Source organism: Quercus robur, chromosome 8 (assembly GCF_932294415.1).
Source record: "Quercus robur chromosome 8, dhQueRobu3.1, whole genome shotgun sequence".
NCBI lineage: Eukaryota > Viridiplantae > Streptophyta > Magnoliopsida > Fagales > Fagaceae > Quercus > Quercus robur.
The window spans coordinates 29,269,839-29,331,743 of record NC_065541.1 but is presented as its reverse complement, the minus strand read 5'-3'; the positions used below and the strand labels follow the sequence as shown (position 1 = coordinate 29,331,743).

Sequence of the window (61,905 nt, the reverse complement as noted above, 5' to 3'; positions counted from 1 at the left end):
TTACTCATGGTACGCAGCAAATTATTGCATGCCCTCCAAATGAAGTGCTTGATTTTATTAGGAACTCGCAACTACCAAAAGCCATTCTAGAAATTCCTATTTTGTAGCAAATTAGAACTACTTGCATTCTCAAGTGAAGCACAAGAAACTAGCAATTTGTAAGCACTAACAAACTTGACAAAGTGTGAGCCCAAATGATATGATCAGATGGAGCTCTATTCAGGGGCGGCGTTATGTAGAGTTCAGGGGGTTCAAATGAACCCCCTGAACTAGCATTTTTTGTATAATATATAATTTTTTTGTTTCTAATTTTTTTTTTTCCCCCTAAAATTAAAATTTGAACACCCTAACCCTAAAACTTTTTAAAGTTTTGTTGAAATAAGCTTAAATATGATATTCTTAACAATATCATAGTCTTTTTTAACACAAAAAAAAAAAAAAAAAAAAAAAAAAAAAAAAAAAAAACTATTTAGATCCTAACAAATATGAAATAAACTAATAGAAAATTCTTAGTTTACATTGTACTATCAATTTAAGATTTATATTATCTCTAAACAAATGTGTATTGTACATTTTTGCAAATTTGTACAATATTGTACACATTTGTTTAGTTTACAATGTAAATCTTACATTGATAGCACAATATAAACGTATAATTTTCCTAAACTAATAAATAAAATTATTTTAAGTAGTAATAATTAAAGTTCACTTAATGAAAATAATTAATATATTCATTGTATTAAGAAAAAATATGTCAAATGAACTTATAGTTTACCATTTATTCTTTTGCTAGTACATATTATGGACAAATTTATAATAAGAAATCTTTTTAGAGTGCAAGATACATCTCTTACCCAAGATATATCTTCATATTAACCTCCCTAGAAAAAAATCCTTAACTGCCACTGGGCCTCTATTTTGAGAGGATGCCTAGAATTGCATCAAGTAAAAAAAAAATGACATAATAAATCTTATGATTTTTGTGTGGGCCTTATATATTGGTCTTCTACTTACTACGGCAATCACGTTGATACTGTAGGTTTCCAAGTTGGTGAAATGTCAGTCTCGTATTTGTTAAACATGAGTCTTCGAATGGTGGGAAACGATTTGAGAGACAATGAGAGTCTGGAAAACGTAAGGTAAGTTGTTCACGTCTTAGAAGCTATGAAATAAATATTATATTTTATATTTAAAAAAATAAGTTAGGACATACATGATACAATTTTTTTTTTTTTTGGGTGAGAATCTTATTGTAGCTGATGTTTCGTTTGTTTCGATGTACAATATTTTTTTCATTTTCAAATGTTTGATTGCATGTAAAATATAGTCTAAATATACATGTAACAACCAGCAAGTTTTTTTTTATACTATTTGAAAATTGAAGGAAAATTAGTTAGGAATACATAAAGGTAAAAGTTAAAATATTATAGATTTTAAGAAATCACTGCATGTAAAAGTCATGTGTTTTATTAAATTTAGCATGTGATTAATATCATACGTACAATTATATTCTATTGAAGGACAATTATCCATGCATCTGAAGTACTACTTGTTTAAAATTCTTATTTATAATCACTTTAAGTAATGTTAGTTTATAATATTTTCATAATAAATTTTAGGTTACAAATTATTATTATGCTATTAACAAATAAAAATATAATATTAATAAGGTTCAGATTAAAATGTATAACAATTTACCCCCTTAAAATTTTGTGGTAAAATTATTATAAAAATGTTAATCCAATGAAAACTCTATCATAACAACTTGTGAATTTAATAAGTATTGTGGTTTGTGAATAGTGAATATTATTATTGTGTAAAGTATTGTTTAGAGTTTAATCGGAAACAAAAAGGGCGAAAGATGCGAGATCGAAATTCATAATATTGGTAACTGCCACAGTGGCAGTAAAGAGAAAAGAGAAAGAAAGTAGGAGGGAGGAGGAGGAAAGCTTCTCCGAAGTGGGTGAGTGATTTGTATTTTTTTTTTTTTTTTTTTTGATTCCATGAAACCCAACCCTACTAGTCCGTACACTCCTACTAGACTAGACTAGACTAGATATTAGCATCACCATCACCATGCCTTCATCGCCCAAGTTGTTCCACGCCCAGAACCGCCCTTCGCCGGCCTCCCCGCGCAGATCGACGGTGCTTATCCTCGCCAGCTGCCTTCTCATCGGTCTCGCCGGCTTCATCTTTGGACTCGCCGCGCTCCTCAGCGCGCCACAAAAATGCGCGAACGCTGAGCCAAGATCGATCCGAGTCGTCTGGGAGCGAGTTGGAGACGGAGTCGTCAGAGATGGCGATGGAGATGGAATTGGCGTAGATCCGAATATGAAGAAGACGAGGAGGAGGAGGCAGAAGGTGATGGGTTTCGTCGGCATTCAGACCGGCTTCGGATCCGTGGGACGCAGGCGCTCTTTGCGCCAGACTTGGATGCCATCCGATCCCCAATCTCTTCAACGGTCAGTATATCCATTTTTTTGTTTCTTAACCTTTAATTCAGTATTGAATTTGAAAAATGGCTTTGCAGATTGGAAGAAGCAACTGGATTGACATTCAGGTTTGTGATTGGTAAAACCAATGATAAATCGAAGATGTTAGAACTAAAGAAAGAAGTTGCAGAATATGATGATTTCTTGCTATTGGATATTGAAGAGGAGTATAGTAAACTCCCCTACAAAACGTACGTTGCTGCTCTTTCTGCTCATAGCTTCTAATTAATTTGCTACTTTACAAATCTAAATTTTGTTTTGTTTGCAGATTAGCTTACTTTAAAGCTGCATATGCACTTTTTGATGCTGATTTTTATGTTAAGGCAGATGACGACATATATTTAAGGCCAGGTGAATATATTGAAAATCTTCAGTGTGTTTCTAAGTTTTCTTTGAAAGATTTTTTTTTTTTTTTTTTTGGCATTCATTTAATTAGCTTCCATTAATTGTCAGATCGCCTATCGCTGCTGTTGGTGAAAGAGCGGTCTCATTCGCAGACTTACCTTGGGTGCATGAAAAAGGGTCCTGTTTTTACAGACCCTAAACTCAAATGGTTAGTCCTGTTTCTTTATTTGAGGCCCTTGATTTCTTCCATTTTCATTTCTCTGCATTTTGACTTTACTAAGATGAGTTGCATTGGAAACTAGATTATGAGGCTCCAATTAAGGGAAAAATAAATTGAAAAAGAATTGTTATGATTTTTAATAGTACTTGGATATTCTGTTCCGGCTCCATTTATGAAGAAAAAGAAAAGAAAAAAAGTGGGAGTTTTATGCAACAGGTATGGCCTTTTTTATAACCCTAAGGAGTAGCACAATTGGCTAGAGATCACATCTCATAAAGTAGAGGTCACTAGAATGAATCTCCCAATCTCCCTTCCCTTGGTGTCAAAACTTATTTAAAAAAAAAAAAAAGATATTAGATTATTAATGCTAATCTATCAACTTAGAGATGATTTTCAATTGTAATTGGGTATGCTCCAGCTCCATTTATGAAGATATTGGATTAAAAAAGAAAAAGAAAAGAAAGAAATGATTATATGATTTTAGCTTAATGATAACCCTAAGAAGTAAGAGGTCAAGTTTTGGTGCGATGGCAATTGCCTTCCATCAAAAGCAACAAATTGTAGATTTGAGTCCACAAATCAGCATACCCTACAAAAGTGGGAGTTTTATGCAATGGGTATGACCTTTTTATAACCCTAGGGAGTAGTCAAATTGGTTGGGGACCACATCTCATGAAGTAGAGGGTCTTTTATCTACTACCCCGCCTTTGTTCTATGCATTCATTGAATTTAATATGTTGATTAAGGTAGAGTTCCATAAAAACTCCCACCTTCTTTGAAATATCAAGAACAGGTCCTGTAGGTTGAGCCCCCTTTCAAGGAAATATAGAATAGCTGGAACATTTAAATAGGTTTGAGCTTTTATCAGATCATAAAAACCCACTTTCCAAAGATTTTTTTTCTTCTCTTTGATAGTAGTATGAATCTCCCCCTCATTTTTACCTTGCAAAACTTACTTATAAAAACAATGATATTAACTTAGTGATGCTAATCTTTCGCCTTGCTGTGTTGGGCTGGTACTATTCTAACCTTGAACAGATGAACTACATCAAAGAGGCCAAAATAGTCAATTGCAAATGTCTCACATCTAGATGCATTCTTTCCTATCTCACATCTAGACACATTGAATTTTGTTTGAAAACTTATAAATAGTGGCAATAGAATTGGGCAAAGTTAAGGTGTTTAATAATTAACAGAAAAACTATCTGTTTTTTACGTTTTCTTTTCCCTTTTTTTTAATCATTAAGTTTTGATCAATTCGGTTAAATTATGCAGGTTCGAGCCACTATCCTATTTGCTTGGAAAGGAGTACTTTCTTCATGCTTATGGCCCAATATATGCCCTTTCCGCTGATGTTGTTGCAAGCTTGGTTGCTCTTAGAAACAATAGGCAAGTTTGTTGCTTTGCTTGTACCTCCCTACTTAGTGTCAATGTTTGGTTGGCCTTGAAAAAATTTATTATTAGGAATTTGAAGTTGGTATTTATACTACCACATAAAGAGAAGTGGGCTGAAGGTAGGTTTTTTTACCCCTCCATGTTCTCCTTGTATTCCACAGTTCATTTATTTAGAGGGTGTAATAGTAATCTAAAAGGTGGTCTCAGCATATTGATGAAAATTCCCACTCCTCTCTGCCCTCATCCCATGGTGTTTGTTATATCAATTCTATGCATCTGATTTTGGGATATAATTTCTAGTCATATTTTAATGTGCATGACACTGCCATTGATGGTTTGCATGTTAAATCTATCGGCAGAACATGCATGGGCTGTAGCTGTACACACACACACCCAATTTTTGTATAATATATATGAATGACAAAAGTTGAAAAAAACCATAACCCTTTGTTGCCATCTTAGCTGAGGCCCAAGCAATTAATTTTCTATTTAAATTGCTCCCATGAGTTGTTAAGTTGTTTAGCAGCATCTGGGATTTATAATTTGCTTTTTGGAGAAAAAGTCCCTAGCAAAACAAACAAACCTTTAGTGAATGCCTAAATTGTTTGTGGTCCTTTTTTACTCTAACCCCCACCCTCTTTTTCTATTGTCTTTCCTGTTAAAAAGAAAGTTCTAGTACAGGAGGTGAATGCATGTGCTACCAGCCATGGCCTTGTTTTAATCTTTGAATGACTAGTAGTCGGTGCAATTTCCCCTCCTCTCCTAGCAAAAGAAATCCAAATTACTGAGGTTATATACTCACAGCACCACCTATAGTTTCAGTAGCCCAAATGTCTAGTGGTTTTAGGCTTCATAACTGGATGGGCTCTTGTTACATGTAGAATATGCTCAATGCTGAAGATATTTTGGTTGATTTATTTTGATCTTGTGGTGTGAAAACCTCTTGAACTGTTCTATAATAAAGTGAAAAGATAAATGTCATCTTCCAAATTACATGTTTAAATCACATGCTTTCCCAATCATCATGTTTTGCTACATAGATCTCTTATTAGGAGAGCTATTCACCAGTAAGGCGGCTTGATTCTTGCTTGTCTTTACTTCCATAATCTGCTTATTGCCCTTATGCTTCTGTGAGTGGTAGGTGAAACCCATACAGTAATATTAGAGCATAATCTTATTATTCATATTACTAAATGAATAAAAATTCCTACAAAGGTTAGTTTCTCTTTGGACAGCAGCTTTGGGACAAATTTTGACATTTTATAATCTACAAAGGCAACAAGTGGTTGTGGTGGATTGGAGTTGTATGTGTAAGAGTAATGGGGAGATTATTGATTACTTACTTGTACATTGCCCCGTAGCTCACTAGTTGTGGAATATGGTGTGTTTGCTATTTGGGGTTCATTGGGTCATGCTGTGTTATGTTGTGGAACTTTTAGCTAGTTGGGCAGGCAAGTTCAACAGACAGAACTTAGGTGCTTTGGAGTATGATCCCTTATTGTCTTATGTGGGTTATTTGGAGGGAAAGGAATGAGCGTACCTTTCAAGGAAATGAAAGATCGATTCATGAGTTGAAGCTTTTCAGACTTTGTTTGAATGGGCAAATGCTTCGGGTGTTCTGACGTTTAATTCTCTGCCTGATTTGCTTGATTTTGTTATTTTCATTGTTATATAGTTTATATTTTCTGTTGTCTCTATCTATTGCACCCTGCCTGTGTGCCTTGTTTTCTTTGTATTTTTTTTTCAATTTTCAATGAAGTTTATTACTTATAAAAAAGTAAATAAATAAAATCCTGTATCCCAACATGGTTGTTCCATTTTATGCTCTTTGCCTGCCACATGTCCATTTTTTTTTTCCATTTAAAGTAACCAAAGTATTAAACGAAAAAAACTGGTGAAGTAACCAAAGTATAAAAGAAAAAAAATTAGACAAATGACATATGATAGTTGATGGAGTAAAAAGTGGAACACTCATAGTAGGACGAAGGATATTTTCTTCATTACTAAACATGATTTAAGTTGTGGTCAGCTATCTTGCATCTTTGCTTCTTTTATTTATTTTTTTGGTACAAACTCAATATGATGAATGAAAATTTGTGCGTGTGTGTGCGCTTTTTTTTTTTGGTTGAAATTGAATAAAAATACCATTTGGTTACCCTTGAAAAGGTGAATCATGATGGAGAAAAATGATATATATATATATATATATAGATAGATAGATAGATAGATGCATGTAAAAGCCACATTTCTTTTCCAAAATTTGAAATATCTACCTTATTTAATTGGAGAAGATTTAGAGGGACTTCTTGTGGGGGATCTTCATGTGGAGTACAAAATCCATTTGGTTATATGGCCTACAATTTGTAATCTGATACATCAACGGGTTTTGGGAATTTGGAAGTTGTTGAGTTTCAATCAACCTTTATTGGGAAAATGGTTGTGGAGGTATGGGTTGGAATGGGAATCTTTATGATGGAAGGTCATTGATAGAAAATACGGTACAAACAGATGTGAGTGGCACTCTAGAGTGGTAAAAGGGGCTTATGGAATGGGGTTGTGGAAACATATCAGAAAGGGATGGGATAATTTTGCATCACATACCTGGTTTGAGGTAGGGGATGAGTGATGACTCCCACGTATTGTTTGAAGAAACCATTGGGATGAAAGTGGCAACTTTCAAGACAGATATCCAGAGTTTTTTAGATTTGCCAGAGATAAAATGAACTATTTTCTGACTATTTCGAATGGGTACATGGCAAGGTGCATTGGAACACCTTTTTTCCCCAAGAGGCACAAGACTGGGATTGGATTCTATGGCTCAATTCTTGGATGATTTGTCTGCTGCACAGATTACTCCTACTGATTGTGATAAATTGGTTTGGCTTCCTTCTCCCAAGAAAGGATTTCAAATAAAAGGTTACTATAGAGTGCTTCAAGAAAGAGCTGCTGATACGTTCCAGTTCCCTTGGAAATGCATATGGAAAACTCTATCCCCAGTGTCTTTTTTGTGTGTGTGTGTGTGTGTGTGGGAGGCAGCTTTAGGTGAAATTTTTGATAATGAATAATCTCCATAAGAGGACCCATGAAAATACATCAGTTTCTTACTCGTGCAAAGGAACTATTTCTTGGCAACTTGGACAACTTAGAATGATGTTTGTCCTGCTATCACTAGGAAGATCAGGATCTTTACAAAAAGGCTTTATAAAGCTTTCGTCTCATTGTTTTAGCAGATTGGTGTTATTTGTCTAAATTGGCTGGTTAAACAGTAAGTCATGTGTCGCTGTATTGCCCTACAGCTTCTGATTTGTGGGCTTTCTTATTCTGCTTAGTTGGGATTGCTTGGGTTATGCCAAGTTCTGTAAACTCTATGTTGGAGTCTTGGAGTTGTGTATTGGGCTCTTGTAGATGTACAACAGTTCAGGGGGGCAACCCCAGCATGTTTGATGTGGTGCATTTTGGGAGAAAGAAATCGCTGTATGTTTGACTATAAGGAGTCTAGTGTGCCAAATCTTAAGTTTCTTTTATGAAGACTCTTTATGAATGGGGTTCATATTTACTCTTTCTCCATATTCATTGATGGAGTTTCTAGACTCTGTGTCTTTGCCATTAATGCTACGACTTGGATCTTTTATTTCTCCTTTCTTTTTCGCTTTGCTGTTTTTTTCAGCACTCTATACCTCCTGTATATGCATTAAGTTTTTAATAAATTATAATTACTTATAAAATATATATATATATATAATAATGTCTCTATCTTGTTCAAAAATTACAGTTTTAGGATGTTCAGCAATGAGGATGTTACAATTGGGGCATGGATGCTTGCAATGAATGTCAACCATGAGAATAACCAAGCACTATGTGAACCAGAGTGTACACAATCATCTATTGCTGTCTGGGATATTCCTAAGTGTTCAGGTTGGTGCTTCTTGCCCAAATAAACAATAGAAGTAATTACTGAAGAAGTTATATCCTTTTAGTATAAATCCATTCCTCAGTTTTATAAAATTGCCTGGAGATACTCATATTTCTTGAATTTATTTAGGGGACCACAAAAACATCCACTTCATGCTGGGTTACCATACTACATGCAGTTTACTGACTATTTGGATGGAGATAAAATTGTTCCATATTTCATATTATCCACCTCATTTCCTCTTCTTATACATTTGAAGGCGCATAATTATCCTTAGGCTTTTGGTTCATAGTAAAAGGAAAAATTTAACCATTGCAAAATGATGAAGTCTAAATGCCAATAAGGACATGCTTAAATGACCTATTTGTTGATAAATTAATGACAATTATGTGCATGATCAAGGCAGTAGTCTATCCTATAATTCAATGAAAGGCTTAAGTGATTGATTTCTAGTAAATTGACGACAATTATGGGCATGATAAAGGCACATCTATCCTATAAAATCAATGTTAACCTCATATTTTCATGTACTGCATAAAAAATTATGGAATATATCAGATTCATGAGGATAAAATTTTTAAAAAGTGCTTGGTTATTGCTCAATAGAGGTATGTATTACTCTAGGATAGTATATTTCATAACATTTCTATTCATGCAGGGCTCTGTAATCCAGAAAAGAAACTATTAGAACTTCATCAAAGGGAAAGTTGCTCAAAGAGCCCAACTCAGGCATCTGATGACTAGCATGCATGCAGTTTTTCTTTTCTTCCCAAAGCCAGTAAACTGAGAAGATACTTTTAGAAAAATGCTTGTTCCTATAAGGTCCTGCTGCTTCCAAATTTTATTCTTTCTGTCCTTTCTTTCATGTTACAATTCGGTAAAAAGAAAAACAAAATTTTACACGATACATCTTAGACTTTAATTTTTTTGGGTGGGGGGGTTGTAGAATGTGGGAAGACAGTTAGTCATTAGTGATGTGATGAACCATGTAAACTTTCATTCCTTTAATTGAATATAATTCTTTAAAACTTTCTATAGCTTGCATCAATTTCCTCAAAGTCTTGCCTTAACAGATCTCTTAGTGATAATGATGAATTGCACGTTGGGTTTAAGGTTTTGTTTGCTTGTGATTGCTTACTTTATCAACAATAATATCATTATTAGGCTTTTGTTTCTTCTGTCAAGTCTGCACATATACGAGCTAAGGTTTATGCTTCCCTAATATTATATTATTGATTTTTAATATATTATTATTATCCTTAAATCTTAACTTTATAACCGGCCTCAGGTTATGCTAATTTTGGCCCAGACTATACTGGTTGATTTTCTGCCTTCGCTGAAACAAAGATGATCAAGTGTAATTTTTTGTATGGAAAAAGTAAATGGATTAATAAACTCAGCCCATGGGGCCTTACTGGGGGCCTAGGCTATGCATAAATTAGACAATTTTAAGTTCATCCATGATTCAACTAAACTACATTTCAAATTTGACGTGGAAAGTTTGGAAAATGTCATTTTATAGACTTGTTGATATTTTGCCTTTACATACCATGTGGTAAATTGTAACCATAAATGCAGTCAAAATGCATATACTTTGTGTGCGTTTGGATACCATTTATTTTGTTGAAAACTGAAAAAATAAAAAAATAATTTATGGTTACCATTTATTACTGTTCAGCACTGTTTATTGGCCTAAATATATTGTTCATGTCCCATGAATAGTGCATTAAGCGCTGGTTTAAAAAAAAAAAAAAAAAAAAAGCCCGAAATGCAAAACGTCCAAAACATGATCCAAAACAAACACTTCATCTGAACTTTTTGAACACCAAGTTGCAGGTTTGTTGTAGTTGGTCTTAGTTTACAATTTAATTTTTGAAAAAAACATTGAAAGGTAACATTGTTATCCTTTAATCTGTTTGCCTTTAAAATCTTTAAATGCAAAATTGTAATTTTTGCATAGATAGCAAATCAAGGTGTTGACATGACATGATAAAAATATTAAAAGTTAAAAATAACTATTAATTAATTAAATGTTAGAATTCAAGAGACTTGTAGCTTAATTTGCACCTCTTAGTGTTTCTAATGGAGAAATTAGGGATTTAAATCCTACTACCTCCAACTAACAACTATTGACATAGCCAAAAAAATAATAATAATAATGGTAGGAGAAATGGGTGAAATTGATATTTTTTACAATCTTGAAATGAAAAATTGCAATTCTCAAATTTGTACGCAAATTGAACTTAGATCACATTTTAAGGATCAAAACTGTATTTCAACCTTAACTTTGACAACCATTTTTGGAAAACGCTGTCAAACATGGCTGGAATTTAATTATGCTCTGTTTGTTTCGTTGAAAAACCTTCTGTAAAGATAGTTTTCCACATTTTCCAGTGTTTGGTAGCACAAAAAAAATTAGTTAATGGAAAACTGTCTTTGGTCAACGGAAAACCCTAATAAAAATAAGGCTTATTTTTTATAGGTTGTTTTCCAAAAAAAAGTTTTAGAAAACAATCTCTCTCTCACACGTTGCATCTCCTATAAATATTATCTTTGTTTGTAACCATGATAAACATAATTTTTTTGGCGACTTCTTTCTCTTATGGTAAGATTTCTCACTTTTTCTCTCTTCCCTTTACTTTTTCTCTACTTACACCCTCACTGTCACTAACTGTGGTGTCTCCTCTTCCCATAGATCTTTCTCTCTTCTCTCTTTTCTCCATGTTTCTTTTCCCTTATGTAACACAATTCTCTAATTAGATTTTTTTCCCCCCTTCACTAATCGGTCAATAGCTTAGACTTGCAAGGGAAAACAAATTTGTAGTGGTAATTATTTCATTCCTCTCAACCAAAATCCCAATTCTTTGCCTTGAACTTCAAACTTGATTTTCTTTTTTCTCTAAGAAATTTTCCGTTTGATGGATTCCAGGCAGAAATTACTTCTTTTTCATACATAAAGTGCAAAAAAAATAAAAAATAAAAAGAAGAAGAAGAAGAATAAAGAATGAATAAAGTAAAAGATGAAAATTTTAAACATAGTGCCTATATTGCTCTAAATTGCTTTTACATGGGACAATCTTTACCTTGGACTAATAATATTGTTATATAATGAATGATAATTGTTTAGGGGAATTGCATTTGTTGGCAAATACTTTTTTTGTTGGAAGATACTTTATGCAGATACTATGTAGTAATGATATATTATGCAGTACATTATGTAAATACATAATTTAGATTAATATTGAAGACTTGTGGTTGACCACAATAGACAATTAGTATACCAACAAAAAGAGTAGACAATTAAAAGTTATTATTATTTATACTTGTTGAAAAATGTATTCCCCTGTCAAATATATATATATATATATATATATATATATAGATATATATTTATATATAGACAAATGGTTGATGTATATGTGTGTGTGTACGTGTGTAAATACGTTATTGTCCATATATATGAGCAAAATAAGTGGTAGAGATCATGAAAGTTTGACAACTAATTAATTTTGATTGTATCTATTGTTAAAATTTTAGTATGAAAACCAAATTCATTCTTGGTTTTTTATTTATAATGATTACATTAGTTGGTTTATATAATATACATGTTTTAAATTATACAAGAAATATTTTTAAAAAATTGCATACCAAATACCAGAAAACATTCTTAAGCTCATTTTCAAGATCATTACCAAACACTGAAAAATGAGACAATTTTCTAGAAAATGCTCTTGGGAAAATGAATCATTTTCTAGAAAACGTTAATGCTGAAACAAACAAAGTGTTATTATTATTATTATTATTTCTCTCCACTGTTCTCCTCAACTAGCGCAAATAAAACATTTTGACCCTGTGACCAACGAGAACTAGGGCAAAATAACCGTTCTCATTAGTCATTCTGCATTTGAGCTTTTTTTTAATTGATATGGGTGATTTCTTTGCTACATTCATCTTTATAATGTTGTTAGGTGACTCAATGTGACCCCTCTCTGTCTCTCATCCATTTTGATTTTCATGTTATAGGTGCCCCATCTTCCGATAGTTCATCAAGCAGGTAGCAGTGCTATGCTACCATTTCAAAATGCATGACACTATCTTATCTTGGTATATTGTGGATGACATGCTTACCACGAGTAGTCTAATTTGCTATGTGTACCCAAAAAAATGTCAAATGTGGGCAAAATTTGCCAAACAGTATGATTCTGAAAAAAATTTAGGCGAATGGCATGCGTTCAAAGTTTATTAGTAAGTTGGATTGTTTTTTGGAAATCAAGTATAGCAAAATCGACTTCCAGCCAAAATCACCAAAATCGAGTTTAATATACTCGACTTCCTACCGAAAATTAGCTCTGAGATGGATAAAAAAGGAAGTCGAGTATAGTAAGATCCAAGATAGTCTGGGGCCTAAGACAAAAATTTTAAATGGGTCTTTTTACCTCTAAATATCACTTAAATAATATTTAATTTATTTTTTATTATATTTTTTAATTTCAAAATCTATTATTAATTTATACTCATTAATATAATTAATTCACCCAAAGTGAGCTAATGATACTATATATGTTTTAAGTGACACTGATCATATTCTTGTCACATCAGTTTGTAAGTTTTTTGTTGTCAAATTTCTATTAACTTTAGCATTTTTCATTCACTTAATGAAGATTGGGTTGCATTTCTATTAATTCTTTTTTTTTTTTGAGAAAATGCTAAACTTAATACAAATTTTATTACAAAAAACTTACAACCTAATATGGCAATGAGGTGACACCTCAACGAAAGAATAGATGAGTATTGAATTATTTCATGTGATTGATGACATGTCAATTTATAGGACTTATGTAATAAAACTTGTAATATATTAGCATAACTCTAATATTTTAGGCATTCTTTAAAGTGGGAAAAAATGTATACGTAACTCACAATTTTTTCTTCAATTAGAGAAAGAAAAAAAACCTTATTGCCCCCATATTTGGGGGCCTTTCTATGTTAGGGGGACTTAGGCCATGGCCTAAATGGCCTAGGCCTAGGGTCGGCCCACACATACACACACACATGTGGTAGAATAATTGTTAGTCCAAAATAAGGTCAGCAACAATAATGAATATTAATGACTGCAGACAATGATGAAAGTAAAAGTATTCTTTGCAGATTTAGACTAAAAAGAGCCAAAACTCCAACTTACATTACCTTATTACCCCTTAAGCTTATAAAGTTATGTAGTTTGGAAAGTAGGTCAAAATAGCTATTATCTTAAATGAGATTGTAAAAGGTTTGATTCTCTGAGTGAGGGAGGAAAATGAATCCTAGTGATGCATGCTATACTCTTCTGCCGTGTATGCTCTACTTTTTCTCTTCTCTCAAGTGCTACTTTCTTTCTCTTTTTTCACGATCTCATTTTCTCTTTAGATTGCTTCATATGTTTTTCCTTGATTTTTGTGTTCTCCTCTTATTTTGTTCATAGGTACTATTTCTATTTATACTCCATATTAGACCCACATGATTTCTCCCTTTTACCCTTATTTTCACCAACCATTTTGTCTGCTACAAACATTCAATTGACACCCACAACGTACTACCCACTATCTTCTAACCATGTATAGGTGGGTTCAATCCTACTAAGGGGCCTTGACTGGTCTTTCATAACAAAGCAATTCTCCATTTTGCTTAAGGATAAATTTGCTGAGAGACCCTTCCATCTCTCTCTCCCTAAACCGTTAAAAACTCCCATTAATTCTCTTTGTCCTCATCCTCTAGAGTGTATCAAATGGTTCTCACATACTTTCTTCCCATTTTTGGTAAAGATGTCTTCCTATCAAGGCATATTCCCAAAAGTGGTATTGATGGGATACCAAATCTAGATCCTTTCCCCTCCTCCACCAAACCACACCCTTTGCATCTTGTCAACCGTGGGCCCTGCCTCTCCTGCATTAGATGGGTTGTAGGACAACAGAGCCCCCAGCCTTGATGCGTTTGTCTCTTTTTTGGTTTGGCTTTTTTCTCCTTCACTCAATTCCTACTACTAATACTTGTTGTCATTCCCTGTTTCTTTCTATGTTTGTCATTTCCTTTGGCTTGACTTTTCTCTCCTTCACACGATTCCTACTATTGACACTTGCTGCTATTCCTTGTTTCCTTCTATTGCATCTCTTCAAAATAGGTTTGACTCCTATCCTTTTATACAAAAGGATTTAGGCCTTTGTGGGCCAAATACTCTTTACTAGATCAAAAGGGTCTTGGCCCCAATTTGCCCTAATCTGCCAAAGTCATTCTGTAGAAGATCTATATTCCATTGCAAGCCACTTTCCCTTGCATTTCTCTTTCAGCCCAGACGTAATTCTTGGCTTTTATTTCCTTTTTGTTTTCGGGCCTTTCTTGCTCTTTAGTCTTCTTGGTGGGCCTTTGGGCCTTGCTTTTTTTTTTGGAATTTTGGATTACGTCCCAACCTTAAAAATGGGCATCAACAATCTGTTATGCTCCCACTCACCTTTTCTTGCTCCCACATACATATGATGCATTTAAAAAAGGAACAATTTAACATTATTTCTTACCATTAACTTACTAACGGAAAATACTTACGTGAAAAACCGTGTGCATTGTTGGCACACTTGAAGTTTATGGCAATTAAAATAATATTAAACCTCAACAACTTAGCAACTAGTTTGGACCTCGATGGCCAATGATTCTCTTGCCACTGCATGCCACCGCCACCATTGGCAGTGACTTCTCTTCTTCTTCCCCCTCTCACTTCCTCTCTCCTCAACTTGATTTGATCTCTTTGAACTAAACCCAAAAACACAAATCTTAGAGATCAATCGGTTTGCGATTTGATTTTGACTACAGATTTCAATTGACAATTTCGATGGAGCAGATCTAAGTAGAGAGTCATTGAAAGCAATATTGTCTCAAGTGGATCTGAGGTTTTTTTTTTTTTTTTTAGCATTTAGAGAGTGCAAAATTTTATATTTTTGAATATTCGCCTTGATTTGCTAAGTGGGTGGATTTTAATTGAATTCTACCAATTTCCTAACAGACAAATACATCTACAACAGAGTTTGGTTGTAACAGGTTACGGATCCAAGAAAAATTAAATGAAGCTTGCCATTCACATACCTTAACGTATTAAGAGGTTTCTATTTTTTTTTTTTCTTCTTCTTGATTTTCTTTGGACTTGCTGGGTATTTAATCAACACATCATGCATTAATATTCAAAGAAAAAAAGTTGGGACAATTATTGGTGCCTTGGTTAAGATTTTTTCATTTTTTTATTAATCACTCGGTTAAGGTTGAGGTAGCATAAAGATGTGAGATCTTTTCCTTAAAAAAATTGCAAATTTGAAAAAATAGTATATATATATATAAAAAAAAAGATATGTTAAACAATCATATGATAATAGGCGGTAACCTTGAGTCTTTTAACTATGTAAATAATAAAGCTTTTCCCATCGTTACATTAATTTAGCTAAGGCACAAATTTTATTACCAATAGACTACACACTTGCTTTGGTGATAGTTTAAGTAAGGCCCAAAACAATAGATTATTGTTATTTCACATGTGTATTACAATTTATGCATGCCAACTGTGTCCCAAAGTTAATAAAACATTAAAAATTAATAAAATTCTATCATTCAAAAAAAAAAAAAAATCCATGGGTTGAGTTAAATACACCAACTAATCCAACTTGCTAGTGACACTAATAGGTATGTGGATGGAGTGATCACTCTGTGGCTACGAGGTAGAGTCAATTGAGAGGGGCAAAAAGCTCTCAAATGAGAGGTAGAAATTGGGTAAAGGTTATTGGGTTTTTGTGATTTGTTTTGCTAGGAGTTGTAATTTATTGTTGTAATTGTTTTTGCTTAGACTATGTCCAAAGATTTTTTTATTATCCAAATATGTGAATTGTTTTGTAGATTTTTCTTATTGTCCGGATTTGTAAATTGTCCAAATGTTTGGCTAAAAGTTTTTCTTGATATTCTTGGGACAACCAAACAAGGAATGATTTGATGAATTTTTCATTTTTAGAATTTCTTGGGTCAGCTTGTAAATTTTTGGGGAGAAAGAGGGGGGGGGGGGGGTATAAATAGGAATAAGTTACTCTTTCACAGACATCAATGACAAACTAGATTTCATACTCGATCAATAGAATGAAATTTTCATGTTTGTAAGTGTTTTCTACCTCGCATGAATTATCCAGGAGTAGTCTCATAACTTAGATGCTACTACCTCCCAAATAGTCAACTAGCCTAATTAAGAAGTCGCAAAAATGCAATGGGTTGGTGCTAATATGTGCCCTAGTTTTGTTCTGTTGTGTTGGTATTGACGGTGACCTGCCCATTTTTAGTGGAACAAAGTTTCTTTCTAAACTAGTTTGGGGATAAATTCTTCAAATTTCTCATATGTTTATTTTTTGAGGGTGAAGTTTAAAAATTTAACCATTGAATTTCATGTTCCTTATGTACTTAATATACATATCAAATTTCGTTTAAATTGGATATTATTTACTATTTGATCAATAAACTTATTTTTTATACACAATTTTAGGTCACCAAAACTTTAAATTTTAACATTTTGATGACATAGTAGTTGATCTTTGATCTTCTTAAAATTTTGCAAGCATAAAGTATATAATAAGAATATGCAATTCATCAGTTGGATTTTAAAAATTCACACTCAATTTAAATATATATGAAGAGTTTGTAGGGTTTATCTCCAAACTAATTTGAAAAGACAATTGTTTTAAAAGATGAATAACTTTGCTTTACTAAGAACCTACTGGAGTACCAGATTCTATAGCATATAGGTTGTTTGGATTTCCCAACAAACATGCCACATTAGATAGTCGGGTCTTCAATTAACATTAAGTGTACGTTTGAGTTAGGATTAAAAATTAAAATTATTTCACTATTCAGCTTATTTTTGCTACTATTCATTGGCTTTATTGCTCTTTTTGGCACTATTCATGGGCCCCACTGAACTATTTCAACTAACTTTTATCTTTATCTACATTACTTTCAACAATAATTTTTCAGTTTTAGCAAAATAAGCAGCCACTGTACTATTTCAACTAACTTTTACCTTTATTTACAGTACTTTCAGCAATAATTTTTTAGTTTCAGCAAAATAAGCAGTATCCAAACACACCCTAAGTGTATGTTTGGCAAAAATTAAAAAGCTAGTTTATTTTACCATTCAGCTTATTTTTACTACTATTCATGGGCTCCACTGCACTTTTGGTACTATTCACGGGTCCCATTGTACTATTTCAACTAACTTTTACCTTTATCTACAGTATTTTCAATAAAAAAGTTTTCAGTTTTAGCAAAATAAGCAGATCCCAAAATACCCTAAGTATAAGTTTACAATTGCTTTGAAGCGGTACCCATAGTCACATTCAAAATATCATCAACTCCTTATGATGACAAGTGTTGGTTGTTGTAGGTCAAACTTTTTTCTTTTTCAACTCCCACTAAACAAATTAATATAACTAAATATTTTTAAAATATAATCAATGAATTGCATGTTCTTTATGCTTTTAAAATACATGTTAAATTTCATGTTAATCGGATGTTATTTATTATTTGATCTATAAACTTATTTTTTATGTGTTATTTTGTACCACAAAAACTCGAAATTTAAACATTTGATTAATGACATAGTTATTGATCTTTGATTTTCTTAAAATTTTGCAAACATGGAGGATATAAGAAAAAAATGTAATCCAATGGTGAATTTGTGAAAATTTACATCCAATAAAAAAAATATTGAATGGAGTTGTAGGCTTGTAACTTTAGTCTATAAACACAAAAAAATAAATAAATAAATAAATAAACTGGTTGTTAAATAGACTCATTATATTGTTATTCTAATATATACTGAAAGTTATGTTAATGCTACATTTGGCCCTAGGGAAAAAGTTTTTGACATTGGATTGTAGGGTAGGGGATGTGATTGCTCATATTGTTGAAGGTGATGCTGAAAATATAAACCGAGTAGTTTTTGCTTAGAAAATATAAATAGACTCATTTCTCTTGGGAGAATTATACTAGAAACATTGTGTTAATCATTATTTTAAACATTGCATTGATTGAAATTTATAATGGTTGACTTTCCATGCATTGCATAGATTTGTGACTAGGGTTTCATGTATAACGGGACAATGTTTTTTTTTTTTTTTTTTCTTTATTTATAAAATTATTGGATCAATCTATCAGAATTAATTATTAGATTATAAACTTGATGATTTAATATATTAGCGAAATTTCTTTGTAGTTTTAAATTTTAATTTTATTTATATTGAGAAATACGAATATATAAATAAATAAATAAATATATATATATATATATATATATATATAAAATCATATTGGGTTGATATCCATTAAATACTTGATAAAGATGATAAGAATAACAACATGCTTTAATCAGACTAGTTTCTAAATTATTTAAAGCCGAACATGCTAGGACAGTCTAGGCTGGGTGTGTGGGAACAAGTGAGGTGATGTTTGGAGTTGTAATGATTGTGGAGTTTGCGAGTGATGATGAGGATTTGGGCTGGCGTTAAGGACCTCCAGGGAGATCAGATCAGATCAGATCAGGCCATTAAGTGCATCCACCACGTCCACGCGATTGACATTATTGTTGGCATTATTATATTTGTGGAGTTGTGAACTTCAAAATTATTATAAAGGAACCACCACACCAACTCCATAAATATAAGTGTTTATAGGGTGTGGGGGATAAAGGTTAGGGTTTAAGTCTTCAAGAGGGAGTTTCACACACATATACACTTAGATTAGACTAAAATAGAATTTTATCTTATATCCAAAAAAAAAAAAATATTATAAAGGACGACCTGTTCAATGGATGTCTTTATGAGGACCAAATTTAAACAATGTAACTGGTCATTGGTAAAACAAGCACAGCTTTTATAATTCAAGTATTATGGGAATTTATATAATTTTATTTGTTTTGTCAGCAAAAATAAGAGCAAATTAATTATGTTCTTAGCGCGATATCTAATACTTTATATAGATCACAACCCCACCCCAAACCTGTTTCCCATTTCCACTCATTGAAAAATTCAAATTGACTTACAGCGGCTCAGGAAATAATCCACGTCGGCCCATCCATTTAATCATCAAATCCCTACCAATAAAACACGATTTTGCCTAGTCAGCATGTTCCTCGTCAGTACGATGGACGACCTTGAGATCCTATATGAGAGAAAACACTCAGTAAATAATGACACCAGTTTGGGGCCTGTCAAGGACCCTCCGATACTTGAATTAACTTAAACTCTTTAGAAATCAGTAATCAGTAGAGTAATTTGTGTGTGTTCAATGTGAATTACTTACTTGTCTCTCCTAACTTTATATAGCCTTTGTGTGAGTAAATATCCAATTTGTTGGCCTTTCCTTACGTTGTACCTGAGCTGAAGGATTAATGGCTCAGTAATAGCCACTTAATCCCAGCCCTTTAATGTTCGTAATGGACATTAAATGCACAGAATTGGATGGCAGTAAAGGCTCTGTGCTCATTCATCATTTGATCATTAAATGCTATTCGGGATTAATGCGCTTACGCTTGTCCATACTTTTACTCGTCATTGGCATGGACGGTTTGCAATATGGACGAGCATTTTATCGCTATCCGTTAGCTGCCCCCTTTAATCCTTTTGTCGTCATTAGTTTGGACGAGCAAAGGAATATGAACGGTTTTGATGGTCCAACTGCCTTCGTTTTTTGAGATTTTTTTCCAATCATCATAAATGTGATGTGACTTTCTCGTCAGACAATTGACACGCCCTTTTCTGATTTGTCACGCGTGTGGAAATTTTATGGAACTTCCCGTGCCTTGATTTTCATTTCTTCCTTTTGAGAAACGTTTTCTTCTTTTTCTAGCTTCTTCAACCTTTGTCTTTGGAGTCCAAAGCTCTCAAAAATTCCCAACTTCATCCTGGTAAGTTTTCTCTACTCTGAATCTCCATTAATGGTTGATTTTGTTTCTCTTAGGCAACAAACTCCCTCTGTTTCCTTTTTCTTTGCTAGACTAGGAGTTTTCCTTGAGCATTCTAGTGGGAAACGTCCCCAAGTAGGGTTGTTCTTACCCCGTAGCTATGCTGCACTTAGACCTTTCTTAGTTACCCTTTATTCTCTAATTCGACACTCTTTGATTAAACATCATTTGGAGATGGTTGTCATAGAGGAGGGAGATTCTAAACTTAGGTCTAGTGAGCTTGAGACAGGTCTGTCTTCAAACTATGAGTCTGAGGAAATAGGTGTGGACACTGCGGTGTCGAAGCCTTTGCAAACCCCAAACCCACCTTTGTCTTCTTCTTCGCTTCCTTTTCATGCCTCTCTAAGTCTTGCTATCTACAAACGAAGCATTTGAGGTCCATAAGAAAAAGATTTCAATTCCCTCGTGGCACCGTCGCTCGCTTGCCTCGTCCAAATGAGAAAGCTTGTGCCTTGCCCATGGTGAGGTGTGCTTTTACAAAGCTGCCTTCTTATGTGGCCTTCGCTTCCCTATTCACCCATTCATAATTTTGCTTCTTTCCTCTTTCAATCTTGCCCCTAGACAACTCGTCTCAAATGCCTGGAGGACGATTATAAGCTGTATGTCAATTTGGGTATCCGTCCATGAAGGGGACATGATATCACTGAACGAGTTTCTTCATTTGTATTGTCTGAAACCCTCTACCCATTATGGGTATTATGAGCTTTTGCCTTGGAATAGGAATTATAAGATTGTCTCTAGATTCCCTTCTTCCTTCCATGATTGGAAATCATGATACTTTTTTGTTTCTGGCTCTGGATGGGAAACCATGAGTGACAACCTTTGGGGTGGAGTCTCATGGTTACTACGGAAATGGGAGATCCCATCTCTTAGTGCGTATTTTTGAACTTTTTTTTGTTGTTTTTTAAAGACGACCATTGTATCATATATGTAATAGTTCTTTTGACATCTGTTTTGCAGTCATTGAATGACCTGACTTGGAAAGCCATTACTAGAGCCGAGTTGAAGCTACTTTAGAATTTGCTCATGGGATTGACAATTTTGACGACTTGGTGGATCCTCGTCGTCTATATGACCATTGTCTTGGACCTGAGCCTTCTCGATACATGTTAAGAAAAATACTTCGAGAAGAGAAAAGTACGCATACCTTCCTTCTCCTTTTTTTTTTTTTTTGTTCATTTGTTTCTGCTTCTTGCATCTCTTTTTGATTTTGTTTTTACAGAAATGGCCACTAGGTATAGCAAGGATAAATATGCACGCGTTAAGGGGATGAAGAATGAACCTCTGTCTCAGCTGGCTATTGAAACGAAGAAACACAAACTGAATAGGAGAAAGGTGAGACAACCACTTCTCCCATCATCTGTACTGTCCCCTCTTCTCCAACTCCGTCTCTCAAGATGGTGACATTCTCACCTCCCACCACTTGTTCCAAAGGGAAGAGTAAGATTTGGAAAAGAATTTGGGAGGACCCAGCCACAGGTCTCGGTCGGGCTCATAATGTGGTTACTAACGAGGACCTTAAAGGGTTGTCTTCCATCCAATCTCATGAGTTGGTCAATCGTCACATAGATAAGCTGGTGCAGGTATTATGCTCGCTTCTTCACCATTGAATTTTTTTATTCTGCCCACAAAGTGTGACTTTGTGATCCCCTTCCAGGTTCTTGGAGAGTCACTATGTCTAACGATTGATTATCTGCACACTAAGGAGAAAGTGGTGGTTGCCAACTCCAAGGTCGAGTCTATAGAGGCTGAGAGCACAAGGTTGCTGAAAGATCTAATTGAGGCTATGGATGAAGCTACAAAGGAAAAAGGGTCAAAGAGCTCAATGAGGCGCTGAAGGTGGAAAAGCTTCTTGTCTCTCAAAAAGACGACGAAGTTTAGGTTGCTCTTCTTCAGATTGATGAGGAACATGAGAAGGTGATCGATTAGTTCCTGAAGTCTAAGTGCTTTGCTAATCTTCAGTTCATCCGGTACTACAAAGGCTTTGAGCTCCTGCGTAAATGGATGGTGAAACATCATAACCAAGCTATGGACTTTTCCAACCTGGACATTAAGGCCATTGACACTGATGTTCTTACTGATGAAGCTAAGGAGCAAGAAGAAGCTACTGCCGATGCTGTTGAAGGTAATGGTGCAACTGAAGGCGGACCAACGGACGAGGTCCATGTCAATGAGGTTGTCACTGCACCTTGAAAAAAGACTTTTAATATCTTTCTTCTTTTTTCTTTTTTGAAAACTTTGGCTGCCTCGTGTTTTGAGGCTTTAACTTAAAAAGAATGGATATCTTGGATGCCTCCTGTTTTGAGGCTTTTATATCTCGTATTTAAGAATAGTAGATATTCTGGGATGCCTCATGTTTTAAGGCTTTTGTCTTTGGAAGCAATGACTTTTGTAGACTTTAAGCTTTATTCATGCCTTTAGTCTTGGTTGCCTAAACTTTTTTCAATGCAGTTCCCTTGAGAAATTTTGCTATGACTCAAACTTGAAGTTTTAATCATAACTTTAAACTTCATTGTTTGGGGTTCTTTTGTCATACATGGTATTTCCCTTGAATGTATGATCTGAACTTGTTGTTGGAGCTTTTGTCATTAGTGACATACTCTTGTGGTTTTATGGTTTACACTCGTCATCGGAGTTTTTACCATTGATGATATTTAAACTCATCATTGGAGCTTTTACCATGGATGATGTTTATGATTTAAACTCGTCATTGGAGTTTTTACCGTTGATGATGATTTAAATTTGTCATTGGAGTCTTTAGCATCGATAGCACTCCCTTATGAAGTTATGATTTAAACTCATCATTAGAGCTTTTACCGTTAATGATGTTTATAATTTAAACTTGTCTTTGGAGTTTTTACCATTGATGATGTTTGTGATTTAAACTTGTCATTGGATTTTTTTACCACTTTTATGATTTAAACTCATCATTGGAGTTTTTACCATATTTATGATTTAAACTTGTTATTGGAGTTTTTACTATGTTTATGATTTAAACTCGTCATTGGAGTTTTTACCATGTTTATGATTTAAACTCATCATTGAAGTTTTTACCATGGGTATATGTTCATCTATTTTTCATGATCTAACTTCGTCTGCAACTTTAACCTTGAGATTGTGTTGTTATGGACGACTAAGTCAAGGATCAAGCCTTTTGAAAAAGAGATGGCTTATGGAGCCTTATTATTTCGTTCATCCTTATTTATGAGGGGATTACAAGGGAAATAACTTGACCAAACTAAAATACTTAAAGTAAAAGCAATGAAATCTCACTTATCTAATGCATTGTCAGGCGAGGTACTCCTATGGACGAAGCTTATTGATTTAGGTGCTTCCTACTGATAGTACTTCTTGAGGTGCTCCACATTCCAGGGATGAGGCAATGAATTGCCATCGCGGTCCTTTAGGTAGTACCTTCCTCTTCTTGAGTAATGGATGACCTTATATGGACCTTCCCAAGTAGGGCATAACTTCCCTTGGGTTGGGTCTCTGGTGGCTTGTGAGACTTTTCGCAGTACCATATTGTCAGGGTTGAACCTCCTAAACTTTACCCTTTGATTGTGGTACTTTTCCATCTTCTGCTGATATCGAGCCATCCCTAGGGTTGCCTCATCTCTAACTTCAGATAAACAATTCAAAATTTAATCTCAACTCTTCATTGTTTGAACTCTCGCCATAATGGGCTCGCCTAAGGCTAGACAACCCCACTTTAATAGGAATAACTGCCTCCGTACCGAAGGCTAGCTTGAGTGGTTTTTCTCCTATTAGTGCTCTTGCAGTTGTTCGATAAGCCCATAGTACCTTTGGTAACTCTTCTGGTCATGCACCCTTTGCTCCCGCAAGTCATGCTTTGATGAGTTTGAACAAAATAAAATTTGTTACCTCTGTCTGACCATTCGCTTGTGGATGGCCAGGTTACGAGTAGTGGTTTTTTATTCCCAGCTCTACACAAAATTCTCTGAAATTTCGGCTATCAAATTGCCATCCATTGTCAGAGATGATCATCCTTGGGATTCCAAACCTCCAAACAATATTCTTCCAGACGAAGTTCTGTATCTTGCTTTTGGTGATTATTGCTAATGGCTCTACTTCAACCCATTTAGTGAAATAATCAATAGGGACAGGTAAGAACTTAACCTGTTTCTTCCCTTGTGGGAGTGGACCAATAATGTTAATCCCCCAGGTGGAAAATGGCCATGGTGAGGAAATGCTCGTCATTAGTTCTCCAAGAATGTGCTGCACATTTTCGAATCATTGACACTTATCGCTTTTTTTGACAAGCTTAACTGCATCTTTTTGCATGGTAGGCCAAAAGTAGCCTACCCTGATTACCTTTCCAACTAAAGGTCGAGGTCCTGAGTGATTATCACATATGCCTTCATGGATCTCTCGCAACACATACGTCTCTTCTTTAGGATTCAGGCATTTTAGGTAAGACAATGAAAATCCCCTCTTGTAGAGTTTTCCGTTCATGACAGTGAATCTTGTTGCTCTAACCCTAACCTTCTTTGCTTTGGACGGGTCCAATGGGAGCTGGCCATCTTTGATGTAAGAAAGGATCAGGTCCATCCAGGTGCTTAATTGCTGGACTGGGAAGGCCTGTAATCCCTTTATGCTAGGGATTGTCTGAACTTCCATATATAGCCCAAGCTTTTTGGGGCATCTTCAATTGATGCCAGTTTAGTGACCTCATTAGCAACTAAATTGTTCTCCCATGGGATTTGCTCGAACCTGACATCATCAAAATCATCAATCAGTTGACTCGTCAATCTCAGGTACCTCTTCATTCTTTCTTCTTTTGCTTCGTACTCGTTGGTTATTTGCCTAACAATTAGCTTAGAATCGGTTCTCAGCTTCAAATTTTTGACTCCTAGAGCTTTTGCAATCCTTAAGCTGGCGAGGATCGCTTCATACTCTGCTTCATTATTTGTCGCTAGAAATTGGAGTTGAACTCCATATTTAAGAATGTCCTTCTCAGGCAAGGTCATAATCACACCGACGCCTCTGAGTCCTACGATAGATGAGCTGTTTGCACAGATCGTCCAGTACTCTACTTCCAGATCTAGGTCTGGAAGAGTGAATTCAATAATAAAATCTGCTAACATCTGGACTTTGATCACTGTTCTTGGCCTATATTCAATATCAAACTGGCTTAGTTTAACAGCCCACTAGACCATGCACCCTACTACATTTGGCCTGTTCATGGCTTTTAGAATTGGTTGGTCTGTCATTACGATGATAGTGTGAGCTTGGAAATATGGATGGAGCTTTCTTGAAGCGAAGATTAATGAAAGGCCATTTTCTCTATCTGTGTGTACTTTGCTTCAGCACCTTGAAAAGCTTGACTTATGTAGTATACAAGTTGTTATACCTTCGATTCCTCACAAATCAAACCTGAACTAACGGCTGTTTGTGATACAGCCAGATATAAGAACAAATCTTCTCCTTCTACAAACGGGCTCAAGAGTGGCAGCTTGGCTAGGTACTCCTTGAGGTTCTAGAAGTTGCTTCACACTCGTCTGACCATTGGAAGGCCTGCTTAAGAGTTTTAAAGAAGGGGAGGCACTTATCAGTGGCCTTGGAGATGAGCCTGTTCAATGCTACAATTCGTCCTGTCAGCCTTTGCACCTCCTTAACTATCTTGGGAGAAGTCATGTCAAATATGGCTTTAACCTTCTCTGGATTTGCCTCAATTCCTTGCTAAGATACCATGAAATCAAGGAATTTTCCTGATGAGACTCCAAAACCACATTTCACAGGGTTGAGATTCATTCTATATCTTCTCAAAGTATCGAACGTCTCTTGGAGGTCGTCAAGGTGGGTTTTTGCTTCCTTGATTTTTACGAGCATGTTGTCCACATAGACCTCCATATTTCTTCCTATCTGCTTGTTGAACATTTGGTTTACTAGTCTCTGGTACATGGCACCTGTGTTATTCAATCCAAACTACATGACTCTGTAACAATATAGGCACTGGCTAGTCACGAATGTAGTTTTCTCCTGGTTTTCCTTCTTCATGAGAATTTGATTATAACCTAAAAATGCATCCATGAAGGTTAGCAGTTCATGGCCAGCTGTTGAATTAACGAGTTGGTCAATTCTGGGAAGGAGAAAACTGTCCTTAGGGCATGCTTTATTTAAGTCTGTGAAGTCCACACACATTTTCCACTTTCCGTTGGATTTTTTTACCATGACAACATTGGTGAGCCATTCGGGGTAGTAGACATCTTCAATAAATCTCGCAGTTAATAGTTTTTCTACCTCTTCCATAACTACTTTGTTTCGCTCTGAGGCAAATACTTGTCTCTTCTATTGGACGAGCTTCTTCATTAGGTCGACATTAAGGCAATGCTCTATCACATTTCTGTCAATTCCCATCATATCTTCATAGCTCCATGTAAAGACATCCAAGTTCTTCTTCAAGAATTTCACAAGTTCGTCCTTTAAGGACGGTTGGAGCTCCTTCCCTATATTGGTAGTTTTGGAAGGGTCTCTTTCCACCAGCTCTATATTCTCTATTTCTTCCATGGGCTTGGGCGGCTATTCCTCCACCATCCAAGTTTGATTTTCCTTGGACACCAGGACCATTTGGTAACATTCCCTAACTAAAAGTTGGTCTCCACAGATTTCTCCAATCCCTTGGGGGGTTGGAAATTTCACCTTTAGGCCGTATGTTGATATTGCAGCCTTAAGGCGATTAAGGGTTGGTCATCCTAGAATCACATTATAAGATGAAGGACAGTCAACAATTAGAAAGTCTACCTCCCTTGTTACCTGGGCTGGGTGAGTCCCTGCTGTAATCAATAGCGAAATTATGCCCTTTGGATATACTCGGTCCCCACTGAAATTAACTAGAGGAGACCCGAAGGGTTTGAGGCATTTGGACTTAACTTCATCTGCTGGAAAGTAGTCATGTACATCACGTCTGTCGAGCTTCCGTTATCTACCAAAACTCTCCGGGTGTTGTGCCTTTTAATGGTTAGCATGATAATGAGGGAGTCGTCATGTGGTTACCTGACTCCCCTTGCATCTCGTTCGGAAAAAACAATGTCTTCATCTCCAGTATGATGATGTTTGGCTATTGGGTTTTTTATATGAACACTATTGACTTGCCTTTAGACTGCCTTTCTCAAAGACTTGTATGATCCCCCTGCGACCGGTCCTCCAATGATCGTCCTTATTTCTCCAACGACTTGTTTAGGATGATCCTAATCATCTTCTTTGTGGTCGTCAGTAGACTTCTCCTCCGCCTGATGGCAGGTTTGGTAGTCTTTCTTGACAATTTTTTGGAGTTTTCCTCTCTGGATTAACTCCTCTATCTATTCTTTCAAATCCCGACATTTGTCAATGTAATGACCATAATCCTTGTGAAAGTGACAGTACTTCTTTGAATGAAGATTTTGCATGAAGATTTTGTCCACAGGCATTAGTAAAGGAATGAAATTCAACTTTTTCTTCGATGGTGCTTCCGAACTACTTTTGCTGGCCTTGGTATCTAAGAGATTGTCTTTGCGATCCCTCTTCTTGCCCTACGACTCAGCATTCTCTTCTTTCTTCCGTTTGCCCATCAATCCCTTTGCAGTTAATGTATCTTTTCCATTCATATACTTCTGTACTTTGAACAACAGATCTGTCATCAAGGTTGGTGGAATCTTTCCTAGAGAGAAGACAAGGTCAAGATTGTTCAACCCTGCTTGGAAGGTCATCATTATCACCTGATTGCCTGCCTCGTCAATTTCAAACACTGCTTTGTTGAAGCGTTTTACATACTCTCTCAAGGTTTCCCCTTCTTGTTGCTTCACAGTTAGCACGTATAAGGTGGGCCTCTTATGGCTTTGGCCCCCAATGAAATGGCGGACAAAAGAGTCGCTCAGCTGCTCAAAGTTTGCAATAGATGCTGCGGGCAGCTTGCTAAACCACACTTTTGCTACTCCTCTGAGGGTTGCTGGGAGAGATCTGCAAATCACCTTGCCTGAGGTCTGTTGGAGGTTTAATATCGTCTTGAATGCCCCTATGTGATCTAGGGGATCCTTGTTGCCATCATAAACCTCTAGCTGTGGGAGATGAAATTTGGGAGGTAAGGGACACTCCAAAATGCTGGTAGTGAAGGGTGAGTCTATCCTCTTGATCATGCCATCAAGATTTATCGCTGTCTTTCCCTTCATGGCATTCTTGACTTCATCTAACTCTTTCCTCATGTTTTTCATCATTTAATTATTACCATGAGTTGACTATGAGGTGTGCTTAGAAGTTTCTCTTCTGCTATTTCCTAGACTATGGGCTTCGTTGTCATTGTTATTGCGATTATGCCGTGACTGTGACGTATTAGTGCCCTCTGGACGCACTCGCTACTTCAAGTCTTCATTTTGTTTCATCAATTCTTGCACATTGGCTGTTAGTGCTTGGATTTGTTGAGTCATCACCACCGGGTCCGACAGTGCGGTTGTGGTTAAGTCCATCGATTCTAAGGAACTTAGTCAGTAGAGAATTCAACGGCTTATTGATTGATAGTCTGTTGTCCCCACAGATGACGCCAAACTGATAAAACACGATTTCACCTCGTCAGTATGTTCCTTGTCAGTACAATGGATGACCTTGAGATCCTGTATGAGAGAAAACACTTAATAGATAATGACATTGGCTTGGGGCCTGCCTAGGACCCTCCGATACTTAAATTAGCTTAAACTCCTTAGAAATCAGTAATCTGTAGAGTAATTTGTGTGAGTGTTCAATGTGAATCACTTACTTGTCTCTCCTATCTTTATATAGCCTTTGTGTGAGTAACTATCCAATTTGTTGGCCTCTCCTTATGTTGTAACTAAGCTAGAGGATTAATGGCTCAATAATGACCACTTAATCCCAGACCTTTAATGTTCGTAACGGCCATTAAATGCACAGAATTGGACAGCGGTAATGGCTCCGTGCTTATTCATCATTTGGTCATTAAATGTTGTCTGGGATTAATGCGCTTATGCTCGTCCATACTTTTACTTGTCATTGGCATGGACGGTTTGCAATATGGACAAGCATTTTATCACTATCCGTCACCGACTATTTTAATTTAGATTTGAGACATAATTTTTTTTTTCAAGAATCCAATGCTCTAAAAGATCTCATGTAAATCACACACAAAAAAATTAAATTAAATTAAAATTAAAACAAATGCCCACATGTCTCGCATAGTTAGAAAATTGGTGAGAATTAGAGAATTGAATAAAAGGGATCTTGTGTAGTTAAAAAAAGGGTTTGGCTCACCTCCCACTCAAAATTCTCCCATTCTCTCCCATTTTTATTAGGATGAGTGACACATGTCAAACATAAAACCCAACAATGAAGACAAAACCATCAAAGTTGTTTTTCTGTTCTCTTTCTCAAATCATTTTCTTCTCTTCTTGGCCTCTCTCTCCTCTCTCTAACATCACAATTAGGGCTGTTTATGGGTCGGGCCGAGTCAGGTTTGTGCCCAACTAGGACTCAACTCGAAAACTTTAGGTGGTAGAAAATGTAACCTGAAACCGACCCAAAATAATCATCGAATCTTCCAATCAAGTTTTAGGTTTTGTCACCAAGGCTAAGATTTGGCCGGATCCGTCAAGATCTAGCTGGATCTGTCGAGATCAAGCCTAGATCTCGCCGAATATGATCTAAAATGCTTGAAAAAATCACTGGTCATCGGAATTTATGGAAACTTCGAGCGGGTTAGGTTTCACTAGTTTTGAAAGGGAAGACCCGCAATTGACTTGCCAGGGTCAAGTTTATGGAGGTTGGGACTTGTGTCCAACCACCAGAGTAGTTGGACTGGGTGGCAGCGGGTCGGGTACGAGCGAGTTGGGCAGGTGGGCGGGTGTGTTGGACACCCTTAATCGCAACCGTGAACCGTCACTTGAGTCTTTCTCTAAGTTCCTTTTTCTCGGTAAAATCATGGCCCTTATGCTCTTCAAAGAGAACCCAAAATAATTCTCCTCGTGCTCTCTGTTCCTCTATTATTCTTGTACTCTCTTTATTTTGATTTTAATTTTAATTGTTTAAAACTATAGTACTGTATTGTCTCTAAATCAACAAGATATTTTCCCTTTCATTTTTCTCTTATACTATTCTGTGCTCGGGAAAAAAAAAAAAAAAAAAGCACTAGATTTGGTGGATAAAGAAGTTGAGTTGAACCGTTTAGATCTGCAAATCAGCGCAAAAACCCCTTTTTTTTTTTTTTTTTTAATGAGAGATAACTTGGTGAAATCTTGATATTTCTCTTCGTTCCATTTCAGATTTGAGTTATTCTCTCATTATAGAATTCAAACAGTATTGGTGATTTTGCTTCTTCTCTGGTAGGCACTGAACTCAGAGAGAGAGAGAGAGCAATTAAAAAGAGAAAATGATTTTGGAAGGAAACATTAGTAACGTGTATTTAACGAGGGTTTGTCTTTACCATTGGATTTTATATTTGACAGGGGTCACTCATCCTGATAAAAATGAGAGAGAATGGAAGAATTTTAAATGGGAGGGGAGCAGGACCCGTTAAAAATTTGGTGAGAATTTAAGAATTTAATAGATGGGGATCTTGTGTAGCACTGAATCTTATAAAGATCCAGGTCTTGACATCAATACCCCCACTTGAAAGACAACCTTCTCCCAACATGTTACTGGTTCTGATACAAAGATGCCTAGATCGACGGAACTCGTTTAAGCCTTTCAGCAGCATCCATTCACTTATTCTAAGTTCTAAACTTTTACTCAAAAATAACAAAAAAACAAAAAAAGAAGCTTCCACTTATTACACAATTTTAATGACAATATTTTTCCCCCTCTCAGAGAGCAGACATAATAAGCCAATGGCTTCAATAAAATCTACAGCAGTGTACATAAAATATCAAGTACCATTGGAGGATACTGGAGAGCATCAACTTCAAAACTACTGATGAGTTTGTACCAACTGGTAAGCCAAAGCAACTAGCTTTTAACAATGACTTAAAAACAATTTTGACTAAAGAAACCTACCAGGCATGAATATTATATATAGAATAGTTTGCCACTTAATGGCCCATTTTATCATACAAGTTTCACAAGGCTTCCATGAGAGGAAAACAATGAACGGACAGCAACTGGAAGCTTTGAGAATATTAAACTCCGATTGTTCAAAGATCAGTTGTACCAAATTTCCATTTAAAATTGACAGTCAATAGCATACATTTCATTAATGTTATTCAGGGGAAGCAAAACTTTCCACCATGTCATCAGGCACCACTTGCATATAAACGGGTCCACTCCTTTGCTGAAGGATAGGTGAAAACAGAAAACAACAAAAAGAGAACATATTAATTGAACTCCTTTAATTGGTGTTACAATATCAACAAATTTTGAAGAAACCAATGGAAGTCAAGACTCACAACATTACCTGTTTCAACAGCTTCAGCCTCATTCGTTTTCCAATGCTTCGCAATGTTCTCAGAAAGTGGATCATCAGGGTTCGGAGCACTCAGAAGAGCTTGAATGCTAACAAGAAACAATGCCAAGAACTTCAACATCAGCTACTTCTGTTTTTCTCCAGAAAATCAAATTCTAAAAGATCACTTTATAAAGAATTCAAACTCTTTGCCCAATAGAAGCAAAAAAATTATCCAAATTCATATATTGTCCCCTTCTCCACAGGTGGTTTCAATTTTTTCATATCTCACTGTCAGTTCTAAAACTAGATTGAAAAGAGACGGCTAAATACAATTAATAGCTGGAGGAAAAAAAAAAATTGCAAAGCAGTTAATGTGCCAAGAATATTTCCCATTGGGTTTAGGAGAGAAGATTCCAGAGTATGCAGATAGAATACTTATATAAGATCATAATCAACTATACCTCAAAAGTACAGTTCGAATTTGAAGAGCAGGACTCCATTTGTCTTTCAGAATATCAAGGCATATCCTTCCAAGCTGCATTGAGAAATTTTTTCCATAAGAGGCACAAGATATACTTACTTCTGAAACCTAATTTGAGTACAAAAGTAAAACCACACATAGCCTACCTTGTCAATGTTAGGATGATATATTTTGGTGAGAAATCGGACCTGTTGGAAGGAATATGGTTAAACACTAATGAAGCAAATGCACACAAGTTTCACAAGGGAACTTCACAAGAGAGCTTCAATGCATTACAGAATCAAATGCACACAAGCAACCGTAACCTTACATATTTTTGGATTTGTATATATGAACAAGTTACAAAAACAGAGAAATACATTTATCAGACAATGCACACAACAATTCTATCAAATTAAACACCAGAGGAGAGACAGCCACCCATGTTCATAAGAAATAAAAGTTTTATTTCATAAAAAAGTCAACCTACTACAACCCTCTTTTATCTGGGCTTAAGACTTGCTATGCAAAAGGATATAACAATAAAGTATGACAAGGCAGTTGTTAATCAGCCAAAAATAAAACGGTATGACTTGTGCCAAAAAACAAAAAAAAAAGGGGGGGTATGGCTCCCCTCCAGTTTATAATTCTCCTGATTCCTCCTATTTTAAAATAGATGAATGACACTTGGAAAAAAAAGTGATCCAACAGTCAAAAACAAAAAAGCCAACTTAATCTTTTTAATTTTCTTATCTTTCTTCCTCCTCTTCAATCTGCAATGTCACCACCATCACTTGAGCATGTGAGAAGGTGACCCATTGCTAATCGACGTCAGAGGAACAACAGCCAGCAGCAGCGCAAGGCAACCAAAAGCATTTTTCTTGGGTTGAGCATCATGGGGGTGTTGCGTGTCTGGGTTTGGGTTACAGACTCTGCAGCATCGTGGGTCACAGTGGCGGAGATTTGGGTTGACGCTGGGTCGATGGTTCACAGCAGTATATGCGGCAGGTCATCGGTGTGAGGAAAAGCTGAGGTTGACGATTTGAGCCGCCGGTGGCTGTGATTTGTGGGGTCTGGTGGATTATGGTGGCAGTGGTAGGTGGTTTCGGTTTCAGTTTGGCTAATTTTTAGCCTTTATATTTGCGATATTAGGAGTGCAATTTATTGGTTTCACCAAGCGAAATTGATTGAAAATGGGCACAGTCTATTTTCCTATAATGCAATACTAGGTGTGTTGGTAAGAGCAAATATGATTAGTTTGGCCAAGGCTTTCTATGCTCAAGTGATGGTGGTTACGTTGCGGAGTGAAGAGGAGAGGAAGAAATATGAGAATATTACATAGATTAAGTTGGCTTTTTTTTCTAACCGTTGGATTACTTTTTTTCCAAATATCGTTGATCTATTTTAAAACGGGAGGAAACAGGAGAATAATAAACTGGAGGGGAGCCTCACCCTGCCAGTTCAAGGCTAGTTATTAGAATTTGCTTTACATGGTATGAAACCATAAAGCACCTCAATTTCACCACAACAACCGGACAAGTCTGGAATGAATACAGAATCCCAATCAATACCCTGGGTCATATCAACAAGTTCATAGTTATTACTACCATGTTTATCCCATAACCAACCAAACCATCAATGATTCCATCCCAGGTCACATGGGCAGTCAACCAGCACCAACATGGGTACACTCCAAAAAAAAAATTTTTAATTCTAAATAACCTAAAAAGGGGGGTTTTTTTTTTTTGGGGGGGGGGGGGGGGGGGGGGGGGGAGAAGCAATATCTAGGGTTCGAACCCCATCACCCCAATCCCCTACTACTTAACTTGCCAAAAAGAAACCTAAAAGAGGTTCAACAAGAAACAATTCCAAGCATCATAAAAATCATGGAATCATTTCTCAAGACCATCAACTCTAAATTCAGTTCCCAAACAACTAGATAGTCCACCTACAAAGGATGTTCTAAATCACAAGCCAATGACGATCTGAATCATATTTCTTTCTCACATATGATATAGCATTCTGCATTTTAATTATGGGATAAAGGTAGAGGAAGACAAATATAATAAATAAAATACAGTAACAAAGAAGCACACAATATCTACAACCACTTTCATGAGAAGCCTCAACATCAGAAACAGATGCATCCTACATAAAGCTGGATCAGCTGATCAAATAGAATTAGGTTGAGTGCTCCCACCCTTCCCCCTCCACCCCGCCCCCTACCTCTGCCACAAGCTCTTCATGTGGTTCCTATACAATTTCCATCACCACCATTCCCTTCTTTCCCACAACATCTTCCACCACCGCCTTGTCCAAATGCACAAGCCTTCCCATCCTACGCTCCCCAAAATCTTCTCCCCGCCCCACAGTATTTCTTCCCTCCACATCCTATCCCTCTCCAACAAACTTTCTACTGGCCAAGTCACTATACACCAGCCCAACCCTCCCTAAACTTAAAAGATTTGAACCCCAAACCTTCTACGTTACAACATCCACCAAAATCTTGCCAATTCCCATACTACACAAGCTAAGCTTCTCCTAAATCAGGGGGGACAGTGGGGAACTCTGCATCTTTTCGTATTGCCTCAAAGGCATTCTTCTTGGCTTTTGATGGGGGTTGTATGGATTCATATTCCATCATTGAAAAACAGGGCAAGCATCATGGTTCTATTCGGGTTGGTAGATCGGGTTCTGGATTCAATCATTGCATGCTTGGTAGAGTTATGCTGTTGGAATTTTAGCAAGCAACATTTTTTCAAACGGTTTCATAAGAATTAGAAAATATTGGAGTTTTCTAGTAGGTCGAATAAGGGTGGTATTTTAGTGGAAATATCAGAGTATCATAATGGGGCAAGACGTGGTTGTCTGCATGTCCCAGAAGGATTTAATAAGGGTGGCAGGGCTTTTCTTGAAGTGAAGTTAACGTGATTTTTTCTTGGGAAAATCAGCTTCTAGGCCAGGGAAGGAGGTGGTTGCCACAAAAATCCACTGGCAATCCAAGGAATCAAGTTTGGAAAGAATTTCATGGGCAGACAAATTAGAGAGGATTTAGAGGAATTTCATTTGGGGGAAACTTGCTGAAGTTTTTAAATATCCGCTTGTTGCTTGGGAAAAGGTTGTTTGGCCGGTGGAGGCAGGTGGTTTGGAAATCCAAAGGATTAGGCTGTTTAACCAAGCTTTGCTTGGGAAGTGGCTATCACGTTTTGGAAAATGAAGTTACCCATTTATGGCATCAGATTATAGCCACCAAATATGGGGAGGGCAATGGAGGTTGGTGCACTAGAGTTGTTAGAGGGACTCATGGTTGTGGGATGTGGAAGAACATTAGGAAAGGTGTAGAGAGTTTCTTTGATCATGTGGTATATAAGGTGGGAGAGAGATTCGCATTTGGTTCTGATACGACCCTTGGAGTGGTCCTATTTCTTTGAGAGATTTGTATTCAGAGTTGTTTGCCTTTCCTGTGGCTCAAGAAGCTCGGATTTCTGACCTAGTTTTTACTGCACCAAATGGGGGAGGTAGAAGCGGGAACTTACTTTTCCATCGTGACTTTCATGACTAGGAGTTGGAGAGATTTTACTCTTTCTTCGAGCATATCTCCTCCAAATTACTAAGGGGATAGGGTGATTCGGCAGTTGACTCGTAGTGGTGTTTTTTATGTGCACTCTTTCTATATTTCATTTTCAGAAGCCCCTTCTGTTTCTTTCCTTTGGCAGAGCATCTAGTGTGTTAAGGTACCTAAAAGGGTGTCTTTCTTTTTATGGATAGCTACTAGGGGTGGGATTCTTACAATCGATAACCTTGTTAAGAAGAACTTGCCTCTTGTTAATTGGTGTTGCTTATGTCAATGTGATGAGGAAATTGTGGATCATCTTTTGCTCCATTTTAAGTATGCTGATGCTTTGTGGAGTGAATTCTTTCTTATGTTTGGGGTTGAGTGGGTGATGCCAAACACAATTTTCTCTCCTTTTTTCATGGAGGAATTGGTTAGGGACTCATTCTTCAAATGTTTGGAATATGGTACCTGCGTGTCTTATGTGGTTAATCTAGAAGGAATGCAATGCCTGAACATTTGAGGACATTGAGAGACCTATTGATATATTGAAGTCTTTCCTAGCTAGGACTTTCTTTCAGTGGTCTCGTATTTGGGGTTTTACGCATTGTATTATCATGTCTAATTTCCTTATTTCTGTTAGCTATTCCCTTTGATTTGTTTGTATTCATTTCAAGTGCAGTAAATTTACTATCATAAACACATTCTAATTCTCTTATCAATAAAACCTTTATTACCTATCAAAAAAGTAGGTTGAATTCAAGCCAAAGGCAGAGTTGGCAGAGTGAAAATTGGGCAATGTCTTGATTTAGCCGGGATTCAAAACTAACCTATTTGGCAATTCAATCAATTGAACACCTTCAAGATAATTGGGCTCTTCATAAAAATGATTTGGCTCAGAAGCATATGCAAAAGGGACCTACATAATATAGGTCAAGTCCAAGCTTGATCTAGAATATGAACGCTCTAAATCTGCCCCACAAACTCTCTTTCTTACTCTTTTTGAGCAGGGTCTGCAGTGCAGAACTTAAAAAGCTATCACAGGCCAGCCAGCCAGTTAACCTGTTTAGTTTGGGAAGCCCTCAACTTAAGATCCTCTATAAAACCTAGCCAAAAAATACTAATGGCAAATATAAGCCAAAAGCTATCACAAGATGTTGATTCTAATCCTCAATGCCCTCTTCGCTTTGAGATTTCTAACAGTGATATAAATACCCACTTCTAGTTTTATAACTACAAGATCTAAGGGCTTCTTTCATACAAGTTTTGGATAAATCAAGTGAAATATAGATAGGTTTTAATTCACATTAAAAAGGAAGACAAACTCTCCCTTAAAACACAGTAGTGAATAATTCAAATATAAATTAGATATTCAAATTAAGCATGGAAATCAAGCTCCAAGTACATTCCAATTTCAATAGTGATATCCAGGTCATCAAAGTAAAGTGCATTTTTTAAAATACTAAGTCAATCTTGATCTTCATGTTTGCTAAATAGAGCATATTACCATATTCTTGGTGAATTGTGGGTGACCATGATTCCATATAAGTACACTAAGAAATAATGACATATACAGTATCCAATATAAAACTACTGGTCCAAAATACACAGTTGGTCCCTAAACACTCATGAGCAATTTTTTACTTTTTTCTTTTTTTGACATAGGAGAACTTCACTCAGATTACTTGCACATCATACTATACAACAATCCTCACTGTTAATCAAACTCGTGCAGGCAACTGACCCCACCCAAAACTAGTTACCAAGAAATCCATGGGCTTTTCACCCCTAATGGGCTAAAAGTAGTTTATCCTCATGGCTAGGAGGCTCTCATGAGCAATTTTAATTCTTGAAATTTAAAGTGGTCACTTTTAGTCCCTAAAAAACTTGAAGTTATCGATTTTAGTCCCTAACAAACCTAAAGTAATCACTTTTAGTCCTTATGGATTGATGACATGTCAATTAGTTTGGCCACATCATCTAAGGGACTAAAAGCAATCATTTTATATTTCAAGGACTAAAATGCTCATTTACTAAATTTTAGGGACAAATAGTATAATACTAAACTGCTAAAAATTAATTCAATGCTTGGTTTTATGTGACAAATCACAAAAAAAATCAATGCGTTGTTTTAAATGGCATCTCATCTTGTCTAGATGGGGTGGGGGGTGTTCCTTGAACTTTTGGTGTCTTCCCTATTTAGACATCATATATAGTAAACTGTAATAATAGAGTTGTTACTAACCCCTAAGGGTTAAAATACGGATGGTGACCATGCCTCAAGAAGTGGAGGTTACTCTCATTCAAATCTCCCATTCTCCTTCCCTTGGGGGCATAGCTTACCATAAAAAATAAAAACTAACTAAAACAACAAAAAGAAAGTTTGTACAGCTAATCAACAAAAACTTTTAATTGATTTCAAATCCAATATATTAAATATTCCCAAACATGAGAATTTCATATTCCCAAAATTCTTACCAACCCAAACATTCCCATGGATGCCAGCGTGTATTATATTGAAAACCCAAACCAAACACTACATTAGTGTCATACATAGTCTTTCTAGAGAAATGCATGGTCCTAAGCTACCACTGGATTGAAGCACACTCAATAACCTGAATGATCTCCATTTTTTAGCTCTACCAACCAATAAGGCATGGTATATCACCAAATTCCAAGCATGTTTCAGCACAAAGGATAAATTAAATGTTTGGAACAAAATGAACTTAGACGTTATAATGTACAATGAGAACAGCAACAAGAATAACATGTCTCTAGCAGGTTCTAGCTATTAGGAATTGTAACCACAATATGAAATGAGCCCCATTTTTCAAAGGAAGGCAATGGTCAAATGTACAATAAAAACAGCAACATCTCATAAATGAAGGAAAACCAGTGTAGATGGAAATGACCCCAAATCAAAGTACCTTAGGAGCAGCCATTGGATATTCTTCAGGCAAAAATAGTTCCAACTTGAAAACTCCTCCTAAACAGATATTTCAAAAGGGAGAACACATAATGTCACATAAAACGTACAAATTAAACTATGGAGAGAGAAATGTAATAAATGGAATTTCTTGACATATCATATATCAAAACATAAACAACTGCCAATTTACTATCACTAATTAATTAATCTAAAGCTCAATCACAGGAAAAACTAAATCATTACTCAACACACAAAAAAGGAAACTTTCTAAAATGTTAAAAGTATCACAACCATAGTTTTTTTTTTTTTTTTGGTAAGACGAAACCATCACAACCATAGTATAGATGGGTCTGTTATTGGCTGGTGCAACCGATGTGTCAATATTGACCTTTAAAGATGCTTCCTCATGCAGCAAATCACTGAATGCTGTCAAACTCCAGCAGAGCCCACAAGGCAACAACCATTCAATATATTGTAAACATGGTTCAAAAGGGGTGGCCCATATAATCATTATTTATAAATAGCAACTAGATCCATCACATACTCTGCTTATTTTTTTAAAGGCCTTACATTTAGGTTATGAACTGAATTTTTAAGAGCAGTTTACATCTAATTTTTATTTTTTTAAAAACATATATAAATGATTAATATATTGTCAGGGCAATTATTAAATGGGGGAAGAGCAATAGCACTTTGGTACATCAATATGGTAATACTTTTATATTGTGTTCTACAGTTTGCTCACACCACATGTTCAAACCCCAGATGCCAAGCACCATAGAGGGTGATGATACCACTTGGGCTATCACTCAACCCCCAGATGCTTGATTAGAATCATTAGATATAATGGACAACTTAAGATGGTGACTCAAATTTTCCAGCCAAACTAATTGACCTTTATGATGTTTAAAAAACGAACATGTGTAAACCAAGGACCACTTTTCAAATAATATCTTACAATGAAAATTTTAGTATTACCACGCTAAATGCATTTGTCTTCTATGCCAAATATAGAGCTAGAACATTCAAATGAACATACCATAGCTTTGAAAATTCGGACACAACAGTATTGTTTCCAAAAGCTTTTTTTTTATATGGAAAGTGGTATTATCACCTCAAAAATATATGTTCTTCCGGATCTTTCCCAAAACTGTCCAAAAGAATCATTCAAAAGTGCAAATTTGACAGCTGAAAACAACTTAAAAACGATCAACTCTTTAAAATACTTCCAGCATTCAATCTCAAAAAACAAAAACATCTTCAAGAATGTGTAGCCAACCAAGATAGAATACTAAGGTAAATATTAAGTCCAAATTGCATGCCATACAGCTAGTTACCTTCGTATGGAGACTGTGTTGGGCCGAGGATCATTACATTAAAATATCGCATGTTGTCCTCTGATGGAGAAGCACTAATTCCCGGTGCTGAACAATAAATCACAAATTAGATCCCAGCAAACCCTTAAACCTTCACCCTCACAATATAATCAAAAACATCATAGCACAACTACATTATATATCTAAATTCTTTCCAGTGAATTGAACACCCAAATAGAGAATTTTTGTCCTCCAGCTTAGCAGATTTTCCTCCCACCTGACTTGGGTGCAACAAATAATGATATCACCCAACATACCAAGTGAGCACTAATAATATTTTCTTTGGGGTCAGTTGCCTAGTTGGTATCTTCTAAATTCTGGGTTGGTTGGTTCTTATATTTCTTAAATTCAGAATTCTATATGTTGAAACGTGTAAAAGTTTTTAATATTGCATTTTGGTATGTGATCACAAATAATGGGAGCACCGGAATATTAGAGATTAATAAAGGTAAAGATATATGTGTGTGTATGTAATTAGGTATATCTAATGGGAATTTAGTGCTTTTTTTTTTTTATGGAAACGTATTAGCAAATAAAAAAGAAAAAAAAATTGAATAATTTAAGATTGTAAAGGTACCAAAAAAAAAAAATAGAGATAGAAAAGAGATAAAAGGAAAGTAAATATAAAAAAAAAATTAAAAAAAGCAGTAACCTGGTTCACTTAGAAGACGCTGAGTTTCCTGGAGGATGAAGAACACAAAATGATTAGACAAAAGATTACAGTTGTATGGTGTGGTGGTGGGGATCGAGTGATGAAGAAACGAACCTTGATGATTCTTCGGGGGAGATTACTGTTGGCCATTTTTTTCTTTTGATTTCCAGACCAGACCCACGCTGTTACTACTACTATTGCAAATTGCAATTACTTTTTCAAAATTAAGACGACAGTGCCGAGGACGAAGACGAAGACGAAGACGAAGACGAAGCGGGCTCGATTTCACCAATTTCTGCCCTTTTTATATTGCGCAATACCCCCTTTTCTTTTCTTTTTCTTTTTTTAATATTCGGCCGACCTGTGATTTTCTAATAGTTTTGGGCTTTCGATTATTTTTTTATTTTCATTCTTTTCGCTGGTACCTGCTAACAGGAGATTCTAATATTTTGCCCTTAATTTTTTTTAAATTTAGCAATATGCTCCTATTTCGAAACTATATAGGAATATGCCTCTGTTTCGATACTCAATTACCTTAAAATCGAGTTTCAATAAAATACTCGATTCGTAAAAAATCGAGTTATGCCCGATCAAACTTTAAAAAAAAAAAAAAAAAAGCAAGGAACTTGATTTTACGGAAGTCGAGTTCCAAAACGCTGCTATAGGGTTTTAAAACGTCACTATAGGGCTCCTTGAACCTGGTATGGGGACTTATAAAAACTTTTTGCAGAAAAACGCCGCTATAGGGTTTTAAAATGTCACTATAGGGCTTAAAAACGTTATTATAGGGCTCCCTAAACGGGACGATGACACTTTTAAAAAATTTTGCTAGAAAATGCCGCTATAGGGCTTTAAAACGTCACTATAGAGCTTAAAAACGCCACTATAGAGCTCCCTAAATATGGGGTGATCATACTTGTAAAAATTTTTGCATTGAACTCGATTTCCTGAAACTCGAGTTCCGTGCAATTTTTTTTTTTTTTTTTTTTTTTTTAATTTGATCGGGCATAACTCAATTTTCTATGAATCGAGTATTTAATTGAACTCGATTTTAGGGTAATCGAGTATCGAAATAGGGGCACGCCCTATATAATTTGCAAACAGGGGCATATTGCCAATTTTTAAAAAAATTAAGGGTAAAATGCCAGAATCTCCCCTACTAACATGCCAAATTTTAGAGAATAAGGTTTAGGAATATTTTTCCAAAGAAAAAAAAAGGATTATTAAGATTTTTTTTTTAAAATTTTTTTTAATTCAATGCTGAGGATAGAGACCAGCCTCTCCTAAACAGGGTTGAATTTTTCACTCAATTTTTTGTCTGTAATAGCCCTAAGTCCCTAACTTAGTCTCACCCAACACCACATACACGTACTACAAGAAACACTTAAATTATATAGAGACTCACACACACAGTACACACTATGTTTACAGGGAACCCACTTCCACCCTTTATTACTTAGTTTCAAGTACAAAGGAAACTCTTTACAAGCCTAGAAAAATACATAGAATTCTCTCAAAGGCCAATTACACTCTGTTGTTGACACCCCCAACTTAGGGTCATATACACAGAAATAATTGCTGACAGTTACTATCTAGTAATTGCCTAAGCCTTGGATGATCTACCACTTGTGGTCTGACTTAGAACACTTTCAACTAATGTTGTCTTGCTCTGTTCTCCACGTTTTCAACCCCTACCTAGCAAGTTTGAACATCAGGAAAACCATGAACTGCTTGGTAACTGCCCTATAACTAACTGCTCTTACACATCAGTACATTCACAACCCATGTCTCTGCAGAACATGGGGTTTCTGCCCATCACTCAGCAACCCACACAATATGTTTCCTCATGTTTTGGGAGGCTTGGCCCATGCCTAAGCCCTCCCCATCTGTAGACACCGCATTTTGTATTCCTTACGACTCGGGCCTTCATTCCCTAATGATGGTAAAATTCTAAAACCCAAGGTTGGTTTAAGGCCCGATCAAATTATAAATTGACTTGAGGTTTTTATGGAAAATATAACTCTTTTATGAATAAAATAAAGCTATTTTTAGAAAATATTTGCCACGGAAATCCTAAGGCTACGTACCCATACACGCATATGCATATGCAGATTTGATGTATAAGTACACATACACGGGCCTGCATACGTAGCTTGGTTCTAGAAGCTATGAAAGGCACATTTTTCTGCATTAAAGCTGAGGTTTGGAATGAATCTCTCATCATCTGGGAGCTATTCCAAACCCTAAATTTTCAACTATATAAAGCATTACATGGTATATTTCAAAAACATACAAAAAAATCCTAAGGGAAAACCTAAGATTCCCTAGAAATAGTGAATCAAAGATGGAGTTTTTCACAAAACATCCTCAAGTCAATTTTCTTTTGATTAATTGGGACCTTTTCCGGTCTTGATCTTCGAGTTTTGAAATTTACTAATCAATTTTGTTTGATTGTGAATAGATTTGACTGAGGGGAACGATAAATATCAAGCCAAAGAGCTTTTGTTTTGAGGTATTAGTTCTAAACTTTCTTTTTCTCATTTCATTGCTTTTCCATGTTTTAATCTTTCTGTTTTCTTTATTTTCTTGTTCATTTGTGATATAACATGTTTGTTTAAGTTTAGGTTTTCTTTGTTTTTTGTTTTAAAGCATATTAGGTTGCTAAATTTATAGTTTTAAGTTCTACTCTATTTTTTCTGTGTTTTTGGGTTAAGGTTCTAGGGCAAGTCTACATGCGCATGCTTCTAGCATGCGTACAAAGGCTTGAAGTATGCATATGCATACAACTAGCCTGCATACGCAGGCCTATGTATGTGCACGTATACTCTTGCTTAGAAACCCTAATATGAGTTTTTTGCTTCTTTTTCTTTATTTCTTTCACATAATATGCCTCTGTTTTGACCCTCTTTTATGTTTTTGAGTCTCTGTTTCTCTGTTTGATTGTTTGTTTTCCTTTAACATGCTAGATTAGGGTTTTTCTTCAATGTTTTCTTTGTTTTACCATGAACATGCATATGATATGATCATGCATTGATGCATAGGTGTTGTGATACAGTAAAGTAAGTAAGGTAAGGCATGCATTCACATGTACATGCATTTGATTGGGATATGATCTTGTTTAGATTCGATGAATGTGACATGTGAACTTGGAATATGTTTGTGTTCTTGATGCTCTCTAATAGTTCTTTGATTCTGCCATGATTTGTTTGCTGCCTTGAACGATATGCATGATAGATATATGCTAGGTTTGGTGTAGATTACCATTATAGATGTATGCTAGGTTTGATGATATGATAAGCATGATAGATGTATGTTAGGGTTTAGGATGAAATGTCATGTTGTATGCTTAGATGTATGCTTGTGTGTGTGTGTATGTGTGTGTGTAGAATGCAATATTGAATATACCTTTAATGAGATTAATACATGAGTCATAATGAGTGGAAGCTGACCCACGAGTCGGGTGGTTTTGGATGCCTAACACCTTTCCAAAATCGTACCTAAACTCTGAACCCATACTCTGGTACTAAGATCAGTCCCTCCATGTAAGGTTGCTATGTAAATGGTTCCTAGACCTAATCTAGGCGGTGACTCCATCTTTTCTCCGCCTTGGTCCACTCGCTCGAGTCATACTCCCCTTTCCTTCTAGAAGGAAAAGCCGTTTGCGCCCATACAGCATGCCCACATGCAGCATACCAAGTAACTGCCATCAGGCCATTAACATCTAACCATGCATTTAGCCAGCACCCACTAGCCCAATGCCTCGCACATAGCATCTAATCATCATAGCAGCCCAACCTTGTCTTACACACAAGTCACCAAACCCACACACAAGTAATCAACAACTATGCCACCAATGCCATGCACCACCACATAGGGTCAACACCACCTATTGCTGCCCACCATAAGAACCAACTCTACCCACTATGGCACTCCTCTTCCATGGCCTTAGGACATCATGTGGAGTAAGGTGCCTCCACATGCTGCCTCCTCACACTGCTCATCAATCCAACTCGAGTAGGGGGACTAGGCATGTTCCCCTCAAAGAGCCCTTTGGAGCATTACTAATTTGGTATAAAGAGCCATCAATATGTTGAGAAAACATGAAGCCAAGTAACTAGCCTAATGCTGCCCAAGCACCCCTATTCCTTATGCCATCATCAGCAACAAGTAAAGTTCCTAACAAACCACCCCCACCAAAAGAAGTCAATGTCCTTATCGGTAGGGTAGCTTCAAATGCCTTCACCTCCTTCTCAAACTACCATAGTGTTGATGCCTTCTCCCAACTTGCTTCTGATTCAGTACCCCCTTTCCACTTATCTAAGTAATAAGTTATCATATTTTCTCCCTTTCGATAACTTGTTACCTCCTTATCAAGAATTCTATCTACATCACAGTCAAACTACACCATGACAATAGGTGGAGCACGTCTTGTCTCATTTCTTGCAGGATCCTTACTATCCTCATGGCAAGGCTTTAGAAAACTCATGTGAATCGTTAGGTAAATCTGCAACCTTTCTGGCAATTTCAACTTGTAAGCAACCTTACCAACTCTCTTCATAACTTCAAAAGGGCCCTCACACTTTGGAATCAAGCCTTGATGCACACTCTCACTTCTAAACTTCCTCCAAATCTATGGAGTTAGCTTCAACAAAACTTTGTCCCCAACCTGGACCTCAAGAGGTCTCTTCCCTTTATCAGAATACTTCTTCATCCTTCACTATGCTTTCAACAAACTATCTTGCGCTTCTTGCATCAGCTCTTGCTTATTCATAGCAAATCTATATGTTGCACAACATCTTCCCCTAAACGTTGTTTTGCAATCTCATGAAGGGTCAAAGGCTGCTGCCCCATTGCCAACTCAAATGGACTCATTCATGTCAAAGAAGACTTATGCGGATTGTAAGCAAACTGTGCTGAATCCAACAAGTCCAGCCAGTTTTTGTATTGTGCAATTACATAATGCCTCAACTAATCTTCTAACATTGCATTTATCCTCTCAATCTAACCATCTGTTTATGGGTGACTAGCAGTAGAAAAATTCAACTATGAACCCAGCAACCTAAACAAAACTGTCCAAAACCGACTAGTGAAACAAAAGTCTCTATCACTCACAATATATTCAGGCAAACTAAAGTACTTCACCACATTTTTGTAAAATAGATCAGCAGCCACCTTTGTTTGTGCAAGTATTTGGGGTAGCAATAAACACTACATACTTTAAAACCGATCAATAACTACAAACACTTAACCCATCCCTTTCACTTTAGGCAAAATCAACAATGAAATCCATTAAAACAGAAACCCATGGATTCTCAGGAATAGGAAGAGGTTGCAGCAAATCAGCTTCCTTTAGAGTTATCCCTTTGTCTTGTTGACAAACACGGCAAGTTTTAACATACAACTCAATGTCTAACTCCATCTTAAGCCAATAGTAAGAACGGGATAGTAATGCATTCATTCTTTCCTTACTAGGATGTCCTGCCCATTGTGGATCATGAGTCTCTTTCAACAGCTCTCTACGGATCTTGCCACCCTTTACATATAGCAACCCATCCTCAAGCCAATAGTGACGCACTAGGCCTACAGTCACATCCTGCACCAATTTCTTGTAGGTAGCATCAAGCTTTGAACTCTCCTTGATCCTTTCCACAAAGTTTGACTCAACTTTGGTCACGGCAGCAACATATTTGCACTTGTTTGTGGCTAAGTGCATCTGCTATTTGGTTGTGCTTGTTAAGTTTGTGCTCCCACACAAAATCATACTTCTGCACCAACTCTTGCCATCTAGCTTACTTAGGGGACAACTTCTTTTGTGTGTTGAAGAAGGTGTTAGCTACATTATCAGTCCACACCACAAACTTAGGCCCTAATAGATACACTCTCCATGCTAGCAAACAATGCACCACTACAATAATCTCTTTCTTATGTGCCGAACAATTCTGTTTTGCTTCATTTAGTTTCCTACTCTCATAGGCAACTAGATGCTTTTCTTGCACCAACACACCACCAATTGCTTTGTCAGAAGAATCAGTATGGACTTCAAAGAGCAACTCAAAATCAGGCAAACGCAACACCAGCTTACTTGACACAACAGCTTTAAGCTTCTCAAAAACTTCTTGGCATGCATCTGTCCGTACCCATTTCTTGTCCTATATTAGTAAATCTGTAAGATGAGCAACCTTCTTAGAATATCCTTGAACAAACTTCCTGTAATAGTTAGCCAACCCAAGGAAAGACCACAACTCAGCCACTTTTCTTGGTGGAGGCCAATCAAGGATCGTCTACACCTTCCTCTCATCCATCTTCACAAGACCTTTACTGACCTTATACCCTAGGAACATAATCTCTTGCTGGGCAAACTCACACTTCTCTTTCTTGACATGCAATTGATGTTCCCTCAATTTGGACAACACCTTCCTAAGGTGTTCCAAGTGATCCTCCAATGACTCACTATATATCACTATGTCATCTAAATAAACCACAACAAAACAGTATACAAACTCATAGAATACATCATTCATCAAATTACAGCATGTAGCAGGGGCATTTGTTAAACCAAAATGTATAACTAAAAATTTGTAAGAATAATACCCTATCACATAAACTGTCTTTGGTTCATCCCCTTCAGTAATTCCCACTTGCTAATAGCCTGACCTCAAGTCCAGTTGGTGAAGTAAGTAGTTTTGCACAATTGTCAAACAGATCTTAAATCAAAGGAGCCGGATACTTGTTCTTCACCGTTACTTTGTTCAAAGCTCTAAAGTTTACACACATTTGCAGTGAACCATCTTGCTTCTTTTGAAACAGAACCAAAGCACTATAAGGAGCTTTGGAGGGCTGAATGTAACTAGAATCAAGCAACTCCAACAATTGCTTCCTCATTTCAGCCAACTCCATAGGGGACATTCTGTATGAAGCCTTCGAAGGAGACTTTAAGCCAGGAACTAACTCAATCTTGTGATCAACAGCACACCTTGGCAGAAGGGTCTTAGGCAATTCTGGTGGCATTACATCACCAAATTGTGGATAACACCAGTATCAAGCATTGCTTCAGCCCCATTCCCGTTCATCTCCACTTGAACATAAGACAGCCCCTTAGAAGTACCTTCTGCACTAAGTGCATTCGGCAATTGTAAGGGGTTCACCCGGCTGGGAACTTCTTCATCAGATTGCCCCTTATCATCTTCAGCAACCATGACATTAAACTTCTCACGCTTAAGGCAGTCTCTTGCTTGATGAGGGCCATTGCAGATGAAACAGCCTACATTCAGTTTGGCTATTCTTTGCTTTGTTGAGAAGTAGAACTCTCCCCCTTGCTCTTGTTAACCCAATTTTTCTTCTGTTTACCCTTGTTCTTCTTGCCATCATTCTTATATTTGTCTTTACCTTTGTCATTGGACTTACAATTTTCATCATCCACACTTGGCTTAGTGTATTTGTAGTCCACTAAGGCATTTGTAGCAGATATAGCAACGGGCAGATTATGCACTGCCTGCCTTTTTAACTCCAACTGTGCCCAAGACTGCAGCCCAGACATGAAATTGAAAGCTTGTCCTCCTCAAACATGTTTTTGATATCCAGCATCAAAGAACTAAATGTCTTGACATACTCTCACACCATGCCAATGCTTGCTCACTCTTAAGTGCAGGAGATTGTAGCAATATAATTCTTGGAGTATCAAGGTCGAACCACAAGGAGCAGGATAAATTCAAAGACAATATAATTAAACAATAATTTGGGTGAAGAAGAAAAGTACTTTTGCTCGGTGATTGTTAACAAGAATAATAATAAAAACTGATTTAAATCAGTAATGTAAATACTGGGGCATCGAGGTGTTTCCCTATATCAATATGAAATTCTTTGTGATCTAAGAAAATATATATTTAATAATTGATTGTTCTTATACAATTAAAAACTTATGATTCGGTTGAAATGAGATAATTCAAGAACGCATGATAACCTAGATTAATAATGTGGTTAGAATAGTTTTCAGAAAAACCAATTCACTTTAAAACGTGATTTCTATTTGAAACTATTAGAAATTCATCTAAACAATAAGAAAAACATTATTGAACTTATTGAAAGCATGGAAGAACTAATACATCAAAAGAAATCTAATTGAACTATCAAACATTTTATTGTCTAAAATCTTAGAAAGAATCACATTGAATATTCATACTGTATAGAAGAAACATAACCCCTAACCCTAGCAAAAAGTTTATGTAACACCCCGAATATCTTTATTTGAGGTTATTATATATATATATATATATAATTGATAGGTCATAAGTACTTTTGTTAGTAATTGTAGCCCACTACACCATTAAGCCCACATCTCTAATGCGTTAAATATAAGGTAGATGAAGAGATAAATTACTAACCCAGAAACACAACAATGCAAAGAACAGAGTAGAACTTAAACAAAGAATCTAACAACCTAACATGCTTCAAACAATAAAACAAAGAAAACCTAAGTTAAGCAGACATATTACAACATAAATAAACATAGAAAACAAATAGATTAAAACAAGAAAAAGCAAAGAAATGTAAAAGAAAGTTTAGAACTAATACCTAAAAAACAAAAGCTCTTTAACTTGATTTTGATCATTCCCCTTAGTCAAATATATTCACAACCAAACAAAATTGATTAGTAAACTTCAAAACTCAAAGATCAAAACCAAAAAAGATCTCAACCAAAAGAAAATTGACTTGAGGATTTTTTTGTGAAAAACTCCCTCTTTGATTCACTATTTCTAGCGAATCTTAGGTTTTCCCTTAGGATTTTCTATGTTTTAAAAAGGCACCATATATGGTTTTTTATATTGAGAAAATGGGGGCTTTGGAATGGCTCCTAGACAATGTGGGATTCGTTCCAAACCTCATTCTTTAATGCAGAAAACTTGCATTTCATAGTTTCTGGAACCCTAGCATGCGTTCGCATGCTCATGCGTGCGTACGCATGCATAAAGCTCATGTACACAGGTCTAAAGCATGTGTATGCATATGTGTGTCTGCGTACGCTTGCCCTAGGGTTTTCGTAACCTTTATTATCCTAAAATATTCAACTCATAAAAGAGTTATATTTTCCATGAAAACCTTCCTTAAGTCAAATTAAGTCTGATCAGGCCCTAAACCAACCTTGGACTTTACAGTTTTAACATCATTGAGGAACAAGAGCCCAAGTCGTAAGGGAAACAGAATGTAGTGTCTACAATCGTAGCAGCCTTAAAGTACTGCTCCATTTCCTAAAGAAAATTCTCCAAATCCTTGGCACTTCTAACATCATTAAAGGGCTTTGGTTTAAGCACCTTCACTTTTCTAGCCAATTCCCCCTCCCTAGGAAGACCATGCATTGCCCTCTTTAACAAGGCAATTTCTGTCTCAAGTTGGCTTTGTGTCTCTCTTGCTACACTGTTCTGGGCATCCAATGTGGCAGCCAACTCTTCAACACAAATCAATACAACATCCCTCTTTTCAGTAAGTTCATTCCTTATCATAGAAGTTTTTGCAAAAAGTACATCCAATCTGTCATATACAGAAAATTGTTCTCCCTTTGCAGGAACCCCAAATATGGTATCCAAGATAGTCACTCTTGCCTTGGTGTTCGAAGACATTGCAGCTAGACTCTGATACCAATTGTCATAAGGTTGAATTTTTTATTTAATTTTTTGCCAGTGATGGCCCTAAGTCCCTGACTTAGTCTCAACTAACACCACACACACACATACTCCAGGAAACACTTATAATAGATTATATAGGGACCCACACACACACAACACACATTATGTTTATAGGGAACCCACCCCCAACCTTTATTACTTAATCTTAAGTACAAAAGAAACCCTTTACAAGCCTAGAGAAATACACAAAATTCTCCCAAAGGCCAATTACACTTTGCTGTTGACATTCCCAATAGCATTAAAGTCATATGCATAGAAATAACTACTATGGCAATTACTACCTAGTAACTACCTAGGTCTTGGACAATCTGCCACTTGTGGTCCGACTTAAGGGACTTTTAACTAATGCTGTCTTGCTCTGCTCTCCACGTTTTTAGCCCCTACACAGTAGGTCTAAACATTAGAAAAATTAGGAACTTCTTGGTAACTACCCAATAACTGCTTCTGCATATCAGCACAATCACAGGCTATATCTCAGCAGATCATGAGGCTTCTGCCTATCACTCAGCAGCCCACACAGCGTGTTTCCCCACATTTTAGGAGGCTTGGCCCATGCCCAAGCCCTCCCCATTAGCAACATAGCCCACACGGCATACCCATATGTAGCAAACCAAGTAACTGTCATTAGCCCACTAACATCTGTCCATGCATTTAGCCAGCACCCATTAGCCCAATGCCTTACACATAGCATTTGATCATCATAGTAGCCTAGCCCTATCTTGCACACAAACCACCAAGCCCACACACAAGTAATCATTAACTAAGCCACCAATGTTGTGCACCATCACATAGGGCCAACACCACCTGCTACTCCCACCATAAGAACCAACTCTACCCACCATGGCACTCCTCTACCATGGCCTTGGGGCATCATATGGAGTAAGGTACCTTCACATGCTGCCCCCTCACACTACCTATTAATCCAACTTGAGTAGGGGGACAGGGCATGTCCCCCTTAAAGAGCCCTTAGGAGCATTACTAATCTGGTATAAGGAGTCATCAATGAGTTGAGAAAACATGAAGCCAAGTGATTGGCCTAATGTTGCCTAACCACCCTCATTCCTTATGCCATCATCAGCAACAAGTAAAACTCTTAACATTTAGGCAGGTTAGAACTTGGAGTATAGAATGAGAGTGGTTCGGATAAGTGGGTAGGATGATTTAAACTCTAGATATCTCCATTAAAAGTACAATGAAGATATCTCATAATAGTTAAGATGAATATTACATATTTGTGACTTAAGTAACTTTATTTTGATATAAATTATTGGCATCACTTTTCTTAACACCAATTATATGTTATCAGCTCAATAAATTTACTACCATAATTTTGATGACTCAATCCAATTCACTTATTTTAAAAATGAATTTATAAGATATTTTAAAATTTCTATAATAAATTTATTTTAATAACATTAAATGATCCTAATAAGTCATGGAATGAGCAAGGGTTAAAATCATGGGATTCAATGCCGGTCCTCCACCCATGTACACCAAGGAATTATAGGAAAAATCCTTCAATGGCAAAGGATTAATTTAAATAAATGTTAAAGTAGGGGTGGCGCTACACTTTATTCAAGGGGCTCAAATGAAACCCTTGGCTTAAAATTATATATATATATATTGTTAAGACATATGTAAATCATATTAGGAACATATGTCAATGTAGAATTGGCTAATCCTTTGACAAAACAAACTTTACTTGTAATTTGGTAGATCTAGGATGTGTTTAATACTTCAAGGGATAAAGTTTCAAGTCCAAGTGTTAAAGCCATGCAAATCTGTTTAAGAATCAAGTGAAGAAGTGCGGGATTTTAAAACTCGACAGCTAGCTCGACAGATAGAATCTATCGAGGTTTAAAAGGCTGTGTAAGCCCGATGCTTAATAGCTGTTCAATAGATAAGCTATCTATCAAGATTTACGAAAATCAGATTTTCAGTTCTAATTTCACTCCAATCCGTGTATATTTGTTTAGGCTTTCTATTTTCACAATCTTAAACATATATAAGGATTATTTTAAGGGTTGTCACAGCTAATGCAACTAAATGCAAAAGTTTTTCATAAGCATATTATGATCGGAGACATATACCCTAGTTCATCTTTCCCTTTAAGAAGCTACTGCGTTTGTATGCTGTAAGGTTTTGTAACTAAGGAGCTTCGTGATCTTTATCGTGTTGATGAACTGAAGAACTTTGCAGCCAACATCCTTCTCAAGTTGGTGGTTAGTCACGTACTTGGATCCGTGCATCAATTAGTTAGTCACGTATTAGGAGCTGTTCATTAAATGGAGAGATTGTCACTATAGAACAAGTCTAATTGGGTATTGGGGTAAAGGTTCAACTATAGGTTGGTATAAGGTACTAGGATTCCTTAACTTGTAACCGCTTGTTGTGATAATAGTAAATTCTCGAGAGTGATGACCTTAAAGTCACTCGATAGGGTTTTTGCTTTAAAAGTTTTCCCCATTCGTAAACAAATCACCGTGTCAACATTATTTCCCACTGCATATTAACTTAGTTGGTGATTTGTTTGAGCTACCATGCGTATTGCATGTTAATTAACTTAATTAATTCACTTGACTAATTAATTGGTTAAGTTATCACAAGAGGTCAATACATTCTTGGCCTATCAAGTAGTATCAGAGTGGGCACACTCTGATTAGGGTTAATCTTTGCTGTGTGATCCATTGACCCTTATTGTCATGAATAAAAGACAATCGTTGATTATACCTCCTTTATTTGATGGCACTAGCTATGCATACTGGAAAGTACACATGAAAGCTTTTTTGCAGTCATTAGATGAAAAAGTGTGGCAAGTTGTGGAGATAGGCTAGACCAAGCCTAAGGAAGCACCGGCTGATTGGGATGATGCAAAGATCAAAGCGGCTAACTTCAACAGCAGGGCATTAAATGCCTTATTCAGTGCAGTCACGAATGAGGAGTTCAAGAAGATATCTTCCACTGAAACTACAAAGGAAGCATGGACCATCCTTCAGACAACCTATGAAGGAACCAAGGCTGTCAAGGATTCAAAACTTCAGAGGCTTACTACAAGCTTTAAAGAGATCAAGATGGAGGAAGATATGTCATTCGATGAGTTCTATACCAAGCTCAAAGACATAGTGAACTCAGCCTTTAATCTTGGGGAAACCATTTCCAAACCTAAGATTGTTAGAAAGGTACTCAGATCTCTACGTAAGAGATTTCATACCAAGATCACCGCAATTGATGGAATCCTGAATGCCTTCACTGCTAGAGTTGATCCTACTGATAAGGGTTCAGAAACAGTAGATGATGAAGAGGACTTCGTGGATTCTAAGTTTAAGAAAATAGAAGATCAAGATGATATCTATACAGCCTATGAAAAATTGTATAAGGTTTCTGAGAAGCATGAGAAATTATATAAGCTGGCCACCAAGAAGCTGAGTGATGTGGAACTTGATCGAGAAGAGCTTTCCACAAAATTCAATGAAGCTAATTAGATTATTGGAGCACTATGATTTGAGAACAATTTCTTGGCTGAGAAGACCAAGAAGCTTGAGGTAGAGCTTTTCCAAGCCTGAGCTTAGTTGGAAAGGACTTCAAGTGCAAAACTTGACGAGATGCTCAACTTTCAGAAATCTACTTCTAATCAAACCGGTTTAGGGTATGATTTCTTTTCTCCTAGTATTGCTTCTACTAGTACTACAGTGTTTGTTTCTCCTATTAATAATGTTGAATTTGATAACAATGATGTCAAACTATGTTAGTTAGTGAGAACATAGATAAGGGTAAATCTATCTTAGGAGCACCCCCTAAACTTGATAAGAAAAAAAATAAAAACCTTAGGGCTAAGAAGGGAAATACTCAAAAGCCAAAATAGAAGAAGCAGCATCTCTGCCATTACTGTGGAGCAACAAGACATACTCGACTAAATTGCTATAAGCGGTTAGCCACTCAATAGAGCAACAGTATGATCTCATCGGGAAATCAGAATCAGTTTCCATCCTCTTTTGCTCCTCTTAGAGTTCTATTGAAAGCCCTCGTGTTCCTTTCAAACTTGAACGGTTTCAATTCTTCCCCCTCACCGTCGGATCAAGGGTTCATCAAACGAAAAGGTTCTTCCAAGGTGTGGAAGGAAAAAGGCTCTAAGTGATTTAGTCACTTTTTCTATCTTTTCCTTTCGTGTTTTTGAGTATGCATTACTTGTGTATTTTTCTTTCTTATTTTGAGCCAGTTTAGTTTTATACTTTGCTTTGTTTAACATGTTTTGTTTGTTTATTTTCAGTTTTTCTTATTTTGTTTTTCATAAAAAAATTGAAAAAATCAGAAAAATACAAAAACAGTGTGCGTTTTGTATACATTGGTACTTATGTACCTTGAATGACCATTGAAATGAAGTTTTCTAAACTGTCTTTTGTAGTTTAGATGAGTATTTCTATGCACAACTAAGCAAGTGAGCTTTGTAGCTCATGTTTGTGATGAGTAAGATTAAGTAATCTCTTGTACTTAACACTTGTATAATTCTTTTTGACGGGAAGGGCTAGAAAATCCTAAGAGAAAGGCATAAATAACCGTCTCACCACTGTTGCTCGCTAATCATGAAATGACATATGTATGTTTCGGCAGAGCAAAAGTGCAATGTCAAAAGCTTAACATAATTTGATATTTCTTTTCTCTCTCTTATATGCCCATACATGGTTTGTTTAAAAGAAAATATGCAAGGAACTGTCACTTTGTAAACAACTATTTTATCCTTGAGTACCCGGTTTAATCTTTTAGTTATTCACATTTATTGAAATCCAATTTTAATAAATATAAATTTTAGTAACTCCTTTCTAAAGTGAGCACCCTGAATAACTAGTTCCTATTAAACTTATCTCAAGGGGAAATTCGTGTCTCTATAAAAAAAAATTATGGATTCCATCTTGAGAATATGTGTTCCCTCAACACTATGTGTGGTTACCCAACATATTGAGGTTTTGACCGTGAATATTAGATCTCACTTCTGATATATCAAAGTAATCTACATTTCATGATCGGGTTCACTATCCTCTTAGGATTGAGAGTCTATGAAATTAGAAGCCGTGAGATTAATTATTCAGGTGACAGTTGTTGATTGAATAATTAATCTCACAGGGGTTCAGTTCAATATGTCTTAACTTTTAAAATATATCAACACATTAACACATCATCTAGAAGTCTCCACTTCCATGATCAAGACAAACCATCTTAGTTGATATGTTATAGTTTTCGCAGATGAAACGCCCAATTTCATCACCAACTATGAACTACATTTTGAGTTTACAAGGAACTTGTGATTTATATCTTTTGTGACTAAATCACATAAATCACATACAATGCATCTCAAGGACTATGATAATGTCCCATTATTTCATTTATAAATAGTCTCATATAATTAAACAATTTAATTATTTATGACATGCCAATAAATTGGATTTTAGGGTATAAATTCCAACAATCCCCCACTTGCCCTCAAAGACAAATATATCATATATCCAACACTTATTTCCCTTTAGAGTAATTCATAGTCACCCTAAGGCAAGGTTTGAAAATAATTATCTTTTCTACTACTATATCTCACGTACTCAAATCTCTCTAATGAGATAACACTTACGCTTGTGTATCTTCACCAACTAGGCTGAACACATATCTCGAAGTCCAACTCCATAAATCACAATCAAACTACAAGTCAGTATTTGTACAACTAATAACCATCAAATCCTTACTTTAGTGGACAAGCATATAATCCTTCATTCTCCTAAGATATTTGAGTATATGCTTTACTCCCACTAAATTAAGTGATCTTAAATTCAAATTTGATATTTGCTTACCATGTCCACCGCAAAATAGATATTTAGTCTAGCATATAACATAGCATAAAGACTTCCTATTGATATAGAATAAGGAACCGTCTTAATATACTCTTCCTTTTATATGTCTTAGGACTATAGTCCTATATAAAGGAACTTCAAACTTAAAAGTGATAGGCCAAAAACGAATTGAACCCTTGTGATAAATTAATTGATTAATTAGCCAAACTTATTAATTAATCAAATTAACATACAAATGTGTGGTAGCATAAACAAATCACCAATAAACTAAGTATATAGTGGAAAATAAATTGACACAGTAAATTATTTACAAATGAGGAAAACCAACATGGCAAAAACCCCATCGGGTGATTTTAAGGTCACCACTCCCGAGAATCCATTATTATCAAAACAAGCGGTTACAAGTAAAGGAATTCCAGTATCTTATACCAACCTACAGTTGAACCTTTACCCCAATACCCAATTGGACTTGTTCTGTAGTGGAAATCTCTTTATGTAATGCATGACTCCCAGTACGTAACTAACCAATTGTGCGGATCCCAGTACACGACTTCAATCACCAACTAGAGAAGGTTGTTGGCTGCAAAGTTCTTTAGTTCATCACACGATGAAGATCGAGAAGCCCCTTGCTTATAAAACCCTACTATGCACAAACACAACAGCTTTTACACAAGAAAGATGAACTAGGGCAAATTCTGTCTCCGGTCACAATTTTCTTGAACAAACTTTACTCAACACTTGTGCAACTTGTTCCACCTTTGATAGCCATTAAAATAATCATTTTATATGTTTAGGATTGTGAGAAAAGAAAAACCAAACATACAATCATGGATTGGAATCAAAACAGTCCTGAAAAACAGAACTTCATAAATCTCGACAGATGCCTATCTGTCGAATTACTGTCGAGCCATGGGCTTGAATAGTTCTACAGGTCTCGATAGATGCTAGCTGTTGAGCTAGCTATCGAGTTTTAATGAACATCACTTTTCACACTCAAATCTTAGATAGACTTGCATGACTTTAACACTTGAACTTGAAACAAGGTTTCTTGAAGTATTAAACACATCCTAGATCTACCTAAATACAAGTAAAGTGCGTTTTGTCAAAAGATTAGTCAATTACATAAAATAATGACATATGTTCCTAACAAGTGAATCACATATGTCCTAACAAAAAGGAAAGAATCCTTTCTTGAAATATTTCATGTTATACTTGGCTAGAATCTAATCTATTTAAGCAGTTTGAGATAGACCCAACATCCTAATTTCTAAATTTTAAAAAATTTTAATTCTTAGGATGTGATTAGTCTTTCCCAAGTACTTTATATCAAACTGGACTAGACAACAAAAAATCTCCATTGATGACAATAACTCTACATCATTCTAAATGATTAGAATGTCATTAACATACATTAAGAAATTTATTATTCTATATAAATTTTACACATGTAAGGCCTTTTAATACTTGATCAAAATCAAACAACTTGATTGCTTGATCAAAGATGATACCTTATGATTCAAATGTTTGCTTTAGTTCATAAATGAACTTTAAGCAACTTGCATACTAAACACTACTGGCTCTTTGCTATCAACAAGTCTACTTATATCATATAGATATTTTCCTCAAGGTTGCTACTAAATGAAGCTTTCTTGATATCCATTGACATATTTCATCCAAATGAAATATAATGAATAAGAGAATCTTGATAGAATCAAACTTGACTATTGGTGAAAAAAACTTTTCATAGTCGAACCATTTCTTTTTGAATAAATCTTTTCACCACTAGTCTTGATTTTGAAGGTTTTCACCTTCTAATATATCAATCTCATTTTCTTGTAGACCTATTTAAAAACAATAGGCTTAATGCCACTAGGTGCCTTTACAAGTTCTAGACTTTAAATAGAATCCAATTCTATTCACATAACCTTGATCTAGTAATCCATATTCATATCATCTATTGCCTTTACGTAGGACTGAGGATCAAATTCATATCCTTATGAAATGACCTCAAAAGTTTATTCCAAAAGTATGAATCTATTTGATAATCCTCCCACTGCGATATTGTACTGGTATAATAGTTATCTACAGAATAATGTCTTGTAGTGTATTTAATACAACCATCTCATTTCTAAATGTATTTTATAGTTGTCCTACAACAAATACTGGCATTTTTCTTCTAAAACAATCTATCTTTAAAAGAGCTCTATTCCTCATTTATGTATGCTCTGACTTGAAGAAGTCATTGGAACTTCATTCCTTTACAACAACCAAAAAAAAAAAAAAAGAGCCCTAGATCATATTATCCTCTAAATAGAATTCATAGACTGAGAATATAATAAAATAATGGTTTTAAAAGCCCATCTTTCACCAATCTTAAATATCATTCAGATTAATAAGATCCAGACATAAGTGCCAAAACATACAATACCAAAGGATGAAAATTTTCTCTTTAAAAAAATAAAACATGTAAATTTCCATCTAGAAGACAATCATGGACAATGCTTAGCTTTACTAAAACAGAAACACTTTCCTTTTGGTCATACTTTTGAGTCTAATTTCCTTTTGGCAATTACTAGGACAACTAGCTTGTCCAACTGTCTGGTATTATAATTCATCTTCTTACCACCCTTACCTTTCAGTTCAGGCTAAGAATTTGAATTAAATCATATTGATCCTAGCCTTAGCTTTTAGGATGTCTTCCGTCGCATAGAACTCACTCATCAATTCAGATAATATAAAAAGAATTTATTTTCAAAACAATTTGAATTGATCAAATGATTCTAACAAGGACTTACGGATCATATCCGAATGAGATTAACATTTAATCTCTACATCCAAGAATTCCAATTCATTTAAAAATAAAATATTTTCATAAAATGATATAGAATTGTAACTTCTTAAGCCTTTCTTAGCACTCAGTATGATTCATACCAAACATCTCATTTAGACTTAATATAAGGTCTAAGTCTAATACTAACTCTTGCATCTCATGTTGTAGCACAATTGAGATAAAAGCCAATGTAACATTTTAGCATTTCAATGAAGACTATGATCACATCATAAGCTATCTTCCATGAATGCATCATGTATAGGAAATTATGACAATGCTGAATCAAAACATAAATATGTACTTTAGCTCCTTTAAGCACCATGTCCTAAATTATTTCTTAGTTAATGTGATTCTATTAAAATAGTAGTTAGAGAACAAAAATTTGTGACAACTTTATTTTGAGACTATGAACTTAAATACCAGGACATTATATTTTGTAACCACTACCATATAATATGGAACCCATAAAAATATATCATATTAGGTCCAACAACAACCCAATCCATGTCTATAATTCCTTGGTAGCAAGTATATTATAAACACTATGATTGATTGAGAACTATTCTCATTATTAGTGCTATCATGATAACTCTTATCAAACACTAATAACATGCCGTATTAACTTTAGCCTCTAAGTAATAATTACATAGCTCCTTTGGGAGGTTCACATTGCACTTAGTCTAGTGTACACCATTATCTAGAATCATGTGTAGCCACATTTCATTTCTCTTATAGTGTTTAAACTTGTAGTACCATAAAACAAAACACCCTCCTTTGGGATCGCGAGGCATATATGCCAAGACAAGGTGCTTGTTATCACTACTTTAAACAGGTAAATTCAATCTTATAGTTCTATGAAGTAAACACCCTCCTTTGGGATCGCGAGGCATATACACCAAGACGAGGTGCTTACCCACACTACTATGAACCGATAATGGAGGCCGTGAGATCCAACCCTTGCATCTCTCTCCCACTAGAAATTTTAAAACAAGTGGATTGTCCTAAAATCATTGTGATCTTATCACAATTTTAACCCTACACATCAAATGTATTTAATTGTTTAAATTCGATGTGACGTTACCAAGTTACGTCACAATAGCATAACAAACATTCGCACAATCACAAAGAAGTTTAATCATGTAATCCGTGAAGTAAATATCCTCCACTTGGAATGCAAGGCTCAAGGTCAAGACAAGGTACCTACTCACATTACAATAAACTTAACAAAAGGGTTATTTCAACACTACCACTCATTATTTGGGTTTTTCTTAAATAATTGTGATCCCATCCCAACTAATAACCTTGCACTTGTTGGAGACTCTAATCTCATTAGAATCACTAACTAAAATGGAAGTCCAAAACTATTTAGGATTCCTTTAAACACTGATGGATTAAAAATTAGTTATATAGAACTCTATCCTTAATTTACTAGATAAAGTATTCTAATCTCATTAGAAACTATATAACTTTAATTAGAATTTTAATCTCATTAAAAACCTAATTAAAATAAATTAAGGACTTTTAATCATAAATCAATTTGGGATTAAGAGTTCTATTTAACTAACATCTTTGATCTCATTAGGTCTTTTAGTTAGATAATGATTAATAAATGTCTTTAACTTTTAAGGACTATAAAATTAATCACTATATATAAAACTATGTGTAATCTCATCACACATTACCTTGCCTTTTATCAAAGTTTTAGCACTTAATCAAAAACAAGTGAAAAATTCAAAATTCAATGTCTTTGATCAGTCGAATCTATTACTCGATCGATTGAGACAATGATGAATTTCATCATAGAGTTTCTACTTGACTTGATCAGTTCTCGATTCCTCTTCGATCAATCGAAAAGTACATTCGATTGATCGAAAGGAATTCTCGATCAATCAAAACTCGCATAACTGAATTTTTTCAGAATTTTCCAGCAACCGTTTTTGACATCTTCATTGCTTTCTTGCATCAAAAATACCTTTTGATTTTATCAATGAAGATTTACAGATCAAACATAAAGGTTTTCAATATCATTATCGAGAACCATAATAATGCTAGAAACTTTGAAAACATAATCCTAATCTCATTAGGAATAAATTTCATAATCCTAGCATGAGCATACTGTTTGATCATAAAATAAAATAAAATGCAAGGCAAGCAACAATATGATGAATCCTTTATAAACAACGAAAGACATCACCTTCATAAAAGGAAATACTTTGGACCACTTCATCCTATACAAACGTTTTGCATATAAACCCATATATGTATATATATATATATATAATATACGGATTCAATACATCCAAGGCAATTAACACATGCTTATAAGATGGCCAACAAGCATTAACGTTAAATTGACTTATTATCATTATCCCAAATAATGAAAACAAAGATGGCCATGGAAACAGATGTTAACACGTTAATAGCATCAACAATAGTTATTGAATAAAATGCAACAACTATACCCAATTGCCTACTATATCCAAGCGGTGCAAAACGTCCAAGCAGTGCAAAACGTAATGCTCATGCTTGACCTATATACCAGTTTCATTTAAGAAACTTTAAAACTGATGCCAAAGGGGAGTATTAAACGGTTACACGTACATCAACGTACATCATTCCTATCCGATCATGTTTATAAACTTATCTGAATAAACCCACTTGTAATTAATGTAGATGGTATCTTACACGTATACAAACACCAAAAAACACAAGTCAGAAAACAGAAGTTACAGCCATGCCCACAACAATAATTAATATATCTCATATATTAATCACAAACTCACGGGTTTAAAGTTTATAGAACAAAACATTATGCAGAATAAACTACTTCAGA

The 61,905-nt window shown here is 35.7% G+C and overlaps 3 protein-coding genes across 3 annotated transcripts; 1 reads left to right on the top strand and 2 right to left on the bottom strand.

Moving 5' to 3' along the window:
- Positions 1-1,848: 1,848 nt before the first annotated feature.
- On the top strand, positions 1,849-9,402 carry LOC126695138 (probable beta-1,3-galactosyltransferase 14). The gene is made up of 7 exons (XM_050391783.1): positions 1,849-2,462; positions 2,531-2,683; positions 2,761-2,843; positions 2,946-3,045; positions 4,333-4,446; positions 8,225-8,367; positions 9,024-9,402. Exons 1-7 carry the CDS (start codon positions 2,077-2,079, stop codon positions 9,107-9,109), a joined length of 1,065 nt encoding a protein of 354 aa, XP_050247740.1. The 5' UTR covers positions 1,849-2,076; the 3' UTR covers positions 9,110-9,402.
- Positions 9,403-27,907: 18,505 nt separating this feature from the next.
- On the bottom strand, positions 27,908-28,576 carry LOC126696118 (uncharacterized). The gene has a single exon (XM_050392904.1). It carries the CDS (start codon positions 28,574-28,576, stop codon positions 27,908-27,910), a length of 669 nt encoding a protein of 222 aa, XP_050248861.1.
- A 2,537-nt stretch (positions 28,577-31,113) lies between these two features.
- Positions 31,114-41,054, bottom strand: LOC126695139 (ubiquitin-conjugating enzyme E2 36). Its single transcript, XM_050391784.1, has 8 exons — positions 40,843-41,054; positions 40,729-40,756; positions 40,038-40,124; positions 38,699-38,757; positions 32,386-32,427; positions 32,220-32,293; positions 31,768-31,865; positions 31,114-31,644 (listed from the first exon to the last, which is right to left on the bottom strand). Exons 1-8 carry the CDS (start codon positions 40,876-40,878, stop codon positions 31,607-31,609), a joined length of 462 nt encoding a protein of 153 aa, XP_050247741.1. The 5' UTR covers positions 40,879-41,054; the 3' UTR covers positions 31,114-31,606.
- Between the last annotated feature and the right edge of the window lie 20,851 nt (positions 41,055-61,905).

What these genes read in the sequence shown, in the direction of transcription:
- LOC126696118 (XM_050392904.1), bottom strand. Translation starts at nt 28,576, where the DNA reads ATGAGGAAAGAGTTAGATGAAGTCAAGAATGCCATGAAGGGAAAGACA.
- LOC126695138 (XM_050391783.1), top strand. Translation starts at nt 2,077, where the DNA reads ATGCCTTCATCGCCCAAGTTGTTCCACGCCCAGAACCGCCCTTCGCCG. An exon ending in GATCCCCAATCTCTTCAACG is followed by an intron (nt 2,463 to 2,530) that starts GTCAGTATATCC and finishes ATGGCTTTGCAG; the next exon opens with ATTGGAAGAAGCAACTGGAT. An exon ending in ACAGACCCTAAACTCAAATG is followed by an intron (nt 3,046 to 4,332) that starts GTTAGTCCTGTT and finishes TAAATTATGCAG; the next exon opens with GTTCGAGCCACTATCCTATT.
- LOC126695139 (XM_050391784.1), bottom strand. Translation starts at nt 40,878, where the DNA reads ATGGCCAACAGTAATCTCCCCCGAAGAATCATCAAG. An exon ending in TCCCCCGAAGAATCATCAAG is followed by an intron (nt 40,757 to 40,842) that starts GTTCGTTTCTTC and finishes TTCATCCTCCAG; the next exon opens with GAAACTCAGCGTCTTCTAAG. An exon ending in GCGTCTTCTAAGTGAACCAG is followed by an intron (nt 40,125 to 40,728) that starts GTTACTGCTTTT and finishes TTTATTGTTCAG; the next exon opens with CACCGGGAATTAGTGCTTCT.